Genomic DNA, 72,089 nt, shown 5'->3' with positions numbered 1-72,089 from the left:
AATTTATTTATTAATATTTATTTTTAATTTTAAATCTTCTAACAAAGACTGTCTAACAAAACTTTTAATAGCCAAAACAACCTCTCTCTCAGAATATGTATTGCTATAAATACCTCAAATGAATATACAACTTTTTATGTATATAAAATGTAGAATTTTAAGGTACTGAGAATATTCATTTAATAATAACCAAGTTGAAAGTGCATCTAACCAGGATTCATTAAACAATTTCAGAAAAAATTCTGATTAAGTGAATGCATACAGCTTTCCTTCTAACTCATTTCAAAACCCATCACACTGGGGGAAAAAAAAGGAGAGACTGATGAATTCTGTGAAGTCTGTTAAAATTACTTGTTAAACAGGTAAATGTATGGAATGTATGTTAAATGTTAAAATGTATAGAATTACCCACTTAAGAACAGTCTACGCTGCTATACTACAATTAAAAACAATTGTTATGTTACTTCTTGTCTGTCATTTCACCCGCAGTGCCAACACTAACTGCAGTATCATTTGTGGTGTTTCATCACATGCACAGAGGTTAAAGTCACGCTCTTGCCCAGCAGCAGTAAGGTTGTCACTCTCAACAAGTCAGCCTGCTTCTACTTTAAGAGAAAATCAGCTTGCTTTCTGGAAGTAAGTTTGTATTGTCTTTATACTAAGTACGAAAGTATGTAGCATTTTTTCCAATGAACAATAGCAGCTATTCAAATTACTTTTGCTTTTGCATAGAATTAGATCTTTAATAAAGACATCTGAAAGAAAATATTAAGTAATAAAAAGGATGTAGTATCTATCTGATTTCATGCCTAAAAAAATCCCCAAACTCCACTGTGTTGTTTTTATACAACTTGTCAGGTACGCATACAATGATCACAGTGAAAAGTCCTGCAGTGAATGAACATAGGTGCTCCGTTCCCAAATAAAGCTTTCCACAAGTTGAGATAAACATTCTTTTTCAGAGATCTACTGTGCAAAGAGCCTATCTTTGAAAACCAATTGCTATCTAAATAAGAATACACCTAGTATTCAATTTAGAAGACAGCAATATCCTATAGCACTCCTGAATGTCTTCCGCTCCCTTTCATATGTAGCACACGGGAAAGTTCCAGTCTCACTCCAGAGAGGCGGTCTGGCATGGAATCCCGTGCCAAGTTTGTACGCCCTGTCACGCCCTGGTCTGGAGGCCTTGCAATTTCTGCTCCAAGACAAACCACATACTACGATGCAAAGAATAAAGTACAATGATGACTGACACTTGTATTTAATCTCTTTTCAAAGTACTCTAATTATCTGTGCTCTTACGTAACTGAAACAAAACAAAATGCTCTACCATGAAGCATGGGCTAATACTTTACAAACATTAGTAACACTATTTGTATTATCACATGCTGTCTTCCAGCTCATTTAAAAACATGATGAGGGATTTATGAGAATCTTTTTTTCTAACATACAAATTTTCAAGAATTGAGTCTTAAGTATGAGAGTGAACATGTACTATGTTTTTACCTTTATGCTTTTAGACATTTGCCTAAAACACCTAAGGAGATTTCTTGGTTGACATGGATAATATAACAAAAAGTCAATAAAAGCTATGATTTTTACCCAGGCTATATTGGGAAAGAAAACTTCAATTACCAGGGACAGAAATCCAGGTTTTAAATTTAGTTCTCACCTCCTGTGACTGTAGTCACCAAAAATTCTCCCATCGTTTCTCCAGCCTGACACTGCCATCTATAGCAGTCTCCTGCTATAGATGCTCGCAGCAACGATGCCGCTAGCAGAGAACAGAACGAGTGGTTGTGTTGCGAACACCAAGAGTTCTGCGGAAAATGGGTTTGGATGATACATTAGGAGAAATTACTTAAACTGGTGAAGCTGCTGTGGGATTTGCACAGCAGCCTGCTGATTTCTAGTCTAGGAGAGGCAACCCTTGAGCAGGAGCCATAGCACTCCTTTCAGGGCCAGTCTGGCGTATATATATGCAAGTAATGGATTTCTTTCTAGAAAAAAAGAAACGTAAAGCCATCCACCTCACAGAGAAGTTGAAGGAACACTGATTTAGAACAGCACTCTGTGCAATTTCTTTCAAAGATCAAACATCTAAGTCCTCAAATGTAGCGTGGAGCCTGTCTGGAGCTCGTGGAAGGTACTGCAGAATTTCACCAGCAAACTGTAAACCTTTCAAAACCCTCCACAGGGCTGCATGCAACGACTATAAAGTTCAGAAAAGCCAGCAAAAATTCCTAAGCAATACCATAATGAAATCTACGCTTAGGTTCACAGGTATTCACTGAATCATACTGACTGGTACCATTCTACCACGTATTATTTTGACATGTTCATAAATACACATTCACACAGCACACAACTTACTTTTACCAGAAGCCATCAACATCAGGAATCTAACAGTATTCAGAAATGGACTCTAAGAATAAATGTGAGATAATAAGCATCCCACATTCAAGATGATACTGATCCTGGAATTGAGCAATATTCAGAAATAGACCGTGCTATAACAATGCCTGGTTTTTTTTCCCCCACTTTTAAGTCAAGCCCATAGCTCAGGAGACTCAAGTAAGTAAGTAAGTATCAGCCTACAGGGTCATTTCAGACTTCTTTATTCTTTGTTGGTGCTGTTTATATATAACATACTTGAACACTCACTAGGACAGCTGTTGGAACACAAACTTCACAAGTTTCCCAAGTCCAAAACAAAAGACCTAGCTAGCAAGCATGGGCACGGTCTCTATTTCAATTCCACAGGAGAAGCTGAGAGATACACACCCCAGACCATCCTACAAACTGGTGATAATGGGATTCTCTGAGCAGCGGTTTCTGTTCCAGACCTTGCCCCAACACAAACAGAGAAGGAATCCACAACTGGGCAGGTTTCACACCAGATGAGTGTTGTCACCACTGAAGTTCGAAGTATAAGCATGCGGGCAGAAGCACCTCTTTTTCCCGAATGTCACATTAGCCCTCATCATTGAATCCGGTGGAAAATATTCAGTGAATTTGGCCTGAGACTGTAAACAGTCTGGCATCAAGCAAGCAAACAAAACCCCTCCATAAACTAGCTGCCCCCCAAAGTAGCCACAGATCTAGACTGGCTACTTGTATCAGCAACAAGTATGTCCAAAATGATCATAATTATGCATAATAACATCTGAAGAGGCTATTAAATATTATTTGGGTTTTAAGCCAATTCCAAACTACAAAGCATTGGATTCACTTTGAACGTGGGATGCAAATTGTCTCACACTTGTTCTTACAATTCCCTCTGAAGCACCTGGTATTAGTCATTGTCACAGACCCCAGGTTTAATTTAGCACAGCCACTCCAACATTCAGTCCTCCAGGCCCTAAAACTGAAAAAGTATGAGCTGCATTATGAAATTCTGTCCTATAACAATGATGTTAAAGCTAGTGACAGCCTTTCTGTACACACTACGATAAGCAAACCATTTATGTGTCTAACAAGCGCATTCCCAGTTTTATGTTCTTGTGCAAATTCAGACTGAAATTTATTATATGAATCACTGCTATCCTGGTCTGCTTGCAGACATATCATGACCTCCCGTTCCAAGATTTTGATCTTAATTGTCCAAGATAAACCGTTTTAGCAACTGTGCAAATCATTCCCAAATACTGTCAAATCAGATAAAGCCTTTATACCTCCCAAAAAAGTTTTATTATATGGAAATGTAATGTGTCATTAGTTTATTTATTTTAACACACTGATGTGCTAACAGGAGATTAACACAAACTGGGAAAAACATAAACAAACTAAGCAGTCCACTCTTGAAACAGAAAATAGAATAGTAAAAGCCCTAAAATATTAGCAGTGAGTGGTAAAATTTAAAATCTCAAATATATAATCCAGAGTTCAGTGAGCCTGCAGAAGAGGTTTGTCAAGAATATCTAAGACTCACATAGGCATTACAGGACTAAATAAAATAATAAAACACAACAAAAAAACCCACACATTTGATTTCTTCCTAAGTGGAAGCTCACTACAATTAATACATGCCAATGAGCATAACTGTCAGGTGTTTCCATCACTATAAAATGGCAGATGCTATCTGGAAAAGTGAGTTAAATTATTTATCAAATGATTCCAAATATCATCAAATTCAGTGCAGCCAGCCATTCACACAGCTTCTAATAAATCATTTGATATGGCTCTAATGGAAAGCATGAGTTATTCAGAAGCATTTGCTATTAAGCAGCATCATACTAATGTTTTGAAATTCTACCCAGACACATCCAGAAGTGACATACGATGAATCACATCACAAATATATTCTCCTGCTTTTGAAACATTATCAGCAACATCCAAGAATTTACGCAAATTAAGAAACAAGTAATTTTGGCAGTCATGTGTCACAATGGGGAACATGCAGATTTTTATTCTGCACAGCCTAAAAACATTTTTTTTTTCCTGCTGAACGAAAAAAGGTGCCCACATAATTTACCACATCAACAGCATCATAAATATCTGCCAAGGCTTCTCCAGAGCATTAAACAATGACTACATAGTACAAAGGCAACTTCCCAGTAATAACACGTTGTACTGTATTGTTCAAGGCAGATCCCTTCCCAAGGAAAATCTATTTCAAGATTAAAGCCAAAAAGCTTTCCTTCTATTGAAATGAGTAGACTCTTTGTCATTCCAAGAGACTATATGACACTGTTAATGGTGAAAGGACTCTTGCAAAAGTTGGGAGCAAACTGTCTCAAATTCAGGTTAAGGAACACAAAGGCCAATGGACAGAGATGGGTAAATTATTTGAGACATTTATTTGATTAAAAAAAGAAAACAACAAATAGTCTTCATAAGGTGTTTATGCAGTTTAAATTAATATGCTAATCTGCTATTAACCACATTCAAATAAATAGGAAACGTTAAGCAAATGCTTGGGAAGAATAAATTTCCAATTTATGAGAATAAAATCTAGCAATTATACTTAGAATGATGTCATGAAACAATCAGCCCTTTGGTCCAAAATGCTAGCATGGTTTCTACTATCTTCTAGCACTACAGGTGCACATGACTACGATCACCCACGGATGGATGCGAGGTGCACAGTGGCAGGACAAGAGGAAACACAAACAAATTGCAACACAGGAAATTGCCATTAGATTAAGAAAAAAAAAAAAATTCACCACTAAGGTGGTCAGACCCTGGCACCACAACCACACGGACTGTGGAATCTCCATCCTCGGAGATGCTCGAAACTCACCTGGACAAGGTCTGAGCAACCTTATCCAACTGGACCTGCTTTGAGCACAGGGGCAGGACTAGATGACATCCAGAGGTCCTTACCAGTCTAAAATACTCTATGATTCGACGCTTTTTTCTTAAAATTCCTTTCCCTATTGGAGATATACTTTTCCTTTTTCATTTACACTTCATTTACACAAGTCTCCCATATATTTGTATTGGTTTCAAAACAGAAATCAGAATTCTCCTTTGTGAGCGATCATGACCAGATCATTGATACAAATGATAGAATATTACACATTTGGCACAATAAGACTAGTTTATGTTATGGTAGTTCTGTCACTAGAATCAGCTGAGATACAGTAGCTAAAACAAAAGCACAAGGTTAATTTAGAAAACAATAAACAGTACTGATTCTTGTCGTCAGTTACCACTCCATCAACCCGCCAGCACCCACATGTTGCAGGTGTTCCAGAGAGAGGTGACAGGACAGAAAACGAAGAAAACGACAGATCAAAAAAGCTTGAGTCACCCTGTAAACAGTAGTGCGTGAATCAGGTGTTGCGCCTACACGAGACCTTGCATCTCACGCTGAAGACACACTGCGGAGGACAAAGCCATTGTTCACATGCTTAAGAGGTGACCTTAACGAAGATATAGTAAAAGCATCCAGCGCGTACCTGTGGATATTAACCGCCCCGCAGTTGCCTATACCACTCAAACAATGTTTTTTCTCTAAAAAAAAAGGCTTTAAAAAAACCCCCAAACACCACGAGGCCGCCAGAACCACTTTCTTCCCCACTCCTTAAATAACGACTGGGCTATTTTTAAGCGGCATTGAGACAGGAGGCACATCTAAAAATAAGTTTGCCTGGTGCTCGGCGGACCACTGGCTCTCCACACGCCCGCCACTGACAGGAGAGACGCCCCGGCCCCTCTCCCCGCCGCGGGGCCGCCTGAGGCGGCCCCGCGGCGGGGAGAGGGGCCGGGGCGGCAGGTGGGGCGGCGGCTTTGTCTCGGATCGGGCGCTGAGCGAAGGCGGCGGCAGGGTGGGCGACTGCCTGTTGGCGACCGGGCTCTGTGGAGGAGGCGAAGGGACGCGGGCGGGCGGCTGAGGGGAAGGGGGAGCCCCCCCACCTCAGCGGCATCCCCGAAACTTTCTTCCGGGCTGCGAGGGGAGACGCCGCCGCAAACCCCCACCGGAGCGGAGCCGGGGATCGCCCGGTTGTCCCCGCCTCTCCTCGTTAACCGGGGCGCGGCCGAGCGCCGCCTCCCCGCTCCAGCCGCCCGCCAGCCGCCGGGGACGCGCCGCGCCTCAGCCGCCCGCTCCCCTCCCCGTGCCCGCCGCCCGCCCGCTCCCTCACTCACCCGCGCCCGGCGAGCGCAGCCACCGGCGCCTCCTTCCCTCGCTCCCTCCCTCCTGTCAACTTGAGCCCGGCCTCCCTCCGCCCGACCCCGCCTTCGCGATCGGCAGCCGCCGCCGCCGCAACCGCCCGGGCCCTCCCTCAGCGGCGCCTGGCACCGCCCCGCTCTCACCTGGGTCCTGCCGCCGCCGCCGCGGGGGGAGCGAGGGAGGGGGAAGGCGGAGGCGGCTCCGGGCGGTCCCCGTCAGCGGCGGAATCGCGCCGCCCCGCCCGGAGGTCCTTGCGTGGGGCGAGGCGGGCGGCTCCTCCCCGCCGGGGCGCCCCGAGAGGCGAGGGGGGCGGCGGGCTGTAGGCTGTGCCGGGCGTGAGGCGGGCATGGCGGGCGCGGCTGCGTTCCGCCCCTCAGGGAAACACGGAGCGGCCCGGGCGTCGCGGCAGGAAAGGCTGGCAGCCCCGGCAGAGCCCGCCGGCTGTGGGGCGGGGGCGCGGCCGACGGGGCAGGCCCCGGCCGTGGGGCCGCGGAGCCCGGCTGCCGGCGCTGGGAGGGGCCGCAGGGCGGGCGAGGGGCCCGAGAGGCTTCCCGCTGCATCGGCGGGTGCTTGGAAACGGCGTCGGCGCCGTGTCAGCGCGGTCCCGGCGCCGCTCCTGGGGTGGGCGGGCAGCGAGCGTCCCGGGCCCGATAGCCCCGCTCGGGAGCGGGGAGCTCGGTGCGCGGAACAGGGCCGTGGAGTGTCACAGGGCATAAACCGGGGGATCTTCGGGGAAGCGTGCAGGGGCGGTGGTACCTGACAGCACGGAGGTCTCATACCGAAATCCCAGCTGGGGTGCGGGTCCGAAATGAGTCAGCTGGGTTAGGTGAGATCGCAAAGCAGAAGGAGGGGCAGTGAGAGCTGCGCGGGGTTCGAGGCACCCCGGGAGAGCGCTCGGTTAGCTGCCCGCTGCGGGAGCCGGCGGGGAGCTGGTGAAAGGTGGGGGTTTAAGTCTGCGGTGTCAGGTAACTTGCGAGGTGACGGTATGTACGAAAGGAGTCAGCCAGGAAAGACTTAAACCCATTCACGTCGGTTTAGATAATTTTTAAAAATACTTTTTATATAAAAATATTCAGCTAGGAATACAGACAAGTTGTGAGAAGGTTGTTCTTATAAGGGTGAATGCATTGGTTTGCGAAATGAAAAGTTTGTCAGCAGTACGATGCTAAGATGTACACCAGCTTCTACTCAGCTTTAAGAAAATAGGCTTGTAAAAGCACCTCGGTGTCTTTTTCCTACCAGAAACACCCTGTTCCTTAAGCAGCATAGCTGATGCGGCCTGCTTTCCTAGGGAGGGATGTTCTTTCTCGCCGTAGCCTTCCACTGAGTCTTCTGCGCCTTTCCCTCCTGCCAAAGTCACCTGTAGTGTTTTCCTCCTGCGTGTGTGCTGGGCTGGCACCCATGTGCAGAGCTGCCGGTCAAGAGATGTGTCATTAATCTTTCCAAATTAATTAGAGGCTCAAGTAAAACTGTGAAATTAGTGGTAACGCTAATTGGGGTGTCTCTTCTACTTCTCTCTGAATTCTCCTGAAATTTCAAAGAATATAGCATCTTTGAGACGTGTATCCCAGTTCTCCACTTGACCCGTCAAACTGGCAAAGGCTTCCAAATTTGTTAGGCACTGACCGACAAAAGGACAGGGACATGCACTGACAGACAAAAGGACAGAATAACAAGGTAGTCACATAGGCCCCACATCATTTAGGATTGTTTCCAGGCTAAAACCGGACCATATATAACTCATGTTAGTTTGTCATCCATTATAGACCATATGTTACATTACAGTTAGACATCTCTGCGGCAACTAAATTATTGTGTGACATAAAACATATATAACTTATAGCAATTAGTTTTGAAATTAAAACTCTTGAATCTCAGAGAGTAATTATGAATGGGAATTCTTTATCCAACAAGGATGTATCTAACAGGGTGTCACAGGCTGATGAAAAAGTAGGTATTGTTGTCTATACGTCATCCATACACCATCTGTGCTGCGTGTTACTGCCAGGCACCACAGACCCGTTGGGGGAGAGGGGGGTAATAGACCTCTGCCTGCCTTTTAGTGCTGCTTGGCGTTGTGCAGTGCAAGCTTTTAAATATTTTGGGTCGATGTCGGAGCGTTCAGAGTGAGGAGGAAAGAGAGAGTGCTTTCTATACGATCAGCTAATTCAGTGCTTCAGCCTTCCCTAAAATCTCATCTTTGACGTTCTGTAGGGAAACGGCAGAATAAATGCTTACACCTGAGAACTTGTATTCCCCTTACTGTGGGTTTGCATTTTCTGTTCCCTTTTCACAATTAACCACCCTGAATGGTGTTCCTCATTGCATCCCTCTACTCTGCATGGGAAGTCAATTGTTTTGGTCTGGAGCCATCTCATCTCCCCAGACCTGTACCTTGGGGATTATTTTATGAGAAAAATCAGCATCTTCATTTTAGCCTTTGACCTTTATAACAATTAATTAATGAAGATAAGATATAATTAGCAGAAATGGAATGGTATTTTGAGGAGATATAGGAAAAGCGTTGTCATTACCTCTAGCACCTACGATGTCTTTGCAAGCTGTGCCATCTTCTAGGTTGAGACTAAACTCTTGGAAAGCATCTTGGAATTTTGTAGGGCTGTAAGGTTGCGTGAGAACCCCAATTAAGTCTCTACACATACAACTTTCAAAAGCCACTGGGATCCAAGAATTTAAAGGTTATACACACAATATTCATCTCTGAGAGTGAGTCGTGTGGGCAAGAACTTAAATCTTGGCTGATTCCCTAGAGTACATTAACCAATGCAGCTGAGCCACTACAGGACTGATTGTGATTGTGCATGCTGGGACAAAATTTCTACCCTTTGGGAAAAAAAGAGGAGCAGAGGGGAAACTGTGACTTAGAAAGGATTGGGTGAGCCCCCTTGTCCTCAGGGCAGCTAGATTTGTAATTACATTTAACTAGAATTCCTCTTAAATCCAGAGGTTAGACTAAATCTGTTTTTCTAATGTTTGTAGAAATCAATTTTGAGAACCAGTGGCTTCCTGTAGAAGGCAACTCTATCCCACCTGTCCTTTGGGTGTGGAAGGAGGGGGCTACGCCAACATAATGCTTTATTTATCTATTACTCTTTGAAATACTTGACTTTATTAAAAAGAGACTGAAACCCATTATGTTCTGTGTCCCTGTGTCCCATATTTGACAAATACTAGAAGTAGACACAAATAGGGAGTTGACTATCCAGTTGCGATGTGTTAGTGACTGGAAAGGGCCAGCATTAACTGTGTGTCACTCAAGTGCCCCCCCTCCCCCCCATGAAACTTCATGCCAAGACTATTTTAAAAGATTTTGGAAGGATATAGCTGGATGTTCATGAGTTTAGCTCTTTTGTGTGTGTTAGAATGATTTCAGGTGGGGTTAGGATGATCTTATTTCAGGTATCGTTGTTTTCAGTGTTCACTTAATTAGGAAATCTCATTCTCAAATGCAGATGGGCGTCATCCAGGGTTTGTTTTGCCATCCTGCCCATAAAACACAATCATCAGCTCTTTTTATGAACACAAAAAATATGTTCTAAGTAAAGAGCGAGAGGTGATTATTTTAGCGTTTCAGCTATCAGTTAATCTATTCAGTAATTTGTTAAACTGTGGATCAAAACCTTGCTGGAACAAGCTGCTAGGAGGCAAGAGCAATCTAAGCTGAAGGAAAAAAAGTGAATTAACAGGAACGTGATGTTGAAGGAGTGTGTAATGATGAAGGACTACAGGGTGTTGGCGTATACACTTCATGAAAGAAAGAGAGTGAAATTAAGGGGAAGACTGTTGAAGAGCAGGAAGAGTCTGTCAGAAGTGAGGAAACGGCACTGAAACTGAGGGGAACAGGAGGCTGGTTTGGAGAGAGATTGGAATGATAGGGAGGTTGAAGGGAGACAGGTGGGCTGAGAAAAAGAGCGTACGGTGGAAGAAAAGGAATAAAAATGTGTTGAAGGAGAAACAAGGAAGGAAGGTAAAGAAGAAGGTATAATGGGGGGAATACGGGGAAAAAGTATTGGGTGGCTGAATGTGGGGACCCGGGCGACAGGGTATGAAGTGGCAAGTTGAAGGAGATTGTAAAGGAGACAAGCTGTTGTGGAGGAAATATTGAACTGGAATCTGTGCAAGACAGGTCACTGCATGGAAGAGGAAGGGAATGGAGTAGCTAAACTCTTCTTGCCTTATTTTCTATTATTTATCTAATGACAGTGGCAGCTTTCCATAATAGTTAGTAATGATACTTAAGTCCCTTGCAAGCAAATTAGAATACCTGTGTTCTTACAAGGATACTGAAGGTTGAATTTCCAGCCTGAAATGATTACTCACAAGGTATGCATGCTGGCTGAAGGGCTGGGAGGTGGGCTGTAATTTAATAAAGTGGCCTGCATACTTCTAAAGACCACACAATTTGTCTGGAAGCTCTCTGTAAAGCTCAGTATATTTTAGAGTAGCAAGTTCGGGTTTTTTAACATTTTATCTCTGCATCTTTTGGTTTTAAAAATGCCTATTTTGATGACTGAACAGATACTCAGAAGCCACACGTAACAGAAATTTTATAGCACAACTTTGAATGGGAAGGAGTTTTGTACACTGACAAAAAGAGAGTGGTACGCTATGGCAGTTTGGGTTCCTTTGGTTTCTTCATTCTCAGTTTCCAAGGAAACGAGGAAATATGCTTGAAATTAATGTCTGGAAAAATCATTCAGAGTTGCAACCAATAATTTATCAGTTTGATGAAATTAATAACATAGTTTTCCTAGTTTGGGCATTTTGGTACACCTAGGAGCAGAATATTGTTATAGTGTCTTTTGGAAGAGAGCGCAACTCTCACAGCAGCTGATATGGCTTGAAATCCCCAACTTTTCTGCTTCTTCCCACTTCTTCAGTTAATGGCCTACTGACAGTGAAGGACAAGGGAAACCTTCAGGAAATTTCAAAATTATCAAATTCAAATGATTTGATATGATGACAGGGAGGAGGCATTAAGCACGTTTCTGCTTGACTCTTCCCTGCTTTTTCAAGGTGTACAGAGCATGAGTGCTCTTCAGCTGTTGCATTACATTTACTTACACTTTGGTAACACTCAAAGGTCAACTCTTTTTGCTCAGTTGTGACAAGTTCTGTCAAATATGTGATTTTGCAAACTCCTTTTCCTATGTTAAAAAATACTACATTAGAAGAGAGATAAAAGAGGAAGTTGTTATTGCTAAGAGCTGACACTTTTTCTCCTGACATTGAGAACTATTTTTAAGTAAAGTGTAAATATCTAAAATTACATCATTTTATATTAGGCAGGGCTCGCCTGTTTCTTTTAATTTGGAACAATCCAAGAAAACCCTGTTTCCATTCCCCAAAGGCCAGGATCGTGGAAATGCCATTCTTAAATACAGTCTCAGTTATTTCCAGTGACTGGAACAGATCTTACCTTTTAAAAATTTGCATTTCCTTTGCAGAGTCTTTAGTCCAGAAGTGTCTTATTCCAACAATGAGATTTCAGGCAGGACTTTGACAATTACTAACTCATCAGATTTGTGAACTGACCTCTGCCGGTTTCTGTTAGCTGGACTAAGTGCGGACAGATTGAATGGGAGGTGATGGTGGAACTGACTTCGGCATCTGTCAGAAGCGAGGAGGGAGGCTATGTTTGATGACTTCAAAACACCACCTTCAGAACATGCCACATGGAGATTCATCTTTCAGGGAATAATGTAGGAAACGTATTTTGATAACGGCCTTCATCAGTTCGTGGAGGGAGGCAGTGTCTTGAGGTACTCGCGTTCACCATCCTTCAGATGCCTACACATCCTTCAGATGCCTTCCACAAACTCTGCTTGCTATGCACTCTCATCTAATTATACTGATTTTTCTGGCAGGGGAACCAAAAGGTAGAAATTGGTTGCCGAAGTCTAAATAAATAAAACTGTAATTGTTTGTCCCCTCTAAAGGACTCTAGCGTGCAGTGCAGTTCTCTGTGGCTTCTTGCCTTTCTTTGTCGTTTTTACCAGTGCAAAGGGGGTGCAAAAAGGTGATGTTTATGACACTTTGCACAAGCAGCTTCTCTAATAGCATGATTTGATTCAGAGCAATTGCAAATACGGTCATAGCTGATTAGGAAATAAGCCTTAATGAAGTAATTATAGTTGTTTAACAGGAACTACGATACTAGACGAAGCACTGAAATTATATTCCCCACGTTAGAACATTTCACGAAGCATAAGGACGAAGATGTTACTCCTAAATATGTACTACACGAGCTTCATCTGTATGCTGCTTCCCTGATCTGCACTGGTGAATGATATTGCTGTGCCTTCAACAAGACATATGGGAATCTAACTTTAGTCTGCTTGCTTGGATTTGTGTGTAGCAGCATGACCAAGATAGTGACACACAAGTACAGTGTGTTTTTACTTGTTAAGGTTTTGGAGACAACAGAGACCCTAATTTTAGAACTAAGACTTCTCACACTCACCTGGAGACTCTGTCAAGAGTGGTAATAAGCCTAGTGTGTGTTAACACATGGGCTCTTTGAAACTCTTGGAAACAGCCGCTATCTCTGACTGTTATTATGTCTCATGTCAAGTGTTCTGCTGCCTCAGTAGTGTGAGGGCTGGCTGGATATTACTGCGTAACGAGTCAAATAGCAAATAAGGGACCTCTCACATTTCATAGCATGTACTGCTTGGTTTACATAGGTGTGTATCTGTGGAAACTGAGTTTCTCCAAAGTGGGAGGTGAGACCTTTTTTAATGAATTGATGATCTTAGTAGAAAATATAGGACTGAGGTGACATGCTGAGGTATGGGCGACTTGAGGAAGAGTGGCCAAGAAGGTAACTGTATGTGTGTGCTGCTCATGTAAAACTAGTTCCCTTTGCTGCCTGAAACATCATCACATTTCTAGAAACTCTAGAAAGAAAATAATTCGACCCCTCTTTCATGTCTGTGCTTATAATCCAGGTGACTTAAGCAACTGTCCCATTGCTTACAGTTTTTTCTATTTATTATGAATGATGAAACTGTTTTGCCAATATACTAAATAGTGAAGCAATAAGCAGGAGAGGCTTTTCACCTCAGGGCAAAACACTTATCCTAATAAATCAGCTGGACAAACAGGCAAAATCTGGAAAAGTAGCATAAAGCAGGCAGACTTCAGTCCTCGACCCTGATTTCTTTGAAGTGTGTTGGTTGCATAGATCACGGGCACGGGCATGTATACATGCACAGGCACAGCCCTGTGTATTTTCAGCCTTTTTCTCTAACTGCTAGTGGTGAGCAGGAACACCAGATTCTCCTTCGCACTCTGGAGTCCTCTGGGCTGGAAGGAAGGTGAAGGCCTAATACAGTCTGCTTTGACAACTGCTGTAGCCTTTGTTTCTCATGTATGTGGGTGGAAAAGTAATTCTACAGCCCCCTCCATCCTATCGCCTCCTGTACCTCTGCATCCCTCTGGTGTAAAGGAATTATCTCCTTACACAATACTTTTCAGTATAAAACAGGTAGCAGTAATGTCACCTTTGCTAAGTGTGTGCTAGTGATTGTAAGTGCAAGGATGAAGCAGTACAAATCAACAGGCAGTGTTTTAACCTTTATGAACAGGTGAAGACAGGCCGGACTGCACACGCTTCCTGGACCTCTAGACTTAGAAATCATCACAAATTCCTGTTTCTTCTTCTTTCAGACCCAAATGTGGAGCAGAAGTTTCTAGGCTGCCTTTCTGATGTCATTTAATTCTATACCTGAAGTCACCATATGATGCACAGGGCTGTAATAATCTCATGCTCTCTGTTGCTTATGCTCATTTCACATAAATGCTTAGTGTGTCACCATCCTACATTGAAACTGGTTATTATCAAAGGCTCTGTTTTCTTATGCAATACAATCTTTGTCGTAGGAGTCATAGTTTTTAGGGCTATTGACGGAAAATACAAACCTAAAAACTAATGAGCATGTTTAGATAGATTAAAAGTGATTAGTTTTTTTAAACAAGGAGGTAGGGCATCTTCCTTTAAACAAGTTTTGTTTATGGGATAAAATATTAATACTGAACAATAGTTACCTTTTTCATTCCAGAGCCTCCTTAAAGAAGAATTTTAAGTTGTCCTTAATTGCACGGTAGACACTCAGGGTGGGATTCAGCTGCCTCAGCACAGACATCTGGTGCCCTTTGAGAAGCCCTGGGGCAGCTAAGACATCTGCGTGGGGTAGGCAGATACGGGTGGGGACCTGTGGAGACGCCTGCTCTCCTGGAGACCATACCTAAACTTCTCAAATGGCACTAGACACCTATGTTTAGACAGCTGAATTGCTGCCGTTCTAGCAAGGACTTGCTTGGCAGAACTCCCCTAGTACACGTTTCCAGGCTTTAGAAGTCCTAATGCTCATTTTGGGTTTAATTTTAGTGGGAGTTTACTCAGCAGTGTATAGGGGTTCCATTGCTCTCCACTGTTGTCCTCTTTTTCCAGAGGTTGCTAGTTTAATGTCTGTCTGCTTGATGAAAATAAGCATGGGGAAGGAAGGGTCTGAATCTTTAACACAAGGAATTTTGGTTTGTTTTTTTTTTTTTTTTTTTTTTTGTCCAGAGCTGAGCCCTTAAGAAGCAAGTATTTAAATACAGGTTAAGATTTAATTTGTATGAATGAAAATTCAGAGTAATTTCATCAATTTCAGAAGCATCATTTCAGATATTCAGCAATATGAGGGAGTGCAGAATTAATACATAACTTTACACACTACTTAAGGTACGATAAACTCCTAATCGAATATGTAATTTGATCCCAAATTTATGCCCTTTGTCATAATGATAAGGACAAATGCTCCTGCTGTCAGAAATAATTATATTATTACAATTTTTGATCCATTGGTTTTGAGTTATTGTAGTCTTTCAAGAACTGGTTATTTTGAACCCTCTTGTAATGAAGTCCATTTGACAATGGATTTATCACTGCATCAATATAATTTACCATTTCTACTAGAAAGTTGAAACCAATTCTGGGGTTTCCTGAGAAGCCTGATTGCAGTAGAGCCATCAAAGGTGTTTGCAGGTGCACCGAGTCCCTGTCTCAAAGGATTAAGAAGCAGAATTCACTGCAGACTGACACTTGGTTTTATATTCAGGGTGAACTGACATAATGGTTTGCTGCTGCTAAAAGGAAGAAGACTCTCCCTTGTCCCCCATTTTTCTCATCTCCAAGCTCTTGGTTGCACATTTCTGTTACTTAACTTTATTACTTACTGAACTCTGCACAAGCTCATTTAATTCACCAACGTGACAGAAAACTAGTCCATCAAAAAAAAAAAAAAAAAAAGTGTCGTTTTCTGGTGGGTTAACAATTTGAACTGGCTTCCAAAAAGGTCAGACAAATGCCAGAGCTAATACAAAAGAAGTGGGGCCACATAGCTGGACACTGAAGAAGGGCAGAGAAGGAAGAGTGGGGAAGCAATGAGAGCAAGGCATTCCACTTTGGTAACTCATGGTAAAGTCAGCTGCTTGTACAACCACAATACAATTCACAACTGGAAGAGTACTTGGAAATGGTGGTATCACTGTTACCCTTAGCTCTGTAGATCTCATGGCCAAAATACGTGCTGGGCCATGGATTTCGGGAGCAGTTAGTATAGATCTGTGCAGAACCAGATCCCCTAAAGGAGTCAGCTTGAACCAATTAGGGTATATATTTAGTCAGATTTCGTACGGTCGCTGCCGGATTAACAAAAAGTCATGAGATACCAATACCTATGCCAGCCCAAGAATTTGGCATGCTGCTTTCTGTCCAAGTTTGTTTGCATTTACCTGTCATTTGGCTTCCATGTAGATTGCCAGGTGCCAGTCTTGTTGCATAATGCAACTTTTTTTTTGTGCGGTTGGTCCAGCTTTTTACTACCAAAAAGTTAAGGCTAGCACTTTGACCAACTGAAGCGATATTTCAGAGCTCAGACTGAAAATATGAGTATAGGTTTTCTGTACACAAAATACTTGCTTTTTAAAACTGAAGGCAGCACACAAACATATCATGTAATGAAATATTTCTGGGCATTGAAAACCTGTGAAATGGGTATGATGCTTTGAGTGGCTCAGTAATTAAGAGCTATTCTGCTCTGTGTTATTCATAAATCTTCCTAACTGCAGGAGAAACTCGGGCAAATATATTTCATATGTGGTTTGAGGGTCTTGGCATTATAAAAATCTGGCATTTCATGTATCCTGAGAGCAAGGTCTGGGTCTAAAAGGTCCAAACATAAGTATGCTCCATTTAGCGCACTCGGGAAAATCAAGGATGAGTCAGTTTTAAAGGAATTTCAATCAGTGGTGCCAGAGAGTCTAGATAGTTCAAAACTGAACCCTAGATAGCTAAATTTACCAGTGTGGTTTTTTTTTTATATCCCAGAATACTAAGACTAAAAGTCCTTTTATGTTAGATTATAAACTCTTTACTGGGGATGCTATAACTTCAAGCATATTTATAGTTTAAGTATTTGTGGAAATGCTAATAATGACACAAATATTCTTTTCCCCCTTTTATTTCTTCTTGATTTCTGCTTTCTGAAACCATGAGCGATCTTTCTGAGCTACCACGATGCTGGCTCAGAAAACATCCTGACCCAGTTCTGAGTCCACTTTTCTAAAGAACTTGGTTTGCCCACCCACTATGACTGAGGACATGGGTTTGGAAATGAATTTTCAAAAATTGCCTTCATTAATAGTTTAATAAACTAGGAGGAAATAAACTGCTTGCTCATGGTGGCTTCACAAATAATTCCATGATTCCTCAAAAGCTGAATGTATTTCTAAGAAAAACCAAAAGCTTCCATACACTTACTAAATTAACACATAAAAAAAAAGTCATAAGATGCCTTATTGCTCTCTACAACTCCCTGAAAGGAGGTTGTAGCGAGGTGGGGGTTGGTCTCTTCTCCCTAGTAACAAGTGATAGGACGAGAGGAAACGGCCTCAAGCTGCGCCAGGGGAGGTTTAGGTTAGACATTAGGAAAAACTTCTTCACCGAAAGGGTGGTCAAGCATTGGAACAGGCTGCCCAGGGAAGCGGTTGAGTCTTCATCCCTGGAGGTATTTAAAGAACGGATAGATGTGGTGCTCGAGGACATGGTATAGTGATGGACTTGGCAGTGCTAGGTTACCGGTTGGACTCGATGATCTTAAGGGTCTTTTCCAACCTTGACGATTCTATGATTCTATGCAGCTTTCTGGGCTGTTTTGAAAGGAAGCCAATATGCTTTATGAAACTTGTCTGAAAATCTTTTCCTAACTTTTATTTTAAGGCTTCTGAGCTGAACTGTGCATTCAATGATTCGTGCTTTAGTAGAAGCCCAGGAATATATATCTGCCTTTTGGAGGATTCTGTTAGCTGTCTGTTCATTAGAAAATGTAATTATGAATATTGATGAAATATACCTACTATAATGCATATCTGCTTTCAAACAGACATTGTCAATAAAACCTCATACTTTATATTAGTAACACAATAAGCAGGAAGTTTTTATAATCTTAAAATGTTAATACTGAAAGGAACCTTATTTACAGGTGGCTGCTTATTTAGTATCTGCATTTCACTAGGTTTCCATGATGAAAGCAAACAACTTTTTTCAGTCTGTTTCCAGGGATCTTGTATGAATACTCAGTTTTAATTGTGGTATAGCACAGGAATACTTGAATTTAAAAAAAAAAAAAAGTTTCCGTGTTAAAGAAGTCATTAGCAATGGCTTTCGAATGTACGGATGAAGAGTAACACATAGGAAAAAATGTTTTTTAGTTATTTTCATGTTAAATATATCTTTTCCTTTTTTCTTCATGCTTTTTAAGCTATTTGTTATCATTGGTTTGAGGGGAAGAGAGGCGTTTCGCTGTAGCCCTCTTTTCTCCCTTACTTGCAAATAGTAAAGCAAATAATGAAACTTCTGTTAGTGCAGCTCCAAGGAGCATTATCTGAGTCTCCACCTGTGGTCTCATGACCTGTTTAAGCTGATTTAAATATTGTCAGCCACTAAAAGTGGCACCACGCTTTCTCCCATCACTGGTTGCTGATTCCGGAACTCTCCCTTGCAGCAACGCTGGTTTTTCTCTGGTTATTCCGTGAGCAGAACAAGGGTAGTGATACGGCTGAGAGGCAGCCCTGCAGAAAAACCTGGCTTGGCACCAGGCTAGGGTGGAGGCAGGAAAGGGAAACTGCATCTCGGCACAGAGAAGTGGAGACATGGTGCAGGGAAGCACCTTGGCTGAAGCTATTCCTCCAGGACACGTTTTTCTGATGGCACAGCCCGTCTGCTGCACCTGTACACTGGTGAGATGATCTGACTGTGTCTGTGTGAAAAAGGATCAGTAAAACCAGTCCAGCAAATCCAGCTCTTGCAGAGCTGGAGTTGAACGTCTCAGGCAGTGGACCTCGATTCTTTGCCATCTTCTCTACGTGCCCAAAGCTGATTTACAGAAGTGGTATTAAAAGACCCCAGGATATCAGAGCAGAGGAGTTTTATACCCCCAAACGAGACTACCAACTCTTCCATAGATAGGAAGTAATGGAGATTTGTTCATTGTGTGATCTCAGCTTTTGCGTTTGGATATTCCTGTGCTGGAATAACAGTTCTCTCATGCTGAGTGGAGCTGATTTTAGAGACCTGAGTGCCAATTTTACAGTAATTAGCAATAGAAGGGCATTTCCTTATTTCACCATTTTCTTACCCAAGGTGCACAACTGATTCAATGAGAGGAAATGGTAGCAGAAACGCCACAGGTATTTCAGTTAAAACACTTCTGCCTTGTGCCTTCAAGAGCCACACTTTTGGGTCTGTATCGCTTTTGGATTTCTCATAGAGTCTCACAGCTGAAGAGCCCTGGTCCCACCTCATCCTATGCATCTGGGAAGGTATATCTCATCAAGAATCACCAAACATTCAAAGGTGAAGCTGAGGGACTCTTCCTTCGAATAAGTATTTTGTAATAGAAAGAAGTGTCAGAAAACATTTGCATGGGCTGACAAAGAGCACTTTACCTTGACATAATCCTCTCAGAAGCTGTTAGGGTGAAAAGAGAGTTGCATTCTGAATGATTATGTGTGGGTGATTTGTAAGATTTATGGCATTAATGCTTTTTGCCGTCACAATAGATACTGATAAGTGCAGTGTTCAATAACTCTTTTGTACTTAAATTGTATATTGGTCCACCTATATATGCTATTTTTAAAATCGCTGCCTGCATACAGCTTAGTTTCATCTTGTCTCTTGATATTGTTCATAATCCAAATGCCTCCAGTGCTTTAAGTCCAATACTGCCTGTGTTGAAAAGCAAGACAGCAAGCAGTCCCTGGGTAGCTGGATTTTTTTCTGGCCAGCACAGTCCTGTGGGGAGAGGCAAAGCTTGAATCCTGGAGGTCCTTAGGGACGTCATGCTGCAGTCACAGCTCTGCTACCCTTTAAATAGGTACAGTGTGAGCTCTCCTTGCTGTGCAACCAACTGCTGCTGATTGACGCAAAAACATTAAAGCCTTACAAGCTGTGTCTGCAGTCCTGTTATACTGCTTATGCCACTTCCCTAAAGAATAAATTCCTTGACTCTCCCCTTTGCCTAGTAGCCCTTGGATAACCTTTGGCCATGCTCCCAAAGCATTGGGAAATGCCTGACCCTAAAATTGTGACTGGTGTCAGTTTTGGTGGCATGACTCCTCAGTTATTCTATACATCTGGTGTTGCAAAATGACAGATGGTGCTTCGTCCAGTGCCTGGAGCTGTTTGAAGAACCCAGATCTCCTCTCTTCCTTTTCTCAGTTTCATGGGTTTGTCACATGGGGACCACTGAGATCAATATGGATGCTGAGAGACCACAGCAGGAGCAGCTCCTTGCCCTAGAGCTGTATGGTGGCATCTCAGTGTGTGATGGGGGAAGTATGAGTTAGGGCCAAGGTCATCAGGGACTTGTTATGGATGCCACAAACCCTGGTGGCACATTTTTAGTGCCAAAGGGCCTCTCAAGGAGTGTATGGTAGATTTGCTCAGGGCAGTTGACATGGAGATGCTTGAAACAGCGTTAGAAAATATCTCTAGTAAAAGTGAACTCCTTTCTTGAGATGCCTTTTCCCTTGCAGTGAATGTCTCCCACATGTTAGAGAAGTGATTAAAGAGCTAAAGAGCTGCTATGAACAGCCTGTTAATTCCTTTGTGCTGTGCTGCTTGGTGAACCTTTAAAAACGAGATTATTTACTCTCCAATTCCTCCATTGTCATTCTCTTGCCCCTTTCTATGTGTGGTAGCAAAAGCAAAGCAAAAGTAACTAAAACGTCAGCTTCTGAAAAGCAGCATTTCATTCAGTTACACAATGTTATTATCAGTGCACACAAAAGAGCTGAAAAATAATACAGGAATAAAATGCAGATGGAGAAAAGACAGCAAATGGCAGGGAGCATAAAAAAAAAGATAACAGACCTTGAAAGAGGAGAGCATCTTGCTTCTTCACATTAAACTCTTTAACTTGAGTTTTCTGTCTTGTCTTGCAATAAGGTGATGAAATAGATAGTGTTATTACAAGCATCAATTACTCGTGCTTCAGGAGGTGCAGGGCTGGTTGCAATCACTGTTACTAGGTGCAGGCAAAATTCCCAGAATGTTTTTGGGGTTTGCTGTCCTTTTCAAGGAAGGAGAGGTATCATGTAGGAGATACTTGTGCTACTTGGACCTTTGCTTTTATTAGTGAGAGTCAAATTATAAACAAAGACATTAGATTAGAAATTAATTTTCAAGTGGTGTGCACAACCAGCATTGCAACATTTTACATTACGTGCAATGGGTATTTCAGTGCTTTCTTTTTCTTACATTTTTAGGCTGCAGAACAGGTAACATTGAAATACTATTCATACGAACGAACACATCATCTTGTTTGACCTTTCAGAAACTATTGATATTATTGATTTTTAAACAGTAGAATAATAGGAGAAGGCAGCCCAAGCCATGAATATGTTTTGATGCAGCCTTTTTTTAGAATTAAGAGACTCTCTTTTGATACATAATTTATTTAAGGCATCTGTGTGCTTGAATGCAGAGACGTAGTTCAACATTCAGTCCACCATCACCATCGTCTATCATACTGAAGTACTTTTTATAGATTTATGCAGACAGGAAGGTGACTAACTTTACTTTCTGCTCCATTATTCATGTGTTGTCCTGAAGGGACCTTTGTTGATATTACAGTGTGCCTCCTGAACAATCTTTGTTCAGAGTAGGAAAACTAAGTGTTTTTTTTTCCTGGACAAACAATGAATAATGCACGGTATTTTAGAACTATCCTAAGGGCACATACTTATTGTAAAACACTAAACATTGAAAATGCTGAATAAAATGGGTTTCCGCAAGAGTTTTAAAATCCCTGTTTTAAAATACAACATCCTTTGGACATAGTTTAGTATCACTGCAGCCAGTCCTGTCTGATCCATTTTATCTTTTCTTTCAAGTAGGGAGATAATATAAAAGATTACCATTTAAAAGAACTAGCTCTGAGTCAGAGTATCTCCTGTTAGGATTTCCAAAGCTGTAGCTTTCGTGGATCAGTCATTTACCGATAAAAGGTACAGGGGAATGTTCTCTGCTGCCATCAGGCTCATAATAACCTTAAAAATCTTCCCTGCATTGCAGACAATTGAACTGCACTTGGGATTTTCACTATTCAGCTTCAGCTCCTGCTCCTGTGTTTCATTTGTCATTGATCACATACTGGCTGTGAGGGACAAGAAATTATTTTATTCATCACTGCGTTCTGTCAAAAGATTATGTTGTAAAACCAACTGTTAGGTTTTTCCTATTTGCTTGTTAAACAGGTCCCAGTAGCAACAGAGTAAAAATGTTTAATGCAGTACAAAGGCAACTCTGCTTTTAGTTCTTCATGGTGGGCAATTATATGAGCAATATTTGTTCCGGCACAGCTGTTTGTTCTGATCTTATTCTTTTTTTTTTTTTTTTTTTTTAATTAAAAATTAGGCAAATAGCCATGGAAATGTTCATAAAGAATTACAGTCAAAAGAGGGAAAAAAAATCCCACAAATCTTTTTAACCCCCTCCCCCAATATTTTATATGCTAAGAAACTCTGTGAAGTCATATGAGGGCATGTTTCTGAGGACTGAAAGAAAGAAAATGTCACTCATATTCAAGAAGGTCAAGAAAGAGGATCCAGGGAACCACAGGTCAGTCAGCTTCACCTTGATCCCTGGGAAGGTGATGGAGCAAATAATCCTGGAAACCATTTCCAAACATATATGAAGCACAAATAGATGACTGGGAGCGGTCAGCATGTTTGTATGAAAGGGAAGTCATACTTGACCAACTCGATAGCCTTCTACAATGAGATGACTGCCTTGGTAGATGAAGGGAGTGCAGTGGATGCTGTTTATCTCAACTTTAGTAAGTCTTTTGAGACTGTCTCCCATAATGTTCCATAGACAAACTGATGAAATATGAACTAAATAAATGGACAGTAATGTGGTTTGAAAACTGAGCTGCCAGGCTGAGAGGCACACAATCCAGCTGGAGGCCAGTCACTAGTGAACTACTCCAGGGGTCGATACTGGGGCCAACACTGTTTAACATCATCATTAATGACCTGGACAATGGGACAGAGTTTGCGGAGGATACAAAACAGGGAGGCGGGGTTGATGCACCAGCTGGTTGTGCTGCCATTTAGAGGGACCTTGACAGGCTGGAGAAATGGGCTGACAGTGATTTCACAAGGTTCAACAAAGGGAAGAGCCAAGCCCTGCCCCTGGGAAGGAATCACCCCATGCACCAGTACACACTGGGGACCCACCAGCTGCAAGGCAGCTCTGAAGAGAAGGACTTGGGGGCGCTGGTGGAGAACAAGCAGATCATGAGCCAGCAATGTGCCTTTGTAGTAAAAAAGACCAAAACCTCCTGGGCTGCATTAGGAAGAGTCAAGGGGAGGTGGTCATTTCCAGCAGGTCAGGGGAGGTGATCATTTCTCTCTGCTCAGCCCTGGTGAGACACATCTGGAGGGCTGGGTCCACGTCTGGGTTCCCCAGCACAGGAGAGACATGTACATACTGAACTGTGTCCGAGAAAGATGTTCATGGAGATGATTCAGGGACTGGAGCATCTGACATACGAGGAGAGGCTTAGACAGCTGGGACTGTTCAGCCTGGAGAAGAGAAGTCTCAGGGAGGATCTTACCAGCATGTGTAAGTACCTGATGGCAGGCAGTAAAGAAAGTAGAGCCAGACTTTTCTCTGTGGTGCCTGATGACAGGACAGGACACCACGGTGTCCTGGTTTCTGCTGAGATAGAGTTAATTTTCTTCCTAGTAGCTGGTATAGTGCTGTGTCTTGGATTTAGTCTGAGAATAATGTTGATAACACACTGATGTTTTAGTTGTTGCTAAGTAGTGCTTACACTGGTCAAGGACTTTTCAGCTTCCCATGCTCTGCCCGGTGCACAAGAAGCTGGGAGGGGGCACAGCCAAGACAACTGATCCAAGCTGGCCAAAGGCCTACTCCATACCGTATGCCGTCATGCTCAGTATATAAACTGGGGGGAGTTGGCCGAGGGGCAGTGATCAGTGCTCAGGGACGGGCTGGACATCTGTCAGCGGGTGGTGAGCAGTTGCATCACTTGTTTTTCCTGGGTTTTGTTCCTTTTATTTTTGTTTTGTTTTCATTTTCACTATTATTATTATAATAATATTTTATTTCAATTATTAAACTGTTCTTATCTCAACCCACGAGTTTTCTCACTTTTACCCTTCTGATTCTCTCCCCATCCTCCCGGGGGGCGAGGGTGAGCGAGCAGCTGTGTGGTGCTTAATTGCTGGCTGGGACTAAACCACGACACATGGGCACAAGTTTAAATACAGGAAATTCTGTTTAAACATAAGAAAAAAAATTCTTAACCGTACAGTGATCAAACACTGGAAGGGGTAACCCAGAGATGTTGTGGAGTCTGCATCCTTGGGAGATGTTCAAAACCAAGATGGACATGACACTGAAAGACCTGCTCTAGCTGATCCCAGCTTTGAGCTCAGATGTTGGACTAGATAATTTCCAAAGGTGCCTTCCAACCTCAATTTTTCTGTGGGTCTGTGATTCTGTGATCTCTGATTCTGTGTATAATTCCTCCTTTTTTGCTTTTTAACAATTTTTCTTTCATTATTTACATCTTATCAGAGGAGGGCAGGGCCATCAGGGTTTACAATTTATAGGAAAAAGAGTAGTAGTGTTGCAAAAAGCAAGTAGCTTTTAAGTATTAGCAATGAGAATCAGACTTTTGAGACATTTTAGTCAGAAAAAGCTTTCTTCTTTCATATTCATAGGCAATTCAGTTACTGCAAGTGGAAACCCGGAAAACACAAATTTGAATTAATTTTTTTTTTTAATAAATGACATACTTTAAATAATAATATGTTGGAACAGATTACCAACGGATGTGGAAAAGTATCCTTCTGTCTCTTTAAATCAAATTTGGGTGGAGAGCAAAGCTATATAAAGATCAATTTCTACTTTATCCCAAAGTTCAAGAGAAAGAACAGCTTTAAGTGAAGATTTTTTCAAGGAGAGGAAAACATGACAAGTAGCGTCTATGTTGTCCTAGGGAAGTGCCCAGAGAGGTGTATTCAAGACCAATTTCCCTTCCCATCCCCACTATTTAGCCAGTGCAACGCACATGGGTTGCTACGGAGGTGCATCAGTTGGTATGTCAGGAGAGGGTGCAGAGGAAGAAATTTCCTCTCCAGGGCTCTCCAGGGCAGCCACATGAGATCTGGATGATGGGTAGCTGGCAGCACCTCTGTTTGCAGAGGCAACATGTATTTTAGGTGGCAGAGCAGCCTCGCTGGGGTGCTCCCCTCTGACTTCTGCCCCAGCATGCGACCACCCCTTCCGCGGTACCAACAGTGGGGCTGCTTTGCTCCTTCCCTGGCATCCCCAACCTTCGTAATAGCCTGGGTGTATCCAAAGTGCTGCTCTGTCTGAGGAGACATACTTCCCATAGCACCTACAGCAGCCAGAACCTACTTCACCTCCACAACTACGAGCAGAGAAACCACCAATACGAACCAGCAAGCTGCTATAGCTCCTCTGCCCCTGGACTCCTGCTCTGCTGTCACCAGGCGCATACTGAACCCAGGAGGCTCCAGGGACTGTTCAGGCCAAGCAGGACAGTGTCTATCAAATTAAGGCACTGAGTGGGTTGGAAAGTAGGTTGACTGGGTCACTAACTGAGAGGATCTTCTGATACCTAAATGGAAATTTAGATTTCTTCAGATGGAATCCCACGCTGAAGTGTGTGCTGTGTGAATACTTGGGTCAAAACCTCACAGTTGGGCTCATTGCCAGGGTACAATGACCTTATTATTGGACTTGACTTCCTGCCTTCGTGGTGGTTCAAATATATCCATCGTATTTCACAGTCTGGGTGGGCCTGAAGCACATATTAAGTCTCGTCATCTCAGCTGAGAAATGTTAACTCTTCAGGCTCCTCTTTATTTTCAGTGATGTGCCTATGTACTTGGGGTTTTCCCTCCCTTTCTGGATCTTCCTCATTGCTCCAAACTCCTTTTGTTTGAGAACACTTTGGAATGGTCTATGAACTGGAACTTCTAAAACATTTTCTGGAGCTTTCTTTAGTAAATCTTAAAAAAAAAAACAGGTAAAAGTCTGCTGAAAGTTTCGCTTTACTCTTTTTCTAGGAGCTTGATTCTTCTGTTTATAGCAGGTAGGCAGCTCATATGCAATAAAATCAAAATAAAGCTAAGGTGGTTATGAAAACATAACTAATAACAGGGAATTGTTCTTCCTTGCAAGTGCCTTGGTCCCATAAATGCTCCCCCAAGCATGTGCTTACCCACGCTGCCCGGATGCCTATGCCTCATAAAACTTGATGCAATGAAAACTGAATTGACTGCTTTCAAGGGTCATTCTGAGAGCTTCATTATTTAATTTTTATTTCAGTCTGGGCTCTGTTGCTTACACAGGAAGTTTCACTTGACTTTTAGTACCTTAAAAATATTGTAATAACACTGCTCGGGTCTTGTGGTTCTGAGTAGTGACTTTATGTGTACAAAGAGACATTCACCACTCTGCAGAGCTCACATATTACTTAAATCTTACAAGATTAATATAGATTTACACGTTGCATAGAATGTTCTGGCCTTCTCTCACCAAGGACTTCCAACCCTGGGAGAAACACCTCTCCACAAGGATATGTCCTGAAATTGGTAGTACAGACCAAATGAGACGAAAGTCCTTTCCCTTAATCTATATATATTATATGAAGACTATAGCTAGCAAGTACAGATACACTGACTCTCTGGGGAAGGGGGATGACTAGTAGAAAAGTATTGCTGTTTTTAGCCCCAGTGCATGGTCTGCCTGTGTTTCAATCTGCAATACAAATCTCCCCTGATGAATGCACCAGTTGTGATTTTATTTTCCAGGAAGATGAATACAAAGATGGTAATGGCCAAAAAAAATCTATGTATGAATCTCAAAGAAATTAATGCAGCTGTAAGGCGGTTAGGTCCTGTTTTCTGTTATCTTGCCGAGGAACAACCACTTGTAGATTGATAAATAAAAGTTAGTACTGTCCTCAGGAGTTATTTTTTTAAAATCCAAGCATAAATGAAGAGCTATGGGTGAGGGGATCATCTGCCCGTGTGACTGAAGTGGCCGAAGTTTTTTCATCATTTTTGAAAATTGCCGTCCTTCAATAACGGTCCAGTGACTGCTTCAACTTCTCCTTAAAGAAACTAGTTGTGAGAGTATAGAGAATGGGCTTTAGGGCACTGTGTATTGGCAGAACAAATGTCACTATCCAGGAAAGGATAGCGTCTAGGAACAAAGGTAAGATACTTTGTATGCTCTGTTGTAGGAATGCTAAAGAAGCAAACACGTCTTTATGTCATTTTACTTTATATGTCCTTTATTTTACTTTATGTCACTTTTTTTTTTACTTTATGTCATTTTTTGTGGAACGCTACCATAGTATTATTTTTATAAGAAGGGGGTTTGAATTCAACATTGCTCATTGTGATTTTCATTGAGTTCACCAAGGGTTTTCATAAGAAGGGGAAAAAAAAGAGATTTTCACCAGAGAGTGTCTTTTTCTCTATCTACTGGAATTTAATAAAAGCACTAAACATGAGCTGAAGTCCGTCTCTCTTTAGGATGGTATTTACTATAAATCCAAATTGCATACCTATTTTTTATATGGCAATTTTCATCAGTAGGTTTCAAAGTGCCTTACAAAAGCTATCATTATTATTTTACAGAGGGGAACCTGGAGTACAGAGGCGTGAAGCGACTTGCTCAGAGGACCGTGAGCTGAGCTGTGTAGAGCCTCACCATCGTGAATCCCATGCCAGCCACAGTTGTACATCTTCTGAACACCCTCATGATGTCCGTGTTTTATTTTTAACAACTTACATGTAATCACTTTTCTCCTGGTTACGCAAATGGAATTCAATGCTCCCAATGAGGCTAAATAGGTTTTACAATAAAATAATTGACAATTATTTACTACATTTTTTTCATGCCTTTCATATTATGGAGAATTATTTACCCAATTTTCCATGAACATGAGGCATCAGTTTTCTAGAATTATAGTGGGAGAGCAGGATGCCTTTATTACCACGTTATCTGTTAGCAACTGCAAGGTTAGCAGGGCTGCATATAACCAGTGCAGTGATGGAGAGCTGTGAGGTTGTGCATACAGCTGCTCTGCGGGCTGGGAGGGGAGAGTGTGTGCTGCCCTGCGAGAGCAGGGAGGGCTTGTAGCCTCCTCAGGACCCCCTGGAAATCACTGCCTGCACTTATAAATGTGGTATCTGGGTTGCTTAAAGTCCCTCCTGTTATAGTTTTGTTGCCCTGATGATTAAACTAATGGACTTATTCACACATATTACCATGGCATTTTGCAGGTGTAGCAGAGGAGAACCTCTTCACTGGATAACTTAGTCTGGTTCTCACCTACATACATGGATTGAAGATGTTATGTATGTACTTTAAAGCTCAATTTCCAAACATAGAAAAAGTAAAATATTTCGGGCAATACTTACTCTTCACCCATGGTTAGCTAGAATTCCTCTGGCAGAATTGTTTTGGTTTAAAATGAATGTTTAACAAAAGAAATCATACTTTTACGTGGAATTTCCACCTGGAATAAGGAGAGGATTTCAATGACAAAGACAGGAATCCAGCAGATGGCATCAGTGAATACTATTAAAAAAAATATCGATTGGCAACAGCAACAACCCTGCGAACGTGACTCTGGACTCCTGATGTCTGAAGGGCAGTTTTTTGAACAGAACAAAACGTGCTGACCTATGAAAACACCATGATGATGGAGACTAGCAGGGTCACACCTGTGGGGAAACAAGATTCGAAACAAATGGCATTGAGTCTTTCCTCTCTTCCCTTTCTCCTGACCACTTCTCTGTTTCATTCTCTTCCATTATTTTGTTATAATTTTTACATTAATGTATCATCTGTAGTATACTGATAGAATTTTATGTTAGAAACAGCGCCTCAATACTGTCTAGTGTCACACAGCCTGCTCACATACCACGTGTTCCCATCTGTTACACAGTGAGATGTGAATAAGTTGTAAGAAGTTACTATAGAAACACAGTTAATGCACAGTATGGGTGGGCTCCTGATTCCACAGAGATCGGGTCTCCTGACTAGAAATGCTGCAGTAAATCTGAAACAGAAACCACCTGCAGGACTCTCACGTAACATGGAAAGAACAACATATTCCCCAGCAAAGTGACAAACCGATCTGAGGCGTGTGTTCATTTCAGACTGGCTTCCTCGGTTCTGTATAAATATCCATCCCAAATTACTGAGGGAAGAACATGTGCAGAGCAAGCTGTGCAACTTGGATTTTAATTGCGCTGCAGTGTGTTGCAGAGCAAGGCTTTTAACAGTTCATCAGATGGCAATGCCTTTGACTGGAGTACTCTGATAAATAGCTGAGAGTCATTTATGTCAAGATCCCAGCACCTGAAAACAGGCTCTTGCTCAGAAATACAGATTGAAACAAACTAAAAGGATTGAAAAGTGTGACATAATAATTTTATTGATGGGAAATCACTACATGAGCCTGATTGGGCATGGGCATTGCCCTTTTTACTTTCTACTCAGTGTAATTCTAAAAAACTAGTTTTGTCTTTTGGTATGTAGCTTTTTCATCTTTTTGATATCAAGAGATAAAATGAGGAATAACTGTTAAATGTATACATACTGGCAAAATAACCCCTATGTCTCTGCAAATGCAGGTCAGGGAGAAGATCGTTTGGTAGCAGTTTGAATAATTCTCAGTCCTTGCTGTGAGTGCTCTGAGGCTGAGCATGACCAGCTCATACGTATTTCAGGCTGAAGTTTCTGGGCTTTATCCTGTTCATTTCCAGTTTATTTTATATATATATCTGTTTAACCATTATCCCCTGCCAGTATAATGCACATATAGCTATACTTACTATTTATATTATCACCGTTTTCTGCAATCCAGTGAAGACTACACTGAGTAATAGTTGAAGTTTGCTGATTTTGCCGATTTATAAAAATGAAGAGGTTTCAAACCATTGGGCTGTACGCACAGTATCGCTAAGTAATATCATTACCTCATTGCTATTCAAATTACTATGTCCTTCTGTGTCTTCTCCTTTTCTTTGTTACACTCGCTTGTGTTTTGTTAAAATTAGATACTAAACTCTTCGGGTGACACGGACCCTTTTAAGTGTGCAGCCAGCACAGAGCACATGAGGCTCTGCTCCTTTTGTGGGCCTTTGGGAAGTATTACAACATGAACATTAATAGTGTAGTAAAAAGTACATCTATCAGTGAAAGCTCTGTAGACTGACTGCCAGTTTTTCTAGTAAAATAGTATTAATCAGTAAGTATAGCATACTGAAAATTAAACTTAGCAAGAAAAATGCCAAGGGAATACCTGTTGCCTCTAATTTCTTCTCTTTGATCAGAATTCAATGGGAAATAAACTCCCTTTTTCCCATAATAATTTCCAAAAAAATTCCTCATCCTAGAATGGGATTATTGCTATGACAAACCCAGCAATCCATATGGATATAAGAATCACTACTGTCTGCTGCTTTCCAGGATGAATATTACTGAAGGGAAAGACAATCACTAAATACTTTTCTAAGGTGAGATATGTCAATGACAGGACTGAGACCTCTGTAGATAGCATGGCGATGAACACCATGATACAGCATGGTAAACTTTCCATCCACATCACAGCATATTTTTCATACTGTCCATGGTATTTAACTTCAAAAACTCCAGTGAAGAAGAAATACACCCCCATACGACAATCAGCACCTATTGAAGAAACAGATTTCAGAATTTGCTGAAAAATATCAATGTAGTGCTCTATAAGTAGTATACTTTTATGTTTAACCGAACTCTAGCTGGCATTCAAAAATAATTTAACCCTGTGATCACGGCATCAGAATTCACGTGCTGTGGGGCTATGAGCCCCCTGATCACAAACGGGAGAGTGGAAGCTGGCGTCAGGATATGAGAAGAAGAGTGTTGCCGAAGAGGGCTCCCATGAGCATGCAACAATCTGGAGTCAAGCTCTCTGGCTGTGGCCAGCACGGTGGCTTTTGCAGACAGTGAAATATTATAGAATCATAGGTTAGAGATCCTTCAGCTGGGGCTGCACGGCTAGAAGGCGCGTCCCCTGGGTGGTGGATAGGGGATCCCTCTCTGGAGGGTGCACCGGATAAAATTGAAGAAGGTGCCGCGAACCAACGCAGCCTAAGGGAAGGCCACCCTGACAGAAAAACCACTGGCCCTCCAAGTCATGGGGGTTGGGCAGGAGGCCAACTACCTCCTCCCGGAAAAAAAAAAAAAAAAAAAAGTTGCAGAAACGACGAGCATCAGAAATGATGGAGAAAATCGGTAACGAAGTGAGGAGGAGGAGGTGGAGCTGGATCGGTCGTGTCCTGAGGGGGAAACCGACGGAAGACTGCGCTGTGGCCCTTGACTCCAGAGCACGCAGCCGTGGACCGATCGAAGTGGAAGAACGATGTTCGTGCCTTGTGTGCCTCCTGGCACTGAGAGAATTCAGATCAGATAGGTTAGAAATCATTTAGCTTGGAAAAGACCTTTAAGATCATCAAGTCCAACCATAAACCTAGTGCTGCCAAGTCCACCACTAAACCACGTCCCTAAGTGCCACATCTACACGTCTTTTAAATACCTCCAGGGATGGAGACTCAACCACTTCCCTGGGCAGCCTGGTCCAATGCTTGACAACCCTGTCAGTGAGTATTGAATGACTGCAATGGCTGTATTTGTCACACAGGCAGCCAGCCCTGGAGAGGGGGTACAGCAGAGTCTGGGCACTGCGCAGGGTATGGATACTGCAGTGGCAGAGTTTCAGCCAGGAGCAAGCTGCAAGAGCCTCGGGCAGAGTGTGGAAGACCTGGCAGGTCTATGGGACTATATAGTATATACATGACACTATATAATAAATACACAGAAGATCTCTGATATCTTGCCTGGGATTTACTTCTAATTTTATACATCCACAATATGTATCTACTAACAAGGCGAATTCATTTTACCTGACTTCAGCCATTTAGAAAGCTGAAGATCTGAACTAGTTATGCCTTGGCTGTCTTTATAGTCAGTGAAGTCAACAGATACGTTTGGGACATGATCCATTAGACCTACTTTGGTCATCTTTTTTAGAATTAGGTAAATTGCATGATTCATTGACTATAAAGAGAGTGCAAAGTGACTAGTTCGTAGACATCTGCACTGCAAACGTCTGAAGTCACACAAGATAAAATCTTTCCTGTGTGAAGTTAACATGCAGTCAGAAAGCAGAATCTATAGACTTGGCTAACTGGAACAAAGAGAGGAGAAGTAATAATAGATCTCATATGTTTTTAAAGGGTTAGTCACCAGAAAACAGTGTCACACTATTGCACCATAAGCTTGCAAAGAAGTAGGATTTGGCCACAGCAAGTGTGGATTTGGTCCCACATTTCTATTGGCTCGAAGATTCTTAATTTGGGAACAACGGCTGGACAGGGTATGATGCAATCATTTGGAAGTACTCACATTTTGAAATATCCAATTCAAAAATATCAGAAGCACTTATTGGTTCCTCTGCAAAAAAAGGAGATATGATGATTTGACACATCACAAAATAAATTCGGACAGCAAGTAGTCTAACACTAGCTAACTCATCCATAATCTTTAATGCAGAATGAATAGTAGTAATTAATAAAGTAAAATGTTTAAGTTCTTTGTACACATCTTGACTACCCAAAGTCAAGGAATTGAAGGACCTTGGTTATTTTTTGACACTCACTTTCATTTAGAATATCAGAAAATAGTGCAAAAATAGATAATGCATAATCTTTTTAAATGTTTTGAAACTAGAATGTGTCTAGAATGCAAACTGAAATTATTGGAATATACATAATGTTATGTATTATATATAATATAATGTCATAATGTAGTGTACAATACCATATTAACATATTAATTTTATTAATGTACTAATCGAATCAATGTATTATGAACACATACTTAGAAAATTTTGATAGACATGGTGTGCATCTCATTTTCTGCTTTGATAAGCGATCTCATTCTGATGAGAAGATTTCCAAAACATATAACACAAGCTATGACCCACACAAATACTCACAGAACATTGTCAGCTAAGAGATCTTCAAATGATGAAATCCCATCTGTTAATGATGTGCATAGTCACACATGAACTGCATAGAAGCAATAACTGAAACTTTTTGAAGTAGCTGAATGTAAAGAAATGAACGTGTAATGCTGCTGATTAAACACAAGCCAATGTCACCGTTATGTACCAGTTATGCAAGTAGGTGCAAGGAGCTGGAAGAGGAGAAATAATTCCTAGTGCATATAAGGGGCATGCTGTGAAACGTATTAAACCAAAGGAGGATTTAGGATATTGGTAGCAGCTCATATGCTTTTGATCCCCAGTAACGATGCTGGGGGTAGTGGCTGCAATCACCTGTGATTTCCTTCAGGTTGCTGTAATATGCAATTAGGGCATTGCTCTTTGTTCGTGTAGAACTTGAGAGGAATGGTCAGAGCTGGTATATTTTTTGTTTTCACACATCTTTTAAGAGCTTTGCTTTGCTACTCTTAGTTTGTTTTCAGTGTGCAGGTGGATGTTCTTCATGCTAAGGTGCTTCAAAAGCAGATCTTTTACTGTCCTTGGCAGAAGGATTTTGCCTGCCTTAATTAATTGTAGAATGTCTGTGGAATGACTTAGATTTGGTAATGAACATTATCACATCTTAAATTTTTCACTTCCTTTACCATTATTCAAATAAATAGTTCCCTGCTTCAGTGGCAGTGCACTCATAAAGAAGGCTTGTGGGACAGGACATAAAGGCTCTAATACGGTAAAGCCTACAAGAGCAGGGCTGTTTTGAAATGTATCCTTACATCCCATTGACTTCTACAAGATTTAAAAATATGTTCTGGTATTTATAAATAATAAAACATGAAGGATAGATCTGGAAATAAAACTCTGATGTGATATAATTATAACTGTGAAATATATGAACAATGATATATCAAATTCTGCATGTTGATGTAGTTGTATTGATTGTATCCACCACCTGCTGGTAAATAAGTGGACAGTAGGTGATTTGAGTTTTATTTTTCAAGAAGTAGTAAAGAGTGGAGGAAAGACTATAATATAAGCTCTTTAGAAATAAAGTCAGAAAGAACATTGCACAGTTGAAGAAGATGCTTATATTCATGGCATAGAATAAGCAAATATAAATATTTGGGAGCAATTCTAGACTGAAAGACCAAAACCAGAAGGAAAAAATAAGCCTGAAGATTTCTCATCAAGAATGGCACTTTAATTATTTAGAGAGGCAAGAGACATTTGAATATGTATCCTGGCTGGTTTAATATCCAATTCAGGATATTCTATGATTCTAAGTGTGGATGTGTGACACTCCTAAAGCCCTTTGCCTCAGCTCAGGGATTGTAGTTCAGAGGCACCTGGTGTTACTGGCACGTAGCTGTGACATACTGTGAAGGAAAAGGGCATGCTTTATGACAGCGAATTAAGATGTCTATACAGCACACATTCTGTCTTCTCTGTTAACATATATGGCTTTTATTCATGTCCAAAATATAATCACTCTTCTGTTTCTTAACTCAATTCCCAATTTGGGTGCACATAAATGAGGTATTCTACTTCTGCCTGCTAAGCTTAAGGCTACAGTAACTCCCAAGTAAGCAAACAATTTTATTTATTCTGCTTCAGCCAGAAAAAGAAGTGTGAAGGGCAGAAAAAGAAGTGATGTGATATGGTCTAGAAATGAGGGAACAAAATGAGGAGCCTGTTTCCTTTCTCTGTTTAAAATAATGAAACATTTCATCTATTTTTTTGCAGAAATTGGGCCACCAGTGGAATTAATATGGAAAAGCAACACCCTGGGATGGTTTTGGACATTTTTATATGGACCTCCCACCCCCTTAATGATCTTTTCTTTTATTTTGCATACGTACATGTGGGAGAGGTTCCTCATACGTTGAAACATTCTTCCATTTATATTTAGAATCTCAATCATTTCCAGGTATCTGTAAAATGCGTAAATGTTATGAGCTGTAAATAAATTATATGAAATAGGGCTTCCTGTAGTCATCAAATTTCGAATTACACAAACAAACCTTTTCTTAAATCATAGGTCTTAAAGAAACTATGTCATGGAAGAATCCTGACTACATTCAGTAGGAATGATCCTACGACTGTTCATCACATTGAGCTTTTTACTGGAAGATTGTGTCGTGGGGATGTGCATTTAGCCGGAGCTCCCTTTGTAGTTACGCCATTCAACAACCGATGCAGTATCCATTAAGGGAAGCACAAGAAGTGACCTGCACAGGTTTTTGTCACTTTCCCTGGGTGTTAAGCTACCCTGCTCACAGCAGTGTGATTTAAAATCTTATTGTTATAAACCTTGGCCAGAGGGCCTTCCGACTAACAAAGGAATCACAGAACTGAAAGCAGTAATAAGCCCAGAACAGGTAGGGATAAAAGACAGCTTCTGCTATGAGAATCAGAAGAGAGAAAGAAATAAGACAAGAAAGCAAAATGTATAATTCTCTCAGTTTTTCCTTGGGGAAGCAAGAATTCCCCTCCATTGTTCAAGGTAAGGTTGACCTGCAAGCTTTTGATGAGAAATCCAAAGTAGTGGGAGGTGGCTCTGGGCCTGCTGGGGAAAGACGAGGACACTGAAGATCATTTGAGTTTGAATTACTGGAGGCACCTGCTATAGACAATACAGACAGACCTCTCTTTGGAAGGACAGACAAACATACAGACAATCTAGCAGGCTGAGTTTTGTCACGTTTCTGGAATTTGCACAAACCATAGGTACTAGCTGCCCAGAAGCTGCAGAAGCTGCAGCAGTGAACGATTCAGCAACGCTCTGTACAACTAGGAGTACAAATCGCTGAAGAGTGTGTGTTTGCAGGTGAGGACCTGAGCCTTCCTCCATTAGCCACCCAAAGTAGTAAGATGACTTATTTTTTAATTTTATTTTTTAATTTTGTAGATTCAGGCATCTGGGTTGGGTTTTGTTTCACCTGACATTAGACCTCCTCACTGGAGCTAAGTTTCCTTTAGCGTCAGTGGAGAGAAGCATCTCCTCGGACATGGCTAGGTTAAATGACTCTTGTCCTGCATGGTTTCTTTTTGTCTGCTGACTGTAGAGCGAGCCTCACAGAGAAGAAATCTTTAGAAAAATAGACGAAAATGTATCAGAAAATTTAACATTATGTAATATTAGTTTGAATAACCAGACCACATAAAACATTCAGCTTATATCCGAATTGGTAAAATGAAGAGGGCGAAGACATGGGTGTAGGCAGCTATCCATACTGCCTCATGGTTTTGTCCCTTGTGAGCTAGTTAGGCCGGACAGTTATATTTGCTAGTGTAACTGGAGCCTAGGGACCAGAGACACCTACTAGGACTAGTCATGACATGCATGTGATGAGACAGGGATGATCGGTGTGCAGGTATGTTCCTCCCTCCCACCCCAAGAGTCACAGAGGAGCACAGAACTGAAGGAGAAGGATATAGTTAAGGGCAGATGTGGTGTGTTTGCGGCAGACGTAGACTGCCTTACATGAGGCAAGAGAGGTGCAGAGCATTGATAACTGTTCGTATGGAGTGCCATGAGGCAACCTGCTTTGCCCGCATAGCGTGCCAAGAAGAAAGCACAGGGTGTAGAGGTACAGGCAGGCAACCAGGGACTCCTCTAAGCAGAAAAGTTATACAAAGTTTGGACTTCTGTTCTGCTGTAATACAAACAAGAACAGGACAACACTGGGTGTATGTAACTATCCAAACAGATCCTGATGAAATGCCAATGACAATTAAAATGAACCCTGAAAACAAAATAATGGAGAAATATAGCCCTTCCCCTGTCTGTGACATGGCATGATTCAATGGGACTTGCTGGCTGGGCAGGACATACCTTCCATACATCAGGGAAATGTGATATTAAGTATCAGTAAAAGGAAAAGGTTTGTATAATATTACACGCATGCAAGCAAAACAGGTAATGGCACTGAGAGCCTTAAAAGCATTCAACTTGATAAAAATCCTAATGATGATAGAGCCATGAAAGGACACTTTGTGTACTGGATGTATTCAGTAAGTGTTTCCTGAAGTGTCTGAAAGCAAAGCTTCATTCTGCAGCATCCCAACAGACCTTCAGTCTACAAACTCAGTGTCAGGAGTGCATGTGCTGGAGGATTAGCAAACCCAATAAGGCCAGAAACAGGGACAGAACATTATTTTGCACATTTGGCTATAACAGAAAAAGAAAAGAAGTCACAGGAATAGTTTTTTGATTAGCTGTGATACAAACAGGAGGAGAAACTCCTGGCATAATCAAAGCCAACCATAGCCACCTGACTGAGGCAAAAACGCTAACAGAAACCTGCAATATTGAGTGAGTCCATTGCAGAATCACCCAGTGCAGGTACCGGCATACTTGGACTGCAGTGTATCATTTTCACCTCTCTTGTTGGGCAATAGCATTTCAAGGGATTTGACACATTATCTGCACAGGTGATATTTTAGGGAAAGGTGCGTGAAATGTTAGAAGAGTGAGAGGAACTGAAATCTTGTCAATGATGCTCTAGTAACATGAAAACCCCAAACTGTTCTATTCCTATGATGCAGCTGGCATAACCTGAAACTGATGCACAACAATGGCAAGGCAGAGTACAGATGATATATTCTGATTGTGTTTTAGAAAAGGGAAACATCACAATTGAACAAAAAAGAGAAAAAACCAAAATTACCAAGTCAGGTGATCTGCTTAGATAAAAGGCACTTGGATTGTCATATCCCTTTGAAACGACTGTGATGAAAGGAGAAAAATAACTTATATCCATAAGAAACTGCGTCCAAGGATTCCAAGCAAGGTTTAGAAAGAACATCTTAATCTGGTAAAATGGGAAAGGAAAGGCTGAATTTGAAAGCCACAATAGAAGACAAGAGTGACGACTTCTGCGTTTGTACCAGGTACCAGAAACAGAACTGCAGGCAACCTCTGACAGATATGAAAATGTGTGTGTGGCATCTAGCCAGGCCTCATGACCAACACAAACAGTGTTATCGCTGTGGCTGTACCAATAAGATCATGAGAGCGCTCATGTCCGTTATAGGAAAAGATTAAATCCCAGTTGTAAACTCCAGAGCTTTGGTCCGAAGGCAGACATGCCTTTGATACCTAATCCGGGATCAGGGATTCCTGTATTTCCAAAGAACCTGGTGGGTGTTCCTGCCTCAGCCATTCCCAGCTCACTGAAGAGACTTTGTGAAATTATCTCTTTTCGCTGTGGTTAGAGAACCTGATATATTGTCTGTTTTGCTTCTAGGAAAACACAGAGGAGATTCTTTTTGACAAGAATTTCAAATTTTATTTGAGGATTTGGTTTGGATCTTGTCTGGGCCAAGCCAAGTGGCATTTTTTTCCATAAGATTTTAAACTGTAAAAACTCTTTTTTGGATAATATACTGTCTATCCCATGAAACAGAACGCCTGTCATCCTGTCTGCAAGGCTTCTGGAAAAATGAGTGATTACTGAGATCGCTTTGTTCTGCTTAATTCTAGCCCGGTTAGGTTTGGTGGGGGTGGGGTGTGACATTATGTCTGTCTTACAGTCTTTGTTCCTGGGCTACATGTTCTGAGTTGGAAACATAGATCAGACAATCATTTTGACAGGCAGGCAGGTGGTACTATTGCAGTGGCAGTACCATATCTATCACAGTTAATGTGCTCTCAGATTGAAATAACTACACTTTTCCTCTCTGGTCAAGGCTTATATAGCAGCAGAGCATGTCTCCATCCATATTTCAAAACGATGTCCTGTCTTATGATTATTGTCTTGTCCCTGTGGTGGCTTATGGACTAGAATATTGATATTTGCTGCATTTGATTCTGTGCATAATAATGAAACAAAGGGCTGTAATGCACGTCAAAAAGAGTCTAAAAGGAAGTTATTCTGGCACAGCTGCGGCATGATTGCCTCAGTTATCTGTCAAAAAACATTTGACTTAACTCCACATAACTAACCCTGGAGATTCCCGTTTGAGATGCCCATGTAGAGCTGACTGATAAGACACAAGATGTACAAGAGACCTGTGGCCTTCTGGATTAGCAGGTGATGGCCAGGTGGGATAGAAACCCAAGGGCATCTCCAACAGCATCAGACTCCTATCTGTGGGCAACTTACTAAGCCTGGGTGAACACAGTCACTGGGATCTGGAGAATGGCTCATCTCAACCTAGACCAGCTTTGGGTTTGCTGAATGGCTCTCCAGAATAATATTCTGTCTGGTATGATTTGGCGTGTCCTGTGGTATCTGAGACATCCGTGTGGGCAGGCAGACATGACACAGGACCCATGAGAGACCAAAGACTTTCTGGAGTGGGGATGCTGTAGGGATGTTAGATAGCACTAGATATCTCACCTCTGGGCAACTGAACAAATCATCTCCTAAATTTTGCTATTGCTGTAATGACTTAAGACACATTGCTCACCTTGGTTACCCTTGGACACTTAACATATAGGGGTCAACAAAAAAGAACTGAATATTACCTGTGTGTTGACTTACAGTATTCACTGTGTGGCACAGGAGAAAAATATCAAACAACGAGTAGCAGGAAAGCTGTTCAGATTAATCATTCGGATTAATTCAGGATGTTTTCCTTTTGCTTAACAAAGAAAAATAGCATGAATTTAAAAATAACATTTGGTTCTTCTTTTGGACAGCTTTTTAAGAAAAAGCCATATGGCACAGAATGACAATTTTAAAAAAGAAATTATAGTCTTGCTTTTCAACTCTGAATCCAATGAAATTATAAGATCTACTTTCAGATGAGGGTGAATCTTAGCAAATTAAATAAGAAATAAGAAAACTTCTGAATTTGAGCTTTGTGTAAAATACTTAATTAAAAAAAAAGAATGTGGCTGAATCATCAGCCCTGTGGAGTGAGTATTTTATGAACCACTGCAAGGGAGAGTTTATAGAAGTTCTAAAATACTTGTTACCATTTATTTATGCCCTTATCTGCCCAGGTGCCCTAGCTGTGCTTGTTGTGTAATTTGTTCTTAATTTATGTGTTTTGATTGCTCCTAGGCTTATAATTTGTGAATAGCGGTAAAACTGAGCAAACTGTATGGCTGTCATTCATGTATTTTGGCCTGCTACCTCAGGGTGTTGAGCAGTCCTGTAGGAATAGAAATTTGAAGCACATTCAGCATCTGATAGAATGGCAATTAATACTTCACACACCTTTTGTAATTGATGAATATTTCTTCTGGCAAGAAAAGATATCATTTAGTGCACTATGTTAGTAAAATATTTCAGCTTTTGCTTACAGTGACTGAAGCTGCTGAAGGTTTTCGAAGTGATCCTCAGAGAAGTGAGAAAGTAGATTGAAAGACAGATTGCTGAAAGAATGATAAACTGTTCCTTGTTTTATTTCAGGAAAAAGACAAGCTAAATTATTACATTTTTAAATTCAGTTGGGAATTCTCATTTATAACTTCCAGCTTTTGTAAATACTTCAGGTGTATAAAAATAAAATGTCATAATTTTGTTATCATGTTGCTGGACAGATCCCTTGGAGAAATAGAGAACAAAAGCAATCAGGTTCATCCTTAGTATTCTGCCCATCCCTTTCAATACAAACTTTAAGAACTCTAAGACTCAGATTTTCTCCTTTTTATAGGTGAGGAGGCATGCTATCTTACTTAAAATTTTAATAGCAGCAAAATTATCTTTTGTCATTACTTCAGTTCATCCAATACTTCCTTGCTCTGATTTTATCCATAAGTCACTTTGAAGCCAGTCAGTACAGGCACTGATGTTTGGCGATCGCTAAACATGGATCATTTTAGCTCTGATTCATCATAACTAATTCAGCTGAGGTATCTAATTTGGAAACCTGGTTACCTGAGGGCTTCTCTATAATTTATGAACTTAATCATTGCTGAGAGGTGAGATGAATCAAAGCCTAATTACATAGATGTGAAGCTTTCACATTTAATATAGGTAGAACATGGAAAAACAAAGAAAAAAAGAGCACATTAAAAAAAATTCGACAGTAATTTCAACGCTGAAGATCGGAATTAGTGAATGAGTTCTCACCATGCCAGCAAATCAGTGTCTTTAACAAATAACATCGGTTGCTACTCTCCTTGCACAGACAGCAGCAGTCTGTTTCAATCACTCATGTCACTCCAGTCACTGACAGCTCCCCTTCTTCTTCAAGCTTTCCCGTCTCTTTTCTGCTTCTACACCTTCTGCAGCTGGTTTATGTTTCTGCCTAAACATGTCATGCCAGATAATGAGGCAACCAAAACCCAGATGCAGTGTGACTACTTTATATGCAGATGAGCCTAATGCATACACGCTTATCCCCCGGGGAAGTGGCAGTCTCAGATCTTAAAGTAGGTGCCTCAGTTCCCCAAACATCTACGGGGAGAGACTGGTTCACCTCCACAGCACAGAGATGCTGCCCTAGCTATCTTTCTATAGACTGTACAGGGAATACAGATGCCCTCAGTGCGTGAGCTGAAGCAACTGAAAAATGTAGTATTGGCTCCAGAGGGCCTAGGTGAAGCTGGGTACTTGTATGCTGGGAAGGGAGGGAGCCCAACGGGCGCTGGGGCAGAGAGAGACCTTGATTTGCAGCCCATACAGCTATCTCTGTTGTAAAACCCAGGAGGTCTTGGAATAAGTCTGCCCCCTCCCCGTGATGCTGCCCGAAGCACTACCTGCAGCTCCCTCTTGCCAGGTACCTTTCTGTCCTTCTGCCTTTGATTCTGCATGGCCTCCTGCCTCACCTTGGGCTGGAAAAGTGCAATACGTTCACAGATTACAGGCATGTAATAGCTCACACTCTGTAATTTAAAAATAGTTTTTGGAAAGCTCACAATTCCACCAAATCTTTTAATGAGGAAAAGGTATTTGCAGGCAGCAAGCAAATTTGATTTCCATGAAGAAACCTGTGAAGTAAAACATATCTTAGAATAAGTACTTAATGGTTCAATTTATTCTGGAGTGCTAATTTCAAGTTTCAGTATGACTACTTGGCTTTTTATTTTTCTAGTGTGTTAGAAGTTACGCAGAACCCTGGTTAATTTTTCCAAGCCATAACAAGGTGTGTTATTCTAGTCAGTGCAAGAGAAACCTACACAAGACTAAGTAGTTAAGTAAAACTTTCCTTAGTTTTAATTAAAAACAAGCAATTTACAAGGTAAAAAGCAATATAGAATTTTATTTGATTAAAGGCTCTGGGATTTGCTATCCAGACAGAAATTTTACATGTTCAAATTTAGGTTTTTTTTTGCTTTTGCTCTCACTGCGATTAATACAGTCTCACTGCAGGGAATTCCTGTTCCTCACTGGTAAGGCACCACATGTATAGCATCAAGGAGCATTTTATATTTCTTAACCTGTAGAATTTTTTCTTCATGAACATGATCATCCTTCAGATTCTGCTTTTCCTGTCCTCTGTATTATATGAAATATAGCTGAATATAAATAAGTTATAAATGTGAGTTATTACTGTATACCAATATATTTAATTTTAGCAGCAACGCAATTTTTTTTTTTTTGCTCAGGTTCCCTGCAAGGGGAAGACCCAGTTTGAAGGAGGAATGGATTCAACCAGAAAAAAATATCTGCAGGTTGAGATACAAGTATACTATATTGTTTCTGCTTTGCAATCAGATTGCAAGTCCCAGGATTTAGCGGAATTTAAAAAGCACCCCGGTGCTCATGATCTGATCACAAGGCAGAAATAATACAGTATTCCTATTTCTTTTTCTGTTTGTTGAAACAAGTGGTCGTGACAATTGCCAAAATGTGCCATGTGACTGCGCATACAGTAATTCAATTAATTGTAAAGAATACCTCCTTGACAGAAGCACAACTGTCCTGATGAGGCTTTATACATTGAGACAAATACTGTGTTGAGGACTGTGAGTCACACATATTCAAAAGGTTTTTGTTGCTTTATTTTCATACATCTTTTACTTACAATACGGTAAGTGCATCGCATGCCAGGAAGGTGGTATTAGTTAGGGCCTTAATATGATTGCCTTCAAGATCCCCGAATAACAATAAGGAAAGTGGTTTTATTCATGAGTTGTGTAATAGTTTTGCAGGAGGGAGTTTAGGTTCTGGGCTAGTCTTCTTTTTTTTTTGACATTCCTTTATTTATTTCTTACAAAATTAGCCCCAATTTATTACCTAGTTTTGAATATGAATGTAAATATCAAACAAAGTGAATTATATTCTTTTCTATGTTGTGATTTCATCTCTGTTTCTGGCCAAGTTCGACAGCCATTTCAGCAATAATACGCTAATACATTGGCATTTCTAATGTGGAATCTGTATACCAGGGTACATAGAGACCATTAGGTGGAGATTTTACATTTAGTTGTAACGTGTATCTATATATCCTAAGTATAACTTAGGATAAACATGCATTGACAGTAACTGATTTAATTTTCATTGGGAAACTAAAGTGAAAGACAGGATTTTGCTAAACTCGTGAGAGCCACGAGAACAAGAAGTAGCTCTAAAGATTTCTGTTGGCAGAGGACTGTGTAGACAGCCATTTGTAGGCAGCCATTTGAAACACTGTGAGGTTCAACTCTGGCAAGGTTATACTTTTTGTTAGAATGTCACACCTTTAAAAGTGCCTTGGTCTAACAGAATAAACAAAAGGTGAATTTTTTATCTATGCAGAAAAAGATATATTCATTTATCAAATGAATTTTTTGCATAATTTGCTTACATCAAGGTAATGACACATATTTGACTATAGATCTTGGGTAGAGTCTCAAGTGAATTGTTTATCACTGATCTTCATAAATTAAAACATGGTTAGAAAAGATGTTTTATCATACTTCATAACACAATATGTAAGTGTAAGAAAGATATGCAAATGTAAACTTTTGAGAGATGAATCCAAGATTAGATTTAGTTACATTGCTTTGAAATTTAAGGTAAATTTAGATTTTACAGAAACTACACAAGAAAAAAGATTTTTTAAGTTACCAGTAGCAAAACATAGCAGAAACAGTTATTTTTTGATACTCGCTTATTAATCTATTTTATTTGTAAGCAATGGATACATTGAATGACCAAGAAATATGCTAAATTGAACAACTCAGGAAAAAAATCTGTTCATTAAATAATTTACATTCTCAGTTGTAGTGGTTTAACCCCAGTTGGCACTTAGCACCACACAGCCGCTTGCACACCCTCCCCGCCCCTCACAGGGATGGGGGAGAGAATCGGAAAAAAAAAAGTAAAACCCATGGGTTGAGATAAAATGAGATAAAGATAGTTTAATAGCACTGCAGAGGAAGAGAAAAAAAACCCCACAATAATAATAATAAAAGAATATACAAAGAAGTGATGCACAATGCAGTTGCTCACCACCTGCTGACAGATGCTCAGCCCGTCCCCAAGCAATGATCACTGCCCCCCGGCCAACTCCCCCCAGTTTATATACTGGGCATGAGGTCATACGGTATGGAATAGCCCTGGGGCCAGTCTGGGTCAGCTGTCCTGGCTGTGCCCCCTCCCAGCTTCTGGTGCACCGGGCAGAGCATGGGAAGCTGGAAAGTCCTTGACCAGTGTAAGCACTCCTTAGCAACAACTAAAACATCAGCGTGTTACCAACATTATTCTTACGCTATATCCAAAACACAGCACTATACCAGCTACTAGGAAGAAAATTAACTCTGTCATCTCAGCCAAAACCAGGACATCAGTATGGGTCATGTACATTTTCCACACATGCTATGACCTTCTTCAAACTCTTTCCCATGGGAGCTGGTAAGGTGCAAAGTTATTTCAGCTCCTGCCCCATCCACTGCTTCAGTGGTCACTCTGTGGAACCTGGTCCAAAGGCTACTGGTGCCAGCTCTGATGCCAGCGGCTGCCCACCATGAGCTTGGCTGAGACAGTTGAGTCAAGGGATCATTAAAGACACAAAATTTTCGTTTTCTTTGTCCTGAGCCAAGGGACTAGTAGCAAAAAATTTTCTGCTAGAAAAACCAAATAATTTATTTCCCTAGATACTATTAAAAACAGCCGCTAGCTTTTCTAAGAAACCAAGATTATGCTTTTCAGTTGCTGGTTTACTTGATGAGGGTGATGGAAAATGCTTCTAGGACTTCACGTCTCCTTCCCGCTTACCGTAAGCTCTGCCTTATATGGAATTTTCTGTTATAGTCATCAAAGTGATATCTGCCTGGGAAATTGCTCAAGTACCTAAATACTGTTTCAGTTTCTAAAAGGAGATGCTAGGTGTCTGCTGGTTGTATCCAGGAATTTCCAGTTTAGACTGTGAGTTTTCTGTAGGCGTTCTGAGAAGAGAGATACGATTCTAAACAGTTTTACAACTTCGTGAATGTGCTTTAGTTTTAACAGAAACCTAGTAAAGATAGTCATAGCGTGGAAGATGCCTATGAGAAATCCAGATCCAAATTTGGATCCAGACGTGGTAAGTATAGGGAGTTGACAAGCGTGATTCCTTCATGAAGAAGATGTTTGAAAGTCTTAAAGAAAGAAAAGAATTTGGAGGAAAAACAGAAAGACAGAAAGGAAAGCTACTTGGATATTGAACGGTACCAATATAAAAATGTGCAAGAGCAGTACTTACCGAAAAAACAAAGACTTTAGCCCAGTACATAACTGCTGTGAAATTTTCACTATTAGGTTATAATCTAGAATTCTGGAAAGAAATAATAGTTTACTACGTCACCAATCCTTGTAAAGAAACAATGAAAAAATGACAGATAAGCAAATCATGAGGGAGCTTTTCCTCTGCAAATCCAAAATAACCAGACCTAGTTATTATCTCTAAAACCTGAAACATAACCTGTGTGATAAGGAGTTGCAAGGTGCAGTAGTCATTCTAATTTTTTTGGCAGAATGTCATAGAATCATAGAATCATTAAGGTTGGAAACGACCTTCAAAATTATCGAGTCCAACTGTTAACGTAACACTGCCAAGTCCACCACTAAACTATGTCCCTAAGCACCACATCTACCCATCTTTTAAATACCTCCAGGGATGGAGACTCAACCGCTTCCCTGGGCAGCCTGTTCCAATGCTTGACCACCCTTTCGGTGAAGAAGTTTTTTCTAATGTCCAACCTAAACCTCCCCTGGCGCAGCTTGAGGCCATTTCCTCTCGTTCTATCACTTGTTACTTGGGAGAAGAGACCGACCCCCACCTCGCTACAACCTCCTGTCAGGTAGTTGTAGAGAGCAATAAGGTCTCCCCTCAGCCTCCTCTTCTCCAGACTAAACAACCCCAGGTCCCTCAGCTGCTCCTCATAAGACTTGTGCTCCAGACCCTTCAGCAACTTCGTTGCCCTTCATTGTCATTTGCAGACATAGCTTTACTGCCTTGTTCCTTTCTTTTTAGATCAATGCCATAAACACACGCACTCCCAGTGATGAATGGTGCTTTTACAGACAGGGAGAAAGTGGGTACTCACAGCCATTTCAATTTGTGTAGATCTCTGAATACCCCAGGTTTCAAACTAGTGATACATTTATGACTGAGATACCTGTTGACAAAAACATATAACACTTCCGTGTTAAAATAACTAAAATAACACTATCTAAAAACTGATAGACTACTTCTAAAGGGAGGAAGCAGAAACCTTTCAGACAGTTGATGAGAACAACCAGAAAGATAAAGAACTGTGACAAGCAATATTTGCTTTTAAAATACTGAGTGAAAGTATTTTAATGTTTCTATCTCATAAAAGGCTGTCTGTTACTGCAAGGATATTTGACTTAATCCTTTAAATATTTTATACATGGAATGATGCTGGGTAAAGCATTAAAAATGTGCTTTTATGAATAGTTTTGCACTGCACTGGGTTGGATGTGTTTTGCTATGATGCAATGGACAACTTTTGCCTAGGTATTATGCTTCCTAGACCAAGGTAGACATAGTAAAAATGCTTTGCATTTATATACGGTAATCTATCAAAATGTCAATACCTGTAGCTTATTCAAAACTTGATAAGGAACTGAAAAGGTTAACCTGATTTTCAAAGGCACTGAGCTTGTATCAGCTGTTGGAAGTGGCAGGGTTACCCGGGTATCTAATAATGCTGTAAATAATACTGACATTTGAAAAATTTGGCCAATATGGTTTGTGAACATCAACTAATGAGGCAGTGTCAGGTACACATAGTAAATGAAGTTTATAATGGGTTGATAATGATACAAAAAGAAGTTCAGTGATTTGTCTTTGCCCTGGTGTGCAATTAGAGTCACAGCAAGAGTTCAAATTTAGGAAGTGCTCACATCTGTCTCGAGCTACTGGAATATACGGAATGGTGGTTGGATGAGACTTTGAAGGGCTGAAGTTTAGATGCCATTTCCTGGATTGTGGAAGGCTGGTTGCTCTGTGCTACCCAAGCGGCAATCAGTTATTTAAAAAGGCAAAAGAGAGCAATAAGGTACTCACAATTTCTGAATTTTGCATAGTCCAAAGAATGCTTTTCTTGATATTGTCTGAATGCAATTGTGTTGTAGAAATCCGGTACAGTTAGGTAAGGTAAGAAAGCTAGGATAATCATGATTCATTAACTTCTTAGAAATGAGAATGTTTTATAATCCCATATTTTTCCACTTCTGCCATTTTAAGCACACTACTAAATTAATGCCTGGTGTAACACCACTGAAGTCAGATTCAATATTTCCACCAGAACAGAACTTTCTAATGACTTCTTTGAGGCTATTCGGTATGTGTTTGTCTCCAGGGCGTGTCATGTCCCATTTCTTGATCATGCCTTTGGAATAGAAGATCGAGTATAAAAGAATAAGATACAAAATAGAAAGCACTGGAGGCTGGGGAGAAAAGCCAATACTGTTCCAGGCTACAGGTATATTATTTTAAATTTTATTAAATGTGAACCATCACTACCCATCCTTCTTGGCACACTTATGCTAACATACGTTGCACCTGCTGATGCATCTCAGCTGAAAATTAGTGGCATGTATATTTTGTTTATATAAAATTGGTTCTAGCGCTCTGCCCACTCTTCAAATGTTACAGTCCTTTCACATGACTGTTGTTCTTGCAGGCTGCTAACCGCTTTGGGATGGAAGGCAGTTTGAGCTGTCATTAGGAACTGTCAAATAAAAGGCGTACACCATCCAGTCAGAAGCAAGAGCAAAACTCAAATACCATGTACTTAGGGGTTTTATGAGGATTTCTCTTAAGCCTGGTATATGAATTCTTACCCTTGAAGCTGTCCCTATTTTCTTATGCAGACTTCATACATGCTAGGTTTGTATGTATGCCTTAATCCTATAACAATTTCTCTGAGGTATAGGGCAGATAGATTGATTTTTTTATTAACAACAGCCATATTTAAAAGGACACAAGTCATTCTACCTGACAACATAATATATATGAATGGCTGCCTTCTTCATAACTCGATGAAGGTCAGACTAGTTCGTACAAGAACTTGGAGGAAGCTGTATTGAAAGTTCTCCAAGTCAAATTCCAGTAAAAAGGCCATCCTACTATATAAAGAACATGGAAGACACCACCCAGCTTGAAAAAAAAAATGTACTAGTGGTCTGTGAGAGGATTGACTACATAGGAGAACTTGCCACGTGTACAGCTACTTGCATAAATTTTCAATTGTTTTCCATGGTAGCTTAGCATCAAAAAAGAAAGAAAAAAGGGAAAAAATTAAAAAGATGCTTTATTTAACCTTTTAAAACAGTAAGGTCCAGTTTCATGACAAAATGGTGGTATTTCTTATTAGACAGACTTATTTTCTGCTCACTTATTTTTCTGTGGCAGGGAGCAAGACTAGATCTCTGTGTATTGCATACAAAACTGCCTGCATCTGTGTGCATCTGGCTACACTGGAAGACCAACATGGTCAAAACATGAATTTCAAAGGCAAATGCTGTGCTATACTGTTTAAAAAGTGATCACACAGGTGACTGTGTATTGATTTTGCTCATTCTATATACTCCAGGGCTCATGTAATAATTTAATGAACTGTCAAGATACTCACATTTTCTTCACCTTTGTACACTTGCTGAAAACTTAATCTGGAAGAGAATGGATCAGGTTGTGTGTGAGTGACCTAAAAGTAATCGGTAACTGATGTTTAAATTAGGTCTTAACTGGTCAGTGTTGCAACTTTCAAAAATCAGACCTTACACCTGGGTGCAGCTGACACAGGGTCAGAGCCCGGAAAGGACTTTGGGCACATTCCATACATTACATCGGCTGCAGCACGTTGGGTGCATTACCTTGCCTGCGAAGCCTGGGTAACCTCAGCTTCTTTGTCATCTGTCCTTACTGTTTAAATCCCAAGATGAAGCTTGAGTGCCCTCCTGGGATTAGCTGGGAGAAGACAGGCCTCCCTTTGATCTGTTTGGAAAGTAAATGTACTTGACTGCTTGAACGAGCTAGCTGAAGGCCAGCAAATTTCGTTACAAAATTTTAAGACTGGCCTCTTTTAAATATTTTCCTTCCGTAATCCAGACAGATCTTTGAGAATTTCTCGTATTAACAGGTATTCAGCCACATATAAATTTTGACAACCTGTAGGACTGGAGCTAGCAAAATGAACTAGGGAGCTGTCAGTCATCATTAAGAACCAATAATCCTGAAATTCCTGCTTTGGTAAGTAAGTTCAGCAATATCTGGCAGGTGCTCATTACCCCAATGCTGCCTGCACAACCAGTGATCTTTAGTGAGTGGCCTGGGGCTGACAGGCTTTAAGCAATAGGAATGTTGAACCCAAATAGCATTCCACTCACCGAATTGTAAACACTACACTGCAAAATGCACATCTCAGCTAACACCCCAAGCTCTCTTCAGAGGAGAGAAGTAAACATGTTCTGTGTGCAGTTCATATGACCTGTATTAGATGACTGGTTGACAGGCTTGACACATCTATTTTGGCAGATGAATTCCACACTGAAGTGGGCCTTGCAGCAAAATGCTCACAGCATTCACTACATACTGGTAAATCACCTAGTAAATATCTATAGTGGGTCAACCTTTTCTGCAGTCTCTGAATGCAGAGGGCCCATACTAGGAAGTCTAGCACTATGCAAAGCGTGTTTAGGCATCTCTTTGTAAAACAGCTTTATGCTGGAGAGCAAAGGGAACTATGCTTACAGGGGGGTTACATTACTTGAAACAAATGGAACAGACTTTAACAGCAGCACGTTCTAGTTCTGTTTCCATGCAGCTGTGACCTTCTGGGTATTGGTGGAGATGTGGGAAAAGGAATTCTTAAGTGAATATGTCTTACATATGACCCACCAAGTACATCTGATCAGAGGGAGGGTCATTCTGAGACCTCTTCTTAGAGAGAGATTGGACATCTAGATGCAACACCCCCACATTACCTTAGTAAGGATCATCTGTCAGGAAGGCTATAAAACACTGATGCTGCACTTCCTAGGACTGCAGTGATTTACATGTGATGAAAGCAAACGTAAGTAAAATATAAATCAAGTTTAATATCCTACTGTCCATAAGCTACAATAAGGGTAACTGAAACACAACATGTACTTGATGTACATATAAATTTATATATACATACAAATGAGAACATCTGAGAAACTGCTGATGGAACAGTTTCCACTGGAGAATGCAGATTTTTTAAGTTGCTACACTTCACTGGAAACTGGATGCTTTGATTTTAGTGCAGACCAGAGGGAACACAGCATCTAAACTTGCCTCTTGCTTGCCAAGACACTGTCCTTGCTTGCTGGGATTTAAGGGAAAGGCTTTTTGGGTACCCCAACTTGGCAGTCCACCTGAAGAGCTGTCCCAGAGCTGTAATACTTTGACTGAGCTGAGGCTTTTGGGTTTATGACTCTTCATCAGCAGGCAGGAAGAAATATTTTAGAAGGGATCAACATAAAACATTTCAAGATTTTTTTTTTTTAATGTTTCATAGAGAAGCCTTTCTTTTTTCTTTTGTTCCTGAGTGGGATGAAAACAAATACTGACTTTCCAAAAGTTTCCAGAAATTTATTACCATTTCCCTGCAACTTTATAAAGCTGCAACCTGGCACTAACAAGTTCCACATTGCATTGCTCTGCTCTGCTCTGCTCTGGTATGCATGCAAAAAGCTCTGGGAAAGTAAAGAAGTTCCCTGAGCACATCTAAAATTCCAGATATCTCTATAATTATAGTAAATATATGTATGCAGTGAAAAGCCGTAGAAGTGTAAAATAGTTTAAGAATATTAATAAGGGCATTGAGATTAAGTTAGAATTCTTTGGATAAAGATAATCAGACTTTCCATGAACCATATCAGATACTTGCCCATCCACTATTATCTCCTATAAAAAGTGTTAACGTTTGTCAGTTGTACTTTAAATTGTCTATCAGCTTTTAATGAAAACCAGAACATTAATGCCAATTTGTCTGTGGGGTACATGTGTTGTCTTATATGGGATGGAACCAAAAGTAAATCTTCAAACACATTGTTTTATTGTCTTTTCTGCTGATTATGAGTAGCAATTACAAGCCCAAATTAAGAAATCTCATGTAAATTGAATATCAGAAGTGTAGCAGACTATAAGCACTGCAGAGAGAGAGAGAGAAATAGAGAGAGAAATCTAATGTTGATGGAAAATATTATTAGAAGATGTGTTGATAAAAAGAACTGAATGCTAAAGTAGAATGATTAATGTAGCAGAGAAACTCATACTGCAGTACATGGTATAGCATGGAGAGTTACAAATTATTTACAGTGAAAATCTACAAATGATGATGGAAGTGTTCTAGGACAAGACTGAAAGTCAGAAAGTGACTCAGTAAACACGAGAAAGTTTACACCAGTTTCAGTAAATGAATATGTTTGGTGATCTCAAATTTCAGGCAAAACCATGGAAAATGAAGAGAACAGATCATTACTGGACCAGCTAAATGTATAAGCAATTGTGCAAGTTCTATGAGATTTGAGAGAAAATCAGCTAAAACTTATAAAGCTTAGGCTTTTTTTTTTTTTTTTTTAAATAGATTGGCAGAAGGTAAGAGTCTCTATTACATGTGGAGAATATCAGTCTTTGGGGCAATCAGCATTAGTACACCAGAGTGCAGTTTGGAGCTGGTAATGGCACTGGTATGTAGGTGGACAGTAAACAGGAAAGGTGCAATGTGGAAAGTCATGAACACAAATGACCACATCCAAAGATGGTAGCTGAGGGGTGATGATAATGAAAAAGGAAAAAGGCACAGGAGGATGGTTTGAAATACCTAGAAAGAAGAAAAGGAAGTGAAAGATGTGAGAACTTCAGTAGGAGGCAGGTGGGGAGGGAGGATACAAAGCAGGAGATCACAGTGGAGTTGACACATTATCTTCTGACCCAATATGCTTCAGAGTCACAGAAGAAGTCACATGTGATGTAGAGGGAATCATGCTCCAAAATAGGGATCATTTATTAGCCCCAAAAGGAGACTGGTCTTATTGATCTGACCTCCTCATTGCTCTTTTCGATTGAGAGTGGGCGTGGAGATCAAAAAGACAGAGAGGAATGGTACTGTGATCACCACCAAGTGCGTATGTGATTATGTACATATACCAACATATGTATATATATCTAAGAATCTTACAACACTTGAAATCATCATAGAATAAGAATACTTCACTTATACTGGTAGAAAGCCTTACTGAGCATAAGTACCCCTAGTTATGTGCAGGAGTGCGTGCACCCACTTTGAAGGATTCCCCACACAGGTCTGCAGTGATTACCCACTGTCCACAGCAGAGGATTATATAGTAGGGATTCTACAGGAATTTCACCAGTGGAGTCTGCCTGGGGCATGACTTTACACACCCTGTCAGTTTTCTTTGCTGACCAGCATGGTGTAATTCCCTCATTCATTGAAGAAAAGAAAATATTCTATTACATTGAAAACCCCAGACTTGTCAGGCTTGTGGATCATCTGCCGACTATTAGTGATTCAGTGTGTATTAGCTGGCGGAGCACATCCCACAACCAGATTTTGTTTCCGTATACTTACAGATGTTGCAGTACTCACCACAGTTCTCTTCATCTGCACCATTCTCGCAGTCATTTATGCTATCACAATGAAATGCCCGCAGGAGGCACATCATATGTTTTCTGCATGGAAAATAACCCTTTTGGCACTGAAATGTCTCCCATCAGCCATGATTCTGAGAAAATATGGGAAGACGTTTCCTCTATAGCAGAGCATGTTTCAAATTAGTAAGGCCTGATAAAACCATGACCACAGCATGCGACAGAATATTTTCATTTTTCACTTTAAAGTGCATTGTATGTCATTTTAATTCTGCCTCTTGCATTACTGTGTCAGCTACAAATGGCTTAGCACCACTGAAATTTAGAAGAGACAGCTTAAAGTTTCTGTTTGTTTTTCTTCTTTTTTTCCCATCATCTGCAGAACATATTGCTGGCCAGAAAGAAACCTGTCAATGTACTTTCCTGGTAGACTGATTCCTCGAGGGTGTGAGCATTAAGAAGCAGAACCCTGCAGCATGGCCGGGGACGGACAGGGAAGTGGTGCTTGGGTGCTCCTGGCTGGGGGAAATGGGAGTCTCACGAAGAGAGAACTTCCAGCTGGAGCATGTGGAAAGCCACTTCCCATGCTGAAGGCAGCTGGGCAAGAGGGAAGTGTGCACTTACTTACACATCAGAGAGGGACGACTGCTAAGAACACTTATTGCACACAACTACAGTAAAATCTTTGAGCAATTGGCAAGTCAAATCTTGGTACAAATCTGCAAAGCTGGTCTCAGATTTATGGCTTTTCTTTTGGGATTTTTTTTGCAATAATGCAATTACATTTCTGGTCTTGTAAATCACTCATGTAGGCAAGGTGTTCAAAGCAAGGGAATAGTTTTTATTTCCTCTATTGGTGCACATCACAAATGATTGGTTTTCTGCAGAACATTTGCAGGAAATCTGCTCTATTGTTTCATTACAGGTATGGAGCGTATCTCCACTTGCAAAAACACTTTTTCCCTTTCACAAAGTTTGCAGGAGCTTTTATGGACAAGAAAAAATAATTGAGAGAATGCTAAAACTGCAAAAAAGCAAACGAAACAAACCAGGAAAGTTCTTTGTATCATACAGAGCTGATTCTGGTTTTACTCATTAGCAATGTCTTTGAAAAGTGAAATTCAAATTTGACAAAGCAAATTCGATTATAATCTTAGTTGAACAGGTAGAAATGTTTATGCACCCACCTTGCAAAGGCAGATATGCTGACTGTAGACACATGAAACTCTATAGGACTATAGACAAGATTAAAATGAAACGTATGGGATAAAATTATAGGGAGGAATGACAGAAACAAAATGAAGTAATCCGATTCCTATGAGGCCAAGGGACAATTAGGGGCTATATAGTATCAGCAAGGATGAAAAGAGCAGAAATTCAACTAAACAGTAATCTTTAAAAATGGAGTATGTTTAGTCTTATCTAACTAACACTGTCGTAATAATACTGCTTTTTGTACGATGCAAAGAACTGAGGAGATGACATACATAGTTGATTCCAAACTCAGGCTTGAGATCCAAATTCAATTAATTTTGGAAATCTTGTCAAGATGTGCCTTGCCTTTTAAATGAGATACCTCTAACATTCTCTCACTACAAAACTTAAAAGATGGATGAAGAAGTTTAGACTAGCTTTTCTGAAGGCTTTTGTTGGGATCCAACATGTGGATAAAAATAGGTAGTTTAGACTGGTTAAACTATAGATCTTTGTATATCAGTATTTTGAATAATGTTACAATTAGACTCTGATAGTTTGCTGTTTTCATCAAAGTCTTTATGGTAGTGCCAGTATGTTTAGTTCTAACTCATTTTTTCATGTATCAGATATTGCACAAAGGTTGGACTGGAAAAAGCTTTCTTTCTGTATTCATTCAGGGACAGAAAAAGCGTTTTTTCAAAGTACATGTGTATGTTCAGTATGGCCTGACAGTCCCTTTTAAAGAACTGAGTGTGTCCATGACCTCTCAAGAGAAGCAAAGCTACAACAGGACGCATGTGGGGTAGCAGAGCTAAAAATGAATCCCGAGTCTTTCTTCGCTCTCGGCATTCAGTTAATTGCCCTTACAGACAAGAAACCAGCTATTATCCAAACAGAAAGGGCTTGCTCTTTTAGTTTTCTCTTTGAGTCTCTAAATTCATTTTAACTTGCCTTAATTTGCTCTTTTATCAAGCATAGTGCATTTACTGCTCTGATGGCTGCAGTTGCTCCTGACATGCTTTCCAGTAGGGCTGACACACAAACAACGCTGTCATCTGCTGGGTATCCACATCCATTCTCATCAACGTCTGCAGTATTATGTGGAGCAGCTCCATAAGACTCGTGATTTACTACCCCATGGACAGCACTTTGGCTGATGAATAGGTACAGATAAAAGCGGAAGATTCTCTTTCAAAGCAATAGTGCCATAAAAGCAGTTCTTTATTCACCTGTGATAAAATTCAGCCTTCAAATTTCTGCCTATGATGGAGTTGCTCTTTCTCTGCTTACTACTAAATTTCCCCTATTTCTCATCATAAATTTCTGAGTGGCAAAAATCGACCGAACCATATAATGTATTACTGAGGACCAGCTAGGTTCACGCAAATGTGTGCACAGTTCTCGAACGTGTCACTGTTATTCAATGTGCTTTAATGAAGCAAGTCTATAAATGGATTGCGAACTCGGTAGTGCAAGCAAGGAATGTTGTCTCTTTCAGTGACTGCGCTTGTAAGAACAGTTTTGTTTAAAGCAGAAAAACTGAAATATTCTCTGCAAATGTCCAAGTTGTGCAAAAGCTAACCTTTCCAATAAGACAGATCCAGAGATTTCAGCACTGGTTAAAACTGGTTTACTGAAAGCCCCTTGTTGAATCAATACTGCTTGGAGCTGTTGTAACACACATAATTAAGGCACATTTCAGCTGATAGCAGATTATATTTTTTTTTATCCTATTATTAGTGCTCCCAGGTCACTGTGAGAGCAGACAGGCCAGTTTGCTTTACTTAGCTTCAAAATCACTGAAATATTATCGACTGAGAGCTCAGTGAGAGCACAGCTGTTGTTAAGTTCACATATCACTTAAGAAGAGATGAAAAGAAAGAAAAAACCAAGTATGTCAAGTGAATCATAAGCACTTGGAATTAGTGAAAATTTTTGGAAAACGGAAAGAGAAATCTTTACATTTCTGGATCCTGTTTCAATGAAGACACACACTAAAACACACACAACATCATTTACTTGTGCACAGATCTAAGTTTTCATAACCATTCTTTTCCACCAATATCTTTTTTCCAAGCTGGGAAAAGAAAGACTTGGGTTTATATCAGATTTTCCCTGGAAAAAACCCAACTTGACAGATTCAGACTACAGGTTGAAGAGATGTTTGATGAACAGCAAGAACTGTTGACAAAACTTTGAAAATGCTGTGGATGGTCCACATGAAACATGCATGTAGTGGCCTGAATGGTAAACAGGATTAAAGCAACAATGCAAATCAGATACTGTCTGTTTGTGAAATTTATAAAATCTATAAAAAATGGCACTGGTCATCAGGTTTTCACATTAATCGAAAATGTGCTTGCTTTAGGGTTCTTGCATTTACTATGGTGACAGAATCTTCATCCACGGCGCTCCACAGGAAAACAACATCCCTGAACTCTCTTTTTTGAAATGAAGGGATCCTTTACCTGGTTATTCTTTTCCCTGGTTGAAAAGTGAGTCACACTATAATTTATGGTTAGTAGTTGTATGACACTTGAATATGATTGATTGTCACATTTATAATAGCCGGGGTTTTTTATTGTCAGAACTGAACAACTCAACTGATCACTAGTCTGCATTTGTACTATTATTAAGGTCTGGACTGTAAATCCCTTCCTGACACTGAGAAGCAGTTACTCACTGAAGAGGTCCTAGAGCTGCTGTGAACAGCAGTTCATCATAAAAAGAAAAGGTTTAAAAGTCTGGATTTAAATATTTTATCCTTAAATTTGTCAGGCATAGAATCTCTAGGCAGTGATATAAAAAGACTGAAGCCGCTGTTAAAGATACCTGTTCTCTCAGCTACATGAGAAGATCCTCCTGGGCTTATCAATTCAGACTTGTAAGACTTATTCAAGTGTTGAAATTTCAGTCACTGATGTTTTAGACACAGTTTGGCTAACTAGCATCAATTACAAAGTTACGCCTCTGATTTGAATAACCTTCTTTCCACTCGGTAGCATGCCAGTTTTGTTTCTCCAACATGCCTAGGATGCTGTATAATTACCTTCCATCAGTCTTGGCATGTGAGGATAGTTGTGTGAGGTTTCTTTCTGGCTGGAAGACTTGGTGTCACCGTGGCCTGTTGGAGAGAGCTTTTTGGGGAATAAATACAAAAAAGGGAGCTGTTTGTTGCCAGCCGTTAGAGGGCAGTAAAATACCACGTTTTTATACAGCATCAGTTTATTCACGCTAAATACTAAGGGCACTTTTTGAAGGTTAACCAGCCATTCAGCTATCAACAGTATTTATAATCAAGTGATGTTTTCCACTCTTATGGAGTGGACTCATATATCTATTCCAGGAACTGTAGAGTACATACCTAGTGAAGCCTAAACAGCCTATAATCAATACCCATTTTACATTACAGATGTTTCCCCCGAAAACACGCCGCAGATGTGGGTTTCCCAGACGTAACTGTGTCCTATGACATTCCCGAAGCTGCTATACTGGACATGTACCTATGTAGACACATTTAAGAGGAGAGGGCAAGACAAGAGCTGATCAGTTATTCTCTTCATATTTCTGTACCTCTTGGAACGCAGTTATGAGAGGGCTGTGAGGGCTTGTCCACACAGGAAAAATCTTTTGCTTGTACCTGTGGTTATCCAAGGCTTTTGAGCTGGAACCTGTTTAGGATGGAAGCTGCACTGGCTTGGAGTGCCCAGTCATCTCAGGTTGAACCCCTCTCTGGAGCAGTCTGAACTAGCCAGGTTTGGCTAAAGGGAACAAAGAGTTTGCTGTTAAACCAAGATAACTTATGGCAAGATTGGTTCAGGCCTTATTGTCTACTATTGATGGGGAGTAGATGGAAAAGGCAATTTGAAAGAATGGTAGGGTGGCTATTTATGTTTTTATAACAGTTCAAAATAAATAAAGATACATTTCATGGTGTGTAAATAGGAAACATAGTAAGGGATGCTTTGGTAATAAAGTATTTCCAACTTTTGTTTCTTCTAATTGAACTTGTAACAATGAAAGCAATATATTAATCTGTGTAATGAAAAAGTGAGTCATTGTATGGTTTTTATTAACCACATTGTCTTAAACCAAGTGTTGGAAACATAATAAAATAAAATTTATGTTAAAATAAAAACTTTACATGCATAAAATTTCCTTTGGCAACAACAAAACATAGTAATTTAAAAATAGTTATTTTTAAGTAGAGTATTTAGTAAAATTCAGTACATTAAAATACTGCATATTCTGCTCCTTTGTAACAGGGTGTCTACAGAACAAATAATACATTCTCTAACTGTCTCTAACAGGCTGGCAATTTTGAAAATGTCTTTTCTTCACAGCAATATATTTTCCGTTTCAGTTTCTTATTTTGATTACACTATAACCTGCCCTTTATGCATTATTAGAAAAAAAAATGCTATTTTATTAAATTTTCACAAGCTGAGAAATTACCATTCATGAGCTAATTACAGTGAAAACCATTAATTCACTTTTCTGTAATGCTTCAGGAATTACTAAGCATAAGAAAACTATTCAATACTAAAAAAGAAATTGTGCAGGAACTGGAATGTCTTAATTTTGGAAAATTTGTGGAAATGAAATACTGTAGCTTCTACTTGTTTATTGTTATATACAGTGTTTCTGTAGGAAAGAACTTTTCTCATAGAAGCAATCTTTTAGGCAATCATTACTGAGATTCAAAGTGCTCTATCAAATGTATAGTTCAAATTTTAATATGCTGATATTGAAAGGATTTTATTGGCCAAATTACCACAAATTTTGCTGCAATAGAGAAATATTTATGAAAATTCAGTTGCTAAGTTAAATGCTTATTTTTTTCACCTAATATGTAGAATATGTGTTATGATACTGGTGTGAAGCTTGCTGCTTACAACAATGTTTTACGATGTCAAGTACTTTTTCAAAAAGCGTCAGTTTATCCTTCAGTCTTACATTCAATGAATTTCATTTCATCAAAATTTAGAGTAAGCTGGTTGGACAATTCTGTCATTTTATGAAATCAAATTTCCTCATGTGCTGTAAACATTTTTTTCTGAAAAATATGTTTTTGAAAGTCATGTAAATGAAAATTCCTTACCGATTCCTTACTTTAGATGAAATTCCTTGTTAGTTCCTTAATGTAAATGAAAATTCCTTACTGTGTCCCAAAAGGCAAAGAATTAAGAAAAAAGCAGTCTTACCTTGGATTGCTAACAGAGGAACAAAATGGAGCAGAAATAGCATTGCTGACAGTCTGAAGTCAGTAAGATTAATAGAAGGGCAATAATATGTTTATGGCCATCGAGCAGTGCTTATGCTCTGGACACCTTAGTAGCTGCTCTCATAAAGAAATCTCCAGTTCATCTGTCCGTGGCACAGAGCATGCTCACAGCCTGCTGCTTCCCAGCTCTAAAGGAGAAGTCTCTTGTCACCCATCAGGTTGTTGGCAATTATTTAAACCATAGTAACAGTTTTGTCTGGCTTCTGGATTACTGCTGCTTTCATCTGAGAAAGAGTGTAAGGGATTTTGATTTTACTAGATTCATGACTGATTTCTAATTTTAGGTTATAGGGGGTTTTTCTTTTCTAATAGTAGTAAGTTACCTTTGTAAGGGAGATAAACATCTCTAAACAGTTCGCTGTTATTATATTGCAACTGGGATTACAAAGCAGTCAGTTTGATTTTTTAGTTACAATGCCTTCTAAGTACCAACATCCAAATACTTAAACATGTAATCAAACACTGGGTAGAGTTGGCCCACTGAACTCAGTTGCTTAGGTGTCTCCAAGAGTGATTTCTGAAATAGCAGTTTCTCAAAGAAAGATCATTACTCCTTTGCCCTAATTATTATTCTGGAAAGCTAATATATTTCTGCCCCATGTTATGGCAGCCTTACATGTGTCCCTCACTTAATGAAAACCTTTTTTTCCAACAAAAGAGGATACCACAGACATGTAGAAGATCTTCTGCTACACCACTATCTTCATTTAAAATTATGTGGGCGAGACACATTGCTCTGACATTAATACATCATTTTGAGTAAGTTTTCAGTGCATTTAACTAATATGTGTGACTAGTGTCACTGACAAATCACATTTAAATCACATACTTACACCTATGTTTCTTAGTGCTGTGTAGTACTGTAGATTTTCTGTACTTTCTGAAACAGCAGATCTGAATGTGCACATTTGCCAACATTGCAATGTGGAAGGTGATTGAAGTCGAAGTTGGTGGAAAGGTCTAAAGGCTCTTAGCCACCGCAGTAAAATTACATGCATGTCTTGCTTGGCACTGTTTGTCGCTGTTTCCCATTTCTACATACTGCCCACCCAAGGACTTGAAGAGTTCCTAGCCTAAAAGAAGGGATGGATGGCACTTAGATTCAGCACAAGCAAATGAAGAGTACAACTGAGAATAGTAGTCATGCAGAATTATGTGGGGATCACATGAAAAAGTAAAATAACATTGGTAAATGTCCTTGTTTCTTGGCATCCCATTCCTAGCTTGTGCTCAGCAAGTTGTCTGCTCAGAGGACTGAGATGCAATCAGCTGCAGGTCACAAGCTGCCAAGGAGTAGAGCCACCCTGCTTTTCACTCTTCTTCGGGACTGTGCTACAGATCACACACAGGGGCCTTCTTGAGGCCTTCACAGCAGTAACAGAGACAATGCCTTGCCCTGGTACAGGCGAGACTGATGAAATAACAGGTGAAATAAGTAGTTTGTGTACAGCGGACTTCTGTAGAGACCTCAGACCTTTTAGGTGTTTTTTTATGTGACCAGATTCTTATGACTACCAGCCTTTCTCTTGATTCTATGTAATCTCCCTTTTCCCTTTTCAAAGCCACATGTAGGCAGGGACCGAGGAAAAAAAGCTGCCGAGGACTGAAGAGACCTCTGTCTTTGCATCCTAAAAGCTGGTGTTCAGAGAGGGATGCAAAATAGCAACATAGTACTGTGTCCAGGAATACAGAGACATGATTTTTGAGGTCAGTAGTTCTTGAACTAAATCCTGGATATGAGGGAAAGGTGTGGGCTGAAGTCAGCCCACAGAGGAAGTGCAGAGAAAGCCTTTCCCCGCTTGGTGGGCCATCTAGATTGCAGAGAGTGCTGCTGGGAGGCTCAAGAGCTAGGACCTCAGTCCCTGCACAGAGGAGAAAGATGGTTGAAGTGATGCAATGTCCTGAACTGGAGAAGGCAGATGCAAAAAATGAGCCAACTGGAGGTGAAGAACAGGAATGCAGAAAAAAAGAGCATCCATCACTTACAGTGTCAACGAAGACAGTGGTTTTGCCAGTGTTCCCAGCACAGAGAGAGCATGGCAGAACTGAGCTCGTCTGCAAGAGAGGATGGGCAAAAGCAAGGTGCAGGGAGGAGACTGGTGTAAAGGCAGTGTGTTGCTCCAGAGTAAGTTGGTTGACGTGTGCCAGGCAATGAACTGTTTGAAGACAATGAACTATGATGTGCCCCTCAAGGTAAAAGTGTAAGAGAGTGCTCAGGAGGATAAGGGGAGGAAGACGCTTGACAAAATGGAAGGAAGGATGTCCACCGTGAATGTTAAGGCATTTTGTATTGAATCCCTGAAGCAAACGTGAAATTCCTTTTGAGGAAATGAACCTCCAAGATGAGATTTTTAAAAAAATGAAAATGGAAATTTATGACTTTAAGCCAGTTCCCTAACATTTTGTCATCCTTCTAGGGATGTTTGAATGTTGCTGGATTGGGGCCACTGCTGTTTCTCATTAGGCTGTGAGGAACAGCTATATGTTTCGAATGGTATTCTGTTTGTTGGCTAATTAAAACCGGCATCAGGAAAGTGGCTGAACCGTCACAGGGAGAAATTGTTTCTATTCCTGTTTCAATCTTTTAAAAATAGAAAACAGATGTTTCCTTCATTCTCTACTTCCAAGCTGTAGGGAACCCCAAAGAAGAAAAGCATCCCTGACGCAGGCAGCACTGTAGAGCCTATAACCATGGCAGGAATAGTGGCGTGGATGGGACATTGTCTTGTGCGGGGTTTCTAGGTTACCAGAGCCAGTTGATTTTGGTCTCTTTTTTTCTCATTTAACTCTGTTTTCTCAGTATGTTTTCTCACACAGCATTGTTTGTCGTGTTCTTGTGATGTGACTACAACTGGTTAGAGGTTTTAAAGAGAAAGCATAAAAAATGCTGATTTGCAACTGGTGACTTTTTTTTCTCAAATTTGTATCAGCTACACATTAATTCAACTTAACTCCCTCCAACACTTTCAATATGCTAGCAGACTTGCAGGCAATGCCTCATGATTATTTTCCCAGGGAACTGTAACCTTTCAGAAGAAAACATGTTTTACCTGTAGTTAAAATCCTACCTGTCAACATTCACGCTATGGAGTTTTCAGAGTTAATGAATGCACTATCAGCACTCCTTGCAAAAGATGCATTCCAGAGTGCTGTCATCAGGTACTATTCTTGCTCAGATAGTACAAGACTGGCCTAAGGCATGCTATGACATTATGTTGTCTGCAGTGTCGTGGTTTACCATTTTAATAACTCCTGCCATATGGAGAGTGAGTGACTGTTTTGTTTTCATGCTTCACTACAGCCTGAGTAATGTCCCCTTAAAACTATGTTTGCTTGCTCCATTCAGTTGTAGTTGTAGTATAAGTTGTCTGAAACCCAAAATATAGTACTGCTTTAAGTAAATGGGAAAGTAGAATAAAACAGTGCTGAAAATGACACATATATGAGTGATTTCTGAGGAAGAAAAATTTAATTCTCATTCATTGTTTTCAGGAGTTTCATGTGGCGAATCTTTTTTTCTGAGATGTCAAGAATATACTCAAATAAGTGCTCACTAGCCACAGCAGACCAGATTACCAAGTCACTGTTTCCGTGAAAGCCAAGACAAATTCTAGATAAAGCCTTTGTAACATCAGACAAGGGAACAAGTGAACCTCCTGGCTCCCCTGAGTGCTGAAGTGGCTAAGTTCATTGATTGTCCAGTCAAAGGATTTTGAAACCTCAATTCGTGGAAACAGGAAAAAACTCAAAACTGGTTTTGTCTTCAGTTAAAAATGAAAGCTACAGGACATGAAAGTGAGTTTATTGCATGTTCCAGGTGCACATTGGTTTTTGGTATATCCAAGAAAGCAGTAAGAGACACAGTGCCACTAGGACTTCTATGATGTAGTCCTTTGTAACTGACAACAGGAGCTGTCAGAGAAAACTGAAGGCTCTGTTGAAATTGTTGCTGGTTCATGTGCTGCATTTTATCTTAATACAAATATGGCATTGCTTCACAGCCTGAGTCATTCCAGGTTGAATTGCTGCTTGACCCTTTAACTACAACTCCTACATACAACTCCTGCAATTCCAAATATGAGCATCAGTGTTTGAAGTTGTGTTTTAGTGTATCACTGTTTCAGGAATAATGCTTGAGAAGTGTTCCTCCTGTCTTCTTCACTTGCTTATTCCTTCCTTCATTTCAGCGTGCAACTGCAGCCGCTGTCTGGAGGTTACGCTGTACGAGTGAACTGTTTCGGCACCGCTGTGCTGGGGGAGGCCTCCATCAGTGAAGCAGTGGTGAGCTCCAAAGCTTCATGCTGCACACTTAAACCTGCTAGGTGATGTGCAGAGTGGCATGCACTCAGTACAAAGGGAATTCTCTAGAATTCATATACGTGACTATACAAGACCACTGCTTATAATGGCATGGCAAATTGGGCAGAACTATTAATCAGTAGACTGTTAATTTGACCCACAGTTCAGTTCTATATTACTTCCAGCCTCATTCACTCATAAGGGTGACCTTATTGCTCTCTACAACTGCCTGAAAGGAGGTTGTAGCGAGGTGGGGGTCGGTCTCTTCTCCCTAGTAACAAGTGACAGAACAAGAGGAAACGGCCTCAAGCTGCGCCAGGGGAGGTTTAGGTTGGATATTAGGAAAAACTTCTTCACCGAAAGGGTGGTCAAGCATTGGACCAGGCTGCCCAGGGAAGTGGTTGAGTTTCCATCCCTGGAGGTATTTAAAGAACGGATAGATATGGTGCTCGAAGACATAGTATAGATGGACGTGGCAGTGATAGGTTGACGGTTGGACTCGATGATCTTAAGGGTCTTTTCCAACCTTGACGATTCTATGATTCTATGATTCTTATAGTGGACTGAAAAAATAGCATGTGAGGATGAGGGGTAACTTGCGTAAGAAACTGGAAGGAAGCATCAGTCTGAGAAGGTCATTCATATAAAGGATAAGCTCCATCAGTGAGACACAGAGGGCTGGGAGGGCATGGATGCCCGCTCCCCCATGTGTGATGGTCAAGGCTCCCTCAGGCCCTGCTGGGCCCCCTCAGCTCCACCTGCTGCCTCTGTGACTGAAGCAAATGTGGTGAGGGGGAAAGAAACGGCCACTGTTTAAAAACAACATTTCACACAAGAAAATATCCAGTCCTCCATCTCCCTCCCCGACCAGTCTCCTTCAGAAGGACAGGCTTTCTGCTAGGCTCCCCCAGAATGGTGCCTCACAGCTACCAAGAGCTCCCTGTCTTGGCTGAGGCTTTCGGGCCTGCCAGGGCTGTGGCACGCAGACGGGCAGAGCCATTCGGCTCCTACCGAGTGCCTGAGCTTTTCCTCTGCTTCCCTCGGCACAAGACGTCTCCTCGGGATGGGCTCCTGGGTGTCAAGCAGGAGGTCAGGCAACAGCCTCCTCGGTGGGTCGCAGGGCACTCAGCCAGAGAGGACAGCTTGTTGCTGTCAGTGAAACACAAACCCAAGGCAAGCTCCTTTTCGACTTCTGGTTATTTAATCCAATCAAACTAAATTTAAACACTGGCTCGTTAAAAAGATGAATTATCTGGCGTTAATGCACCTGTATGCCCGAAAATGCATAAAATGCCGTCCCTGTCAAGAATGAGAGACAGGCCCACACAGTCTTTGTGATACTCCAAATCTGAATTTTCAATATTAAATATAGATCTTCGCAGTAATGTTTGTGACAGCCATATGCATAAAAATTCACCAGAATTACAGAAAAATAGAGCTTGAGGGATTAGAACTGTCACCTAGCCTGAAAGGAGGAATACAAGCAGCATTTGTGCTTTTCGTGATGAATGATTCACACGGCTGTTGTCAGCCCTTTCCTCGCCCCCACCAGTAAACACTTCAAAGCTGCTGCAGAAGTGCAGTTGGCTACAGATGCTGCCCGCAAAGGCAGTGGACATGGCAGCGGTTTCATCTGTGAGGGGCTGAAGACCCTTCCCACTGACTGTGAGAGAGTCCCACCCGGCATGGTCTGGGCTGGCAACGCTGCCCCTTCCAGCTAACATGGGTCAGCTTATTTGACTGCTACGATGGCAACTGAGAGTGGTATCCACGGCCAGGGATCACAGCCAGGAGCAGGGTGAGCTGGGCACGGGGACCTCCTCTGGGTGAGAGACATGTGGACAAACCCACAGAGGTTTTCAGTGCAGCAGATACATGGAGGAATCGGTCAATACTCACAAGCAGTCCTACGTCTCGCAGAAAGAAAGCATTTGTCGTGTTGTATTTTTAGTGTGATAAAGCGCTAACTGCATGCAGGGAAACATCTTGCTGTGAAAGGCAACTGCATGGAGATGGCGTGTTTGTTAGACTCCTTGGTTTCCTGGTATACAGAGAGAGTCAGCGTTTTCTTGTTTTGCCATTCTGGTACTTTCATAATTCTGTAGGGTATGTGTCAGCTAATTTATAAATGCTCCTTTTGCTCTGCTATTTTATTTATGAGTATCATCTGCACACCTTATTGCTTTGGACCATCTCTTGTTTCTGAAGTGCTCCTTAGGGATAATCAACTATCCGTCTATTTACTTATCCATTAAAATAACCAGTGATTCACCTCTATCTCAGGCTGTGTTAAAAACTAAACATTCTCACAATCTTTAATGTGACTTGCTAATCCAAGTAGCGTTGCAAGCTCCCCGTTGTCCTTTATGGCTTTACCTTCAGTTTGTAGACAGGAGATGACCGTGTTTCTCCAGCGTCCCTCTGCTTCACTGCGGGATGGGCTAGACCAGGAGCACAGCTGGGTCCCAGGATGACACTGGCCTCAGAGCTCCTGCTGACTGACTTTATCCCATGCTCAGCCAGGACAGAGCTTGTAGCACCTGACCTGCCTGGAAGCTCAATAGCTTTAGGTGGTAACTCCTAACCCAGGCTATGAGGACAGGGATGTCTGTGAAGCACTGTGTTGTGAGAAAAAATCCAGAAAAGTCCTGAAAGAATTAGTAAAACCTGTCTTTAAAATAGATTAGTGAATGTTCTATCATTTCAGTGACAATTTTCTCTGCAATTTTTCCAATTTATTTCACAGTCTAGATTTTTGTTACCCTGCTCTCCAGCAATTTCTTCATCTTTGTAGCCCCAAAAGAGCCTGTACATTCCTTAATAAAAAGCAAGGCCAAAACCAACTTGTCTGCAGCTGTCTTTGGACTCCTTTCTACATCCTTTCTCACTCTGGTAGCATAGGACACTCACGACTCAGGTTATCAATTTTTATGCCTTCAGCTATTAGCTCATCATACATCTACTGGACCAACCTGTCTTATTCATCTTAACACCCATATTCTATCCTTGTGCCCGTTCACTTTACCTAGATTTTTATAGAGCCTTTTTTTAAAACAGTTGACACAAATTATTCAGATGTTGTTCTTGACTTGATTTCTGTTGAGTGCATCCAGGAACTCCATGGAGAACGGGGATCTCAGGGAAATCGAAGTTTCGTTTGCATAAAGACAAGGCTCCATTAAAGAGTGACATCTGAAGTGTTTTTTTGTTGGTTATTTTCAAGGAAAAAGGATTCTACAATGGGTAGTCTGGGAGTTAGATGGTTTCTTCTCCTATTTGTTTCATAGTTTTTTCCAAGTTTTCTGTGGATAAATGATATATAGTTTGTAAGAGGAATGAAGTTTTCTTACATATAGCATTGTATGCTGTAAAATTTTCTTGGACATGGCACATCCACCAAAATCATGCAATGTTCTGTATTCCTTTAGGAGATTTTTTCCAAGTAGTGATTCTGGGAGGTTGGAGAATTGAAAGAGAGGTCTGCTATGTTTTCCTCATCTTTCTTATGGCATTATATGCTGCGTATTCTTTCACAGGCTCTAGTACGTACATTGTTCAAATTCAGAATTACTGAGGTAAGATGCCAGGTTCATTACACTTCAGCCAAAAACTGAATTCTGATAAAAAGCCCTGGTGTAGCCCATCCATTTCTCTGTTTCCAGACTGATCACGCGACAAAGCTCAGAGACAAATTGTTACTGGTCCGGAACACTCAATACCTGTGTTGCAAAAGCATCGCATATGACATATGGCTGCACCAGCACCTGCACACAATGTGCTGTCAGGAAAAAACCACTGCACCCTCAGTTTTTATTTACGTGTGCTTCTGTTGTGTTCTTGGTGTTGGGAAACCATTTTTGTGCTTCATGCTTGTGCTCGCAGGGCCTGGAGCACTTGGCCAGATCAGAGTGTGGCTGTGGTTAGATTTAGGGCTGGAGCAGTCGGAGACCCCCCTCTCTGTGCCTGCTTTTTCCTGCCCCTCTGGCTGCCTCTGCTGTTGGGCCTGCACCAGTGTTTGCAGTGAACCAAGCTGAGGCATGGCTCCAGCTGAAAAATAACCTGGCAAAAAAGGAGCGGGCAAGTTCCTTATTGCAAATGCCCACACAACCTACAGATTGCTTTTCCAGTGCAATGGGAGGGCATCATAAGGGTGAGCTGGCCCTCACCAGCTGGTGACAGCAAAGAATAGCAGCTGCCTGGCTCACCTGTAACAAAAAAATGGATCCCAGTAGCGTAAGCCTGTGCTGTGCCAATCAAGGTATTTTGCTATGTCTGGCCATGCAGTACATGAAAGGCCTGGGCTGAGGCTGCAGGGTGTAGAAGCTTTTGTGTTAAAAGTTATGCTGTAAGCTTGGTTTGTCAAGAGATTTTAAGGCAGGAAGCAAAAATGTTAATTAATTAGGAGTATTCACAGGCTCCCAGTAGATGTTTTATTCTTTAATTAATTGCTGTGTTACCAGGCTGCTCAGTGAAGGTGAGGTTCTCCTTAAGGCCAAGCTGACCTGATGGTGAGCTGCCACCAGAGAACCTGGTCTGGCCCCTCTCCTCCAGCTTCACAGTCACATCCCCTTTGTCATGCCAGCTCTGGCACAGGATAGTCACTCTCTGTAAGAGCAGTTTTCTGCCGGTTTAGTTTCCTTCATGAGCTCAGTGCTGGTCTGCCAAGCACCAGGGAAGCGAGGGACGTGGTGGGAACATGCAGCCAGGAGCAGGTAGGGGTACACAGGACAGGCTGTTCCTGCCAGAAGTCACCATAAGATGTTCTGGTCCAGAGATCAAGGATTATTAAACAAGAAGGGGAACAAGACCCCTAGCACACTTTTTTAGCCAATCTTTGTTGGCGATAAGTAAGAAAAAAAAATCATGATGTTCTGTATAGTGCGAGACAGAACGTGACAACCTGCAAAGCAGCAGGGGAATGATGGCAAAGTTGTGAATGGCCCGTCTTCTGTGTGAAATTTGGGCTTGCCCAGGTATTGCAGGGTGGATGACGACATGCCTCATCCATCCTCTTGTATGCCACTGATTTCACTCCATTGTAAAAATAACGAGTATGGAAGAGGGATGACTTTTATGGGAAGCTGACTGGTCAGCAAGGTGGGGAGGAAAACAGATGGGGTGGCACTGGCACATCCAGAGGTCCTCTCTTGTACCTCCACAGCTGCAGGTAGTAAGCTCCCTCCCACTTCTCCAGGAAGGGCTCAGCTGACAGGAGGAACTATTTTAAGAGCTACCCTGTTGTTGGTATTTCCACAATGCATGAAAAGCAGAAATAGTTTAGGCCCACAAAAACTTTTTTCTTTCATAGCATTATTGATAGCGTCTAGCTTGATCTTCAGTTTGCTACACTGAAGTGTGAAGCCCAGCCAGAGGGGTGACGTGCTGGTGGACAGCCAAAGCCCAGCCCTCAGTAGGAAGTGTGAGATGGTTGTGGGATGTGAGCTGGGATTATTTGCAAAATAACTGGGGGATCCAGAGCCTTGAAAGGTCAGTGGAGATGTACAGATTCTGCTGACCCCCATTTGGGAGTTCCTAACTAGGTGGTGATACCCAATATCCAAGACTGGATTATTTTACTTTTTTTTTTAATATTACATAGTATATAAGCAATTAAAGCTGCAGCCTGGTCTATCAGTTCTATGCTGAGTGTCACATCATCCATCACGCATAGTCAGAGCTGATTAGGTAGAGTCTTGTAAAAGTGTTTTTGTAAAAGGCACTGCAAATGCCTCCTTTGCTCATTTAAGGATGCGGTGGCTGGAAACCAGCCAGGCTTGCAGTGCCTCTTCCAGTACCTTACACAGCACACAAAGCTCACTCTGCCCGGCTGAGCCAGCGGGGGGATGTGAGGGGCTTTCGGGGCCTGCCGTAGATGGTGCTGCAGCTCCAGTCTGGGGATTCGCTTGTGTACCTGCTTTGTCTGGTGGAACCTGCAAAGCAGTATCCAGTGAATGCTTTGATATATACAAGCATAGGTTTGCTGACAACCAGAGAGCTAGAAGGTCAGAAGAGGGCTTACTTGCTGGATAACACAAAAGAGGACTGCTAGATGATGTAGAAATATTCAAGACATACGGGTGTTATGATAGGCTTGTTCGAAAGCTCATCTGTGACTGTTAAGGGAGAAAAATGCCCTCCCTAGTATCTATTGCTGAGCAAAAAGGTGTATGCTGTACTCAGTGCGTTATACTGTGCAAATGGCATGCAAGAAGCCAGAAGGAAACCACAGAGTCAGAGAATAGGGTGAACCTAGTGCTACAGTACTTACAGTAAATTAAAAGAGACTTTAAACTACTGGACTAAGGCTAGGTACAGTGAATTCAAAACCAAATGTGAGGAAAATGGTGTTCATTACACAGGGAAAAATGAACTTTTATCCTCTGGCTGAATTGCTTCAACAAAAGTTGCTTTTTTTTTAAATAATTGCTGTGTTCAGGTTAAAAACATGTGATATGAATCACGGTAGTGCTTCTCCAAATATTGTATAAGCTATTTGGTTTACTGCCAAGAAGACATGTAACAAAAATTAAAAACAGAGATATTACTAAAAAAAAAAGAAAAAGAAATCTGCCTGCATTACTGCTGACATTTGTTGAAATAAGAAGGGACATGAAAAATTATATCTAGATTTTGTGAGTTAGAGCAGGAAGTAAAATACAATCAAAATTACACTTGGGGGAATATTTTTATGGAATATGGTAATAAGTGAAAACATTTGTGACATTAACTCAAAGATAAGAAATATTCAAAGAATTATTGAAGGATTTAACACAATAGAACCATATGCTTAGATTTAAAATGTAATTGTCTATGAATGTAACACATTTAAATATTGAAAAAAATATATTCATCTGAAAACAGCCAAAGTTGCTGAGAAACTGTGCATAACTCACAAAGCCCCCAGGCACTACAAAATGCAAATAAAACATTGACAAAAAATATTTTACAGTCTCTATGGTAATAGGAGTAGTTTATTTTTAACAAGTACAAAGAAACTCTTGGGAACTTACATTTCATTTGGAAACAGAACCTAGTGGGCAGGATTTTTTTTATCAGAGGTTACCTGTGTCTTTAGAGTTTATGATCCATGTTGTGACTTGACTAAAGCAGCATAAGTTGGGTTGACTTCATTTTTCCTGCATTTTAATAAAAAGAGTGAGCAAACGAATAGACTCTTGAAGAAGACAAGTTAAAGACATAACACTGCAAGGACCAAATTGAGTTTACAATTAAAATTTAATCAATACGTTAAATTGATTACCAAATTAGCACAACAGGTAATCAACACAAAGTTTGTCGTTGACTCTAGTAGGGATTGTATTATTTTGCTTTTAGATTTCAACTCCTTCCTCCTACATACCTGCCCAGAACTCTGGCTGATATATTACATTTATATACCTGATGAAGGATGTTGGTACATGTTGGATATACAAACTTTACAGAATCCAGGCATCCAGTACTGGTCTTAAACATTTTTCAAGGAAATTTTTCTGGTTCTTTTCAAGGAAGCACAGATTTATGAGGGCCTTAAATGACAATACTTTAACACTTAGGGCCAGAAATTATATAGTACAGCACTTAACATGGAAGTCCCGTCCTTCCAGAGTGAGATACAGACACCTATAATTAATGCTTTATATGAGTTTTATGGAAATTTCGACTCCCTCAGATGAAAATTCTCAGCTCCTAATACACTGGGCTCACTAATTCAAACTCAAAGTCAATGTGATTAGCACACAGATTCCAAAAAGATATGCAGAAACAGAAGATTTCAACCCCTGGGCCTTCTGGTGTGTGAGTACCTTATATCAGAGACATTGAAGCATCTCCATTGATCAAGCTTCTGATACCCTGCAGAGAGATACTTGTAAACTATCCTGCACTGAACTGCACAGCGTCTTCCCTTTCAAAACCCATCTAAAGGAGGAACAGTAACATCATTTTATGTGATGGCCAATTTGGCATGTGGGAAGGAGAAGACCTCTACTCTGTTTGCTCCTCAGCTGGCAGAGATTGATAT

General features: G+C 40.9%; 1 protein-coding gene across 1 annotated transcript; it reads right to left on the bottom strand.

Annotated features, from left to right (window-relative positions):
* Positions 1–27,336: 27,336 nt before the first annotated feature.
* On the bottom strand, positions 27,337–53,360 carry RXFP2 (relaxin family peptide receptor 2; the record flags this gene model as incomplete). Its single annotated transcript, XM_082304977.1, is given in 23 exon segments — positions 27,337–27,461; positions 28,773–28,851; positions 28,854–28,952; positions 28,956–28,993; positions 30,557–30,671; positions 30,673–30,968; positions 33,198–33,200; positions 33,203–33,311; positions 33,315–33,377; positions 33,381–33,404; positions 33,406–33,424; positions 35,181–35,252; positions 40,577–40,648; positions 43,246–43,333; positions 44,024–44,076; positions 45,886–45,957; positions 46,730–46,801; positions 47,716–47,814; positions 49,286–49,317; positions 49,321–49,357; positions 50,404–50,454; positions 50,456–50,519; positions 53,288–53,360. Coding segments are annotated over 23 exon segments (1,755 nt in total).
* Between the last annotated feature and the right edge of the window lie 18,729 nt (positions 53,361–72,089).

The sequence above is a fragment of the Platalea leucorodia genome (assembly GCF_965183815.1).
Source record: "Platalea leucorodia genome assembly, chromosome: 2".
NCBI classification, from domain to species: domain Eukaryota; kingdom Metazoa; phylum Chordata; class Aves; order Pelecaniformes; family Threskiornithidae; genus Platalea; species Platalea leucorodia.
Note: the sequence above shows the minus strand (reverse complement) of the source record. Positions and strands in the feature narration are given on the sequence as shown.